This window comes from Mytilus galloprovincialis, chromosome 7, assembly GCF_965363235.1.
Source record: "Mytilus galloprovincialis chromosome 7, xbMytGall1.hap1.1, whole genome shotgun sequence".
In the NCBI taxonomy this organism is placed as follows: domain Eukaryota; kingdom Metazoa; phylum Mollusca; class Bivalvia; order Mytilida; family Mytilidae; genus Mytilus; species Mytilus galloprovincialis.
The window spans coordinates 56820801-56875621 of NC_134844.1; the positions used below are offsets into that span (position 1 = coordinate 56820801).

Consider the following 54821-nt stretch of genomic DNA (forward strand, 5'->3'; position numbering starts at 1 on the left):
AATCACTTCTTACTTTTACATGTTTTGAAATTCATGCAAACAAAAAATATACATGCGTAATCGATGTTCCTTGATAGATGTCCTTGAACATGTATAATGCCAGCTCAAATTACAAAATGTTACAGCCTGTAGTTTGAGTAGGAATGCAGAATTATCAATTGTGTTTTATGTAAATAAGAATATATTAAGAACAACCACCATTTAAATTATAAAGTAGATGAGTCTGTCTAATTTTATTAGTTTAATTTATGACTTGGTTTTACCTGTTTTAATTTATATACCTTTATTTTTATTATATGCTTTGCCTGCACTATCTGCAACCTATGACACTGAAAAACCTATGATAAATGTATGCTGAATCACTTCTAAAAATACTAGTTATGTAGAAGCTGTTTACATACAAGTCATTTCGGCTACAGGGTGGATATTTGTCACACTGGCAATCATAACACGTCTCTTTAAGTTTAAAAACTAACAGATTGAAAACAGAATGACCTAATTAACAAAAAGGAGGGACACTTTAAAGTAAAACAACAAAAGTACAGCAGTCAACATTGTGTTATAATCTCAATCAATATGAAAAATAACAAATATCTCAACATAGAAAAACAAAATTGCATATAGATAAAACACATTCGCAAAATTGAAACACAAGAAGATAAAAATTGACAACAACACAACAACACAATGTCGGAATGTACAAGTACTGAGCCACGTCTAAAGGATATTACCAAAAATGGACTAAACAGTAAACGTTAATAATTTACAAAGACAAATGACAGAACACCATTACACGTATGTAAGATTATTAACAACGTCAATACATAGAATATTTACATCAAGACCATATATATTCATAGAATAATGCAGCTCTTTATCTAAATAGGTTAAACAAATCAATTGGAAATTATCAAATTGATTTTTTTGTTTGATGTTTAGAAAAGGTTTGTTGCATAACATTTTTGTTTCTAAAAATCATATGAACCTAACAGAACAGAACACAAAAAATCCAAATCGTCAGCAAAAAAAAAAATGTTTATTGAGCAAAATCTACGGAAAATTGCAATTCTTTAAACATCCTCCAAAATGATAAATTTGAGCTTATCAATATTTGTATTCAACAATAAAACAGTTTATTTTTAATCTGATCCACGCTTAGATAGATTGAATGGTGTGTGTGTGTGTGTGTGTATGTTTGTGTGTGTTTAGCGGAAATGTAAGAATTATATTGCCCCTAAACCAATGTGTCCTTGTTCTTGTCATTTATATTTGCATCCATCAGTCTAAAAACATTTAAAATGAGCATTGCTCTACCTACATCGCTTGGTAGATGTTAGTTAATTTTAAAGTTTTAAAGTTATCATATGAAGAATGTACATGACATGATAACTAAATTCATATAACATGTTTTATAAATGTAACAATTAAATAATTTTAAATTCACCATTGTTGACCTTTTTTGCTTTAGTGATACTCATCATCAATTGTCAACTTATAAAAAAAAGATGTGGTATGATTGCCAATGAAACAACTATCCACAAAAGACCAAAATGACATAGACATTAACAACTACAGGTCACCGTACGGCCTTCAACAATGAGCGAATCCCATATCGCATAGTCAGCTATAAAAGGCCCCGATAAGACAATGTAAAACAATTCAAACGAGAAAACTAACGGCCTTATTTATGTAAAAAAAAAAAACAACAAAAAACAAATATGTAGCACATAAACAAACGACAACCACTGAATTACAGGCTCCTGACTTGGGACATGCACATACATAAATAATGTGGCGGGGTTAGTTTTTTTTTCAAAACTAAATACATTTGGTTTCAGACCGCCAACTCCAAATAATCAGTGATATACAAACAACATACTCTGTATCACATGTTAGCAATAAAGTGTAATAGAAGAAAGGGATCTATTCACAGAAAAAATCTGTTAAAACAATATGTTTATACGACAATTTAGAATAAGGCTTAAACATATCATATAGTTCATGCTATTTTTCATAAAAAGTGCAAAAACAAAAAAATGAATGTAGATTTAAGTTCATTTGAACAAAATTGTATCGTGTCGCTAGGGCGAACGTCATGTGTAAATATTTTGCCGTAGTTATGCACTTATGTTTAAGGGCTCAATAGAAATCATTAATTTGGAATAGAAGTAGCAACTAAAGAAATGGTTATTGATCAGATCAGGGCTTACTTTCTTTCAATAGACAAATAGCGATTTGTGTGTCCATTCATTTAATACTATGGATACATTTGTAAACCAACATATGTCAAGATCTTGTAATATTAAATCGGAATATCTGGATTCTTGTTTGCATTGTAAAGTAAACAGCTTCTCAGACACATTGTATATATGAAACTAAATGCCGTAATATGAACCGTTTAAAATTCTTTCCTGTAGAGTTGTACTGCATCACTGCTGCACTTTAAACTTAGACATCCTTCAACATGTAAAAATGAATATAGAACTGCAAAATCCGGACGGTAGTCGTTTGAGTGTGATGACTGATATATATATAGTGCTACCACTGTACAGTAGTCGAATTTGAACTGAAATTACAAACAAGCATACCTGCTTTGAAACGTTGCCACAAACGAACGGAACGGTTTAATTGTATTATCTGTCATTAATTGCGTTTTGACTAATCCAAACAGTATACATCCTACTGTATTCACTTTTTTTAATCTTACTTCACATTATTTTGTGCTGACATGAATTATCATTGATATGGTTATATTTATAAATTCACTGTTTACAAAATTTAGAATTTTTGAAAAACTAAGGCTTTTCTACCTCAGGCATAGATTACCTTAGCTGTATTTGGCAAAGTTTTTTGGAATTTTGGTCCTTAATGCTCTTCAACTTCGTACTTTATTTGGCTTTTTCATCTTTTTTTGGGTTCGAGCGTCACTATTGAGTCTTGTGTAGACGAAACGCACGTCTGACGTATATACAAAATTTGGTCCTGGTATCTATGATGAGTTTATTTGCACAAGTTTGAATTGTGAAATTCATTGTCTGTTCTAAAAACAATCAACACATTGAATATGTTGTATGTTAAAAAGTTGTGAAGACAATTTAAAATATTTGTGTGCTCTTTTACGGCATGAATAGTAAGTGAACGTTGTAACAAACGCTCCTTTTTTCTTGATCGGAGAGTGATACTATATTTGTTATGAGTTCTTGATGTCAAGTAATAACTTTTTCTTCCTTTTTTGTTCAAAGATATCAATTTTCGGGTTTAAGCAAGTTTGTTATTTCGAGGCTACATATTTTTTGAGGTGCCATACATTACCGACTTCAATTAACCTCACATGCATTTCGTCAAATATTTAAAATCGTTGTGACCCACTTCATCCTCGAAATGTCGTACTTCAAAACTACAAATAAATCTGAGGTATCCAGTTTTCCTGATTGTTGTATCAATACAATAGAAAGATCACTGATCTGTCTTTCTATTACTTTTGAGTTATCAAATTCTCCATCGATTTTACGCGTAGGTTTTTCTGGACGACGGGCGATAACTCAATTATTGAACAGATTCCACCATCCATTACAAACTCATTATACGTACGTTTTAATATTTTACATTATTGCAATATTTTACCCTATACGATTCCAGGACACTCATATAAGTTTTTCCTTCGTTAACAAAAAATATAGAGAATATTAGTAATAAACCGATATTCAGTTACATTTCGCAATTAAAAACGCTTAGACAAATCAATTTAGAATACAGTAAATGCATTTCTGGTCCATATTACGCCCTTTCAGAAATAACTGTACTTCCTTCCAGTAAATCTTGATCAATAAAAAATTACGAAAGCAGTTACAAAAAAAAATGTACATATTGTCATAATAAAATGAAATTATCAGATTTAATTTCAACCTGCTGTTTAATCACATTGTGGTTAATGTAGATTGTGGTCTTGATGCAAAAGGATAGAATTTTTCATACTTTCCCAAAATGTTTTAATTTTAGAAAACATAATTAAAATATGCATCACGTAACTTTTTAAAGCTTTGGTTTTATTGAAAAATGAAGAAATTAAAAAGTTCATTTATGTGAATAACAGAAAACTAAACGCTAGAGATTTAAATACAATATATACATGCATGGAAATTTTGCTCTTAATATGTGCTTTCACAAACAGTATTCGTTTTCCTACTTGATCACAAAACAAATAAATGTATTGTATATTCCATAATTTTTTAAAATAAATCTTATGAATTATTTGGCTTTTACAACAATCATGATATGCAATGTTATCAATGAAATCATTTCTTTTTAAATGAATAAGATGCAACCATAAGGTAAACTGGAAAACATTTGTTTCCCTATTTAAACGAAAAGTTATAAAATAAATTTCAATAAAAAATACAAAAAAAAAAGAATCGAGAATTTATAGATGTCTACAATAGAAAGACACCGTTCTGCCTGATAATTTGAATCATTAAAGCAGATTCATATTCTACGATTGAAACAAATGCAAGAAAAACAATGACACCACATCTTTTGTCTATTGGCGATTGTGCTTAAACATAACAAAGCATATCTTTATTTATAGCCTTTCAAACACCATATATGTTAGTTTGGGAACAAATGTAAATTGGCGATTTAAAAGTGTCGACTTTGCCATTCGTTACATTTAGATTAATTTCAACTTTCTGCGCTTTACTACTAGTTACTTTCTTAATAATTCATTCAAATTTAATAACAAAAAAAACGCATAGGGTAATAAGGCCCGATCGTAAGAATACATTCAAAGGTAACCATCCATATTCTTAAATTTGTTCTAAACTGCTATACAAGGAGTTCAAATTTCACACTAAACGCGTTACTATGGCAACAAATCATGACGACTATTGTATATTTTGTAAAATAACTCATAGTATCAAAATTGTTTAACAAATATATATTATATAAGAAAAGGGTGTACTCACCTAAGAAAAAAATATATGTTGGGACATCATATGAATAACTAATATATATTTTTTTTCTGAAACAATTTTGTTATTTCTTTGCTGCGCATGATATTTCAACTATGGAAAAAATATTGAAAAACTGCATTGATTCTGATACTGTTTTAATATAAGATAAAATATTCTCGAAATGTAATATCATTTGAACTGAAACCACCAAAAATTAAGGAGTATAATCCCACACCACCACCATCGTCATTTAACACATCAAAACGTGCACGTGGAAACTAAATAACTGAACAAATATAAAAAAGAAAGAAAAGGAAGATGTTGTAAAATGCCAATGAGCATGTATTTTAGTAGATGTCGTTGGTTCATGTTTATCAAATTTGTTTTGTGTTTGTATTTGTACTGTTTATACATTTTATATACAAGGCCGTTAGTTTTTTATTTCTGGTTTATGTCGGGGCTTTTTATAAATGAACTGACCATGCTGACTATATGGTGTGTTTTCCCCATTGTTATAGACCGTAATGTGACCTATGATTGCTTCGCTTTTTGTCATTTAAACTATCATGGAATAATTGCAGACTTGCGTCTTTTAGTCACAATGTTTATATTGTCTTGTGTAGGTTTTTTTTTCAATCTTATAGGCCGTAATGTGACCTATGATTGCTTCGCTTTTCGTCATTTGGGTCAAAATCTTTAATTGTTTTCACATAAGCAGTAATGATAACGTTTTTTCCTGTAGCTCAGTTCATGTCGTAAACTTGGATATGTATGATAGCTCGTTTCGAAGCTGTGACATTTTCACATAATTTTTTTTATGTGGTTAAATTTTCGGAGTACGAAGTGAGATTACTTTTTCCGTAAATTAGCATACCCTGAACATCCTTTCGTGATGCGGCTCCTTGTGGTAAAATATCCCCTTTTTTACACAATAAGTTCTTTGAAAATGTCCAATATCACTACGCAGAGATTTTTTATTTACACGTGACTTTTGAGTTCCTCATTTCGAGGCGCATTAGGGATGATGTCCCATTTAGACTATGATGGAATTATTGCAGACTTGCGTATTTTAATCACAATTTTAATATGGTCTTGTCCTAGATATCATGAAATACTTGCTATTGAATTTTTTAGTAGACAACAATCTATCAATAACGTAGTATATTTTTTTTCAGTTGTACTTGACACTTAATTTGTTGCATATTCAAGCCTAGAGCACACAAACATTGTGATCTATAGACTTGCAACTGATTATATTGGCATTGTTGGTTACATTAATCCTTGTTATTAACCTACAAATACACGTAGCATTAGAGTTTGATTTTTATCTTTTTTTAATTGTGAGATTTTTTTTATTTCTTTTGAATTCTAAAGTAGCCTATCAAAAATATCCATTCTGTTCGAAAGAATTTTGTTTGCTCAAAACATGTAAAAAAATATCACACTCACCTCTGTTATATATTTCGCCAGCGTGCGAGATGGGAATGTGACCTCTAAACCAAATACAATATAAAACCATTCTAAATAATTAAATGAGCGTTGTATTAGAAATATTTTTCATCTTTTGTTTTCAAAACTGCTTTACAAAATGTTTAGTCATGATCCACTTTTTTTTCATTTTCCATTAATAGCCTTCCTATTTAAAACGTACACGACATTACAACAGTAAGTTCTTACTTTATAAATATCGGTTTTGTGTGCCTTAATATGTTCAAATGACTCAAATAACGACACAAATTACTGAAATATACTTATCTTTTTCTCCTGTGCATCGCTTGTGCATACATCTTCAGGTGTATGATGGGGTAACATGAGTATGAATTAAAATATAGATATATTCAATACTTATACTTCTGTCGAATAAGACTTTAGGTTTTTGTTAAATTATTCCTTTTAAAATTGTTATACGATGATGACTGATGTACCCATATTTTGACTATTTTATTTATTGTATCTGTTTAGTTAACGCATCATTGTAATTATAACGGAATTTGATGAGACTGTCATCAAAGTGAGAGGGTTAGCGCTATAAAACCAGGTTTAATCCACCATTTTCTACATTTGAAAATGCCTGTACCAAGTCAGGAATATGACAGTTCTTGTCCATTCGTTTTTGATTTTGCCATGTGATTATGGACTTTCCGAATTGATTTTCCTCTAAGTTCAGTATTTTTGTGATTTTACTGTTTAAGTTCAATTTTGTTTTGTTTCGAAGTGTATATTTTTTAAACGACACATTGCTTTGTTTATAAAACCATGTTGTTTTTAAAGAGATCATTACATCTAGGAAAATGTTTCTGAAATATCAAGTTATCTTTTACACTATATATATATCCAATCGATTAAAAACATAAAACAGAACTCTTTACGTAAAAATCATTATACATTTGTATGACAATCAAATATAATGTGTCAAAGGACACGCAACATCACCATACAAAAAATGCAAGGCATCAGCAGTTGAATTACATTTTATCGAAATATGGTTTAAAAAATAAAGTTCATTCAAAAGCCTATGTAACAAAAGTAATAACATTTACGAAAATTCATTTTGCATTGGACGCCAGCATACACAAATCAATGTTGTTAAAGTTTATTGTGACGCAGTCATTTGTCTTTACGTGTTGTTTTAATGAATGTTTTAAAATTGAGTTTGAATATACAGTGAATATCACAAACCGTATTGTAGATGATATATGTATTTAAACTACAAATAAAATGATTACTAGTAGTTAAACATCACGAATAAAGATGATCTTAATTAAATGTTTTGTTAATGCGTAAAGTTGATCATTGGTATATATTTGATCAGATTTTTTTTATACTCTGCAAGGATGTAGATTTTTCATACTTTTTTTTCGAAAATTAACACCAAAGGTTGGTCACCGTACTGTTTTTCAATCCAAAACGCATGCTTGATTGCTCAAATTTGCATAGATTGTTATTGAAAAATCATCTTTTTTGTCAAAAAAAATAAATGTCGGAGAAATAATTTTGCGATGAAATATGAAAATATAGGTTTTAGATTATTCTTTAAAAAATAATTTAAAAAAATGGTTTAAGCATTCTTTATTTTTTGTTGCTAAAATTAAAAAATCTGTGATGAAAAACAGAAATTTTTAAGGTTTTAAGACTGAAATTAAAGGGTTGTTATGGTGCCATCGTAACCATAGCAACCAAATGTACAACACATGTGTAATTGTTTTTTTTTTAGTTTCTTATCAAAATAGAACACATGAAGCCCAAAAAAGTCATTTTGACAACTATCACTGTATCACCCTTTGCATGATTCTTAGGTGGAGTCATACTTAACATTTTCGTTCACTGATCATAAAAAATAAGCAAATTCTCAGTGCATTACATATTTATTATATTTGTTTTCTTAGTTAACTGTTATGTCTATTTGTTTTTGTTCACACCGTGTTGTTATATTGAAATTTTTATAATGCAAGTGAGATGTTTAGCTAACTATGGGAACAGGTCTTATCCGCCACATAAGGAAATTTTTGTATCAGGTCAGAAATATGACATCTGTTTTTCATTCGTTTATAAACTATTGACTTTTTAAAAATTTTCAGCGTCATCGGCAAACAGTTTCCATAAATTTTTCTCAAATAGAACGAACGTCGACTGGGACTTCTTTTTATACATTTCATGAATTACAATACAATGTATAATGAACAGCTGATCTATGTAGTATTATAATATATGGCCGTTCAATTAAAAAACAAATTCAATCTGCTTAATTCGATGTACCGGAAAACAGGCACTTGAAACAGATATATTTGCAAATTGTTATATCTTAGATGGACATGAACACTACGTTACAGTTTACAGTAGACAATATCTGGAAACTTAAAATTATGTAATACAGGTTAGAAATCAATTTGCTGTGATACAAGAAGACAATCTCATATTATTCATCTCAGTTAAATATTGAAAAACTAAATTGAACATTTTCGAAAACGTTGAGCATGGGTTATAAGTAAAATCACACAAATACTGAACTCCAAAGAAAATTTTAAAAAGGAAAGTCCCTAATCAAATGACAAAATCAAAAGCTCAAACACATCAAACGAATGGACAACATTCAATGATGTAAGAATTAAATCAGTTAATAATTCTAAGAGCATGATTCATTTTTTTATTCCTCAATGCATATATATGCTTAAGTTAGTGTATTCCTCACAGCTCTATTTGACGAGGTTTTGTGTAAGAATAAAACCTCTACTAATAGAACCTGTAAAGTGTGAAGATACATGTCCGTAATCTTTCAACGCAGACATGTAAACGCCATACGATGGGACAGGTGGTACATATAGTATGATACTGATAAGACATAGAATTTGACGACAATTGGATAGTGCAAATTATCACGTGTGAAGTCGTCGAACTGAGTCATTATCAAAGATGTTATCAATATATGTAGCAGTACCTCTATATTCTACAATATCAGTTATTGCAGGTTCATAGCGATATTTGGAATATAAGGATTTACTTTAATCTGATATATAAAAGTTAGATTAAAGAACATTGTCCAACATTTTCGGGAAGGATTGAAAATTTTACAGAACATTTAGATCATATGAACAGTGCTGCGTGCACATCTAATTGACATTGCTAGTTGAAATCATATCATCAGAATATTTCGGAAGCTATCTTTAACTGTATGAAAAAGTAAAAAAAAAAGTATCGATATTTACTCTTTTGGTAAGCCTTATATAATAAAAGTATGCATATTCTTCTAAATTTCCGAAATACTAAGTAAAAGAATAGTAGACAAAATTAACTTAAGTGATTTGAAAAATGGATAAATATTATTATGTAGTTTAAAAAAAAATAATCTTATTCTGTTATTTCACAAACGAAAGCAAAGAAATTGATTACATCTGACAAATTGCAAACAATAGGCAGGCATTCGATTCCTGTTGAATCTTGTCCTAAAATACAATATTTAATTACTTTTCCATCTTTAATGTTCCCGCGAATAATAAAAGATGTATATACAGTGGCAAAATTCATTTATGTTGTAGTCACAGTATAAAAAAATAAGTACGTGAACCATATTAACACTGTAATGTAAAACAAAACGTATACTAACTCGGCCATTCTATCACAAGATATTTCCAATGTTGATACTGTCAAGGTTTCACTGTAGGGTCCTCTGTTTTTACCGTTCTTGACTGCTTGGATTTTAAATGCATACTTAGTGTTAGGCTTCAGCCCTTCTACGGCATACGTGCAAGAATTTCCAGGAGTTTCAAAATAACAGGTCACACATATGCCTTTTTCCTCACATATTATCTTATAAAAGTTTATAAAATCAGCTCCTACACTTGGTTCATCCCATTTTAATTCAACTGCTGTTGAAGTTATATTTAAGACAGATGGACATCCTGGTTCAAACGGTGCCCTATAGAATATACACAAAACAGTTATTGATTGTTGATTCATTGACAATTATTATATAAAGATTGAAATGCATAAGAATAATATAAAACGTCAATGAACGATTAAAAGAAATAAACGGTTTTGACAAGCAATCTCTTTCGTAAACATTGAATCTTTGATGGCGAGTTATCTCATTAGAACTCATACTCAATCTTACTATTTATATCAATTTCAGAAGATTTACCACCAGTTTTCTCAAATGCTGTAATTTTGTAATCTGTATTGCTTCTTTTAGATATGATGTTACAGTTACAGATTTGTTTCAGTGCATTCCATATTATCTAATACAAACCCAAATACTAAATGTGTTTGCTAGTGAAGTAGGTCAATATATACGTGAACCATATTAACACTTCAAAGTAAAACAAAATGTATACTAACTCAGCCATTCTATCACAAGATATTTCCAATGTTGATACGGTCAAGGTTTCACTGTAGGGTCCTCTGTTTTTACCGTTCTTGAATGCTTGGATTTTAAATGCATACTCAGCGTTAGGCTTCAATCCTTCTACGGCGTACGTGCAAGCATTTCCAGGAGTTTCAAAAAAACAGGTCACACATATGCGTGTTTCCTCACACATTATCTTATAAAAGTCCATAAAATCAGCTCCTACACTTGGTTCATCCCATTTTAATTCAACTTTTGTTGAAGTTATATTTAAGGCAAATGGACATCCTGGTTCAAACAGAGCCCTGTAAAATATAAACAAAGTTGTTAATGATTGTTGATTATATGACAATAACCATATGCAATTTAAAAAACAAAATAAGTACGAAATAAGATGTCAATGATCGATTTAAAGAAACAAGCACGATTCGCTGCATTTGAAAAGACAACAACTTCGTGGTTTTGGCAAGCAAATCTATGATGTATACTTTGTGTCTTTGATGGCGAGTTATCGCAAAGGCACTCAAACCAAATCTTTTTATTTATATCATTTACAGAAGTGTTACCGCGAGTTCTGTTAAATGCTGTAATTTGGTACTCATTATTGCTTCTTTAAGTTTTGATGTTACCGTTTACAAATTTGTTCCTGTGCATGCCATATACATGATATAATTAAATACAAACCCGAACGCAGACTGTGTTTGCTAAGCAAGTAGGTCAATAACAAGAATGTGATGTATACGTCGGTATGCATACCAACAATACGACACAAACACATACAAAGTTATCTATATACATATACGACGTTAAGGAGGCTCGCGGGTACAAAAATTCGGGCAAAAACTAAACTTTTGATTTTTCATTACAAATTTTATTTATTACACTATAAGTTATCTCTTTTTGATATGGTACAAAAATTTCCAAAAATATCGATTCAGTTAAGCCCCATATGAGTTTAAAATGTTTATGTTATGTCATTGAAAAAGCTCCAAATTATCTCCCTTTGATGCAAAAATGTAATTTTTGGGCACAAAAATGGGAACATTTTTTTTTAAACTCATCGGTGACCTATATGTTTTATTATTGGTTTCAAATAAGCTATACATAAAATAAATAATTGTAAAATTTAAGCGATTTCTGTAATTTAGCTCTTTTTTATTTCGATATAACCTCAATTTCTCCTATTAGTTCAACAGAAAAAAAGGACATATATTTGCTTCTTTCGTAGGCAGATTGTGAGCTTAAATGAACGGTGATCCTATTTTTTTATTTCATTTTTCTATTACGTATATGATAAAGTTTGTTTATAGAAAAATATAGCGAAAATCCTATCTTAAAAGAAAAAAATGATTTATAACCGCGAGCCCCCTTAACAAAAGAACAAGCGTTTCAACTAGAAGCAAAACTTTAAATGATCTCTAAATTTGGAAATTAATAGGATGGGATTTTAAAGACAAAGTATACTATCACGTCATGTATAATCACTTCATTAATAAAAAACAATGCACATCAATAAATTAAAATTTGACAAATATGTACAGCTTGTTTTCTTGGGTTTAGTTTGATAAAACAAAATTAATGTGAACATATATTGTTTGAACTGTGATTTTGATTTTGAACTAGTAATATGTACATTTTCATGTTGTATTAAAAAGAAAATTATCAGGAAATATCCGGATGACTAGTTTTCATATCATTCAATTTTCTAAAAGCAGTCCATGCATGACCAGGTTAAATGATTTGTTATTGTAAAAGTTGAAAAAATTAAATTAAACAAAATAAAACAACATAAATATAATTTGAACCGTTCGAAGCGGTTTTCTGGGAAAAAAAACCATAGCAGTATGGATTTCCTTTGTTTACCCTTTTACATCGTTTAATCTATAGTTTTTCTTTGAAAGTAAATTCCCAAAAGACCAAGCTGCGAGGAAATTTCATCAAATGTCAAAATCAAAAGCTGAAATGCAGTAAACGAATGGACAACAACTATCATATTCCAGAACATCAAACCAAAAGGCAAACTCATAGAAAGGACACTTTGTCCAAGGGACTACGAACCAACTCTAGTTTTAGTTAACAAGCCAGCAAGGTTAAAAATACATCTGACTTTGCATATCTATATAACATTCGTATTATAATGTCAAAAGGTCAATAGTGGAGACAAGATCAGAAACATTTATGACGCATATTTGCCTATAACTAGTTTTTAACTTGTCCTTTTTCAGGATGTTAATGTTGTTAAGGCTCCATGTTGAAGGCCTTACATTGAACTATAATGGTTTACCTTTTTTAATTATTATTTAGATGAAGAGTTGTCACATTGGCACTCACACCACATCTTCCTATATCTAAATAATGGTGGAAATGATCTTCGGTTTCATTGAATCTAGCATGTAATGTTGACATTTTTGTTCACAAAATAAGTCTACTTTACCAAAACTATTTGCAAATATTGAAGATAAATGTATTGATTTTGTAAGGGTACTAAAAAGCACCATAAACGACTTGTTGCATCATATTAGAAATTTAGAGTAAATTAATTTCAAACGAAACTGAAAAACTATAAAATATACTAAATATATCAACAACATGTATATGTATCAAATGGACATGTAACCATCATGCACAAGATGATATGTACTACATATTAAAGGGAATTAAATAGTTACCTCTGTCCAATTTCAGTCATTGTGTTCTTATTGCTTGTTTTCAATAAAACGATATTATAATGTCTGTACATATTAATGGATGATCGCCCTTTCGTATTGTTTAACTTTTTTATATCTTGTTTAGTCTTTTCGTCTAATGTGTAGTCGAGTCCTTGTATCATTCTATAAAACTTCATGGTTTCTTTCGTGATCGATTCCGTTATAGTTTGTTGACTGTCATTTATCCATTCTGTCAATGTTCTCTTGTCTTCTTCGCTACTCACAGTACACGTTTTGTCGTTTTCTTCAACCCATTTTATTAACGTTTCTTGATCGGTCGTTAAATTTTGTACAACTATAATTTGGTACGTTAATAACGATGGTTGTCTGTTGAATGAGATCATTTGAAACTTCATGGATTCATGTAATGTGTCTGTTTCTCCTTTCGTCCATTCGGGTATTTTTTTGTCGTTTCCTTTCATCAATTTTTGTAATATTTGGTCGTCTCCTCGGATCCATTTCATCAAGTTATCTGTGTCTTGTTTTATCAAATTTATTAATATTTGTTCTGTTGACGGCTCGGGTAAACATAGCAAACCTTTATTTTGTTCTCTATCATCACAATCAGGACTATCTTCTTCTTTTCTTATTTTAGATGGTTTGGACAAAAAACTCCGATACGCCGTAACCAATGATATACCGATCCATGATAATAACTGAAACAGGAAGAACTTGTAACTTGCTTGTACACAAACATGACAAAGGTGTTGATTGTGTTAAATTATAATATGGAATTCCAAATGTATTAAATTTGACTGATTGGTTTCATTCATTGCTTGCATGCCTTATGTTTCGTTGCAACTATTTCATATATATATATATATATATATATATATATATATATATATATAGGACAATACATAAAAGCCATTATACAATACGTACATGTACGTTCTGACAGGTGGAAAAAAAGAGACACAAAGCGGGACTTTATACTGTAACTGGACAACACAGATAGCGCTGTAATTTTCTTCGCAACAGAAAAGCGTGCAAATTGCGTAGAACTAAATTAACCATGCAACTAAAGATCTAAGGCCTAAACAATTTAACGACATCAACATAAGGGTAAAACATAAAAGGTTAAAAATGTTCGAAACACGCAAATCTTACTTCAAATTACGATGATTTTATTATATATCTAAAGCATAACATTATTATCACATACTTATACATACGTTGTCATGACAAGGATTTTGTTTTGTAAATGAAACCTGCTTAAACAAAACTTATGTTATCCGGATATGGACCCTGAATCCCTGTAGCCGCTAGAAATAGATTCAGGCAAACACAACTTGTCAAGTGTTCATATTGAAAATTTGATATAGCTGAAATATAGTTTATTTTTGCTCTGTTGTGATGCTGCTGAAACCTGCTAGTATTGGACCCTTAACAATAACAACAACAATTCCTTCGTCTACATCGTTTACAAAAACAAAAGTAAGTTTGAAAACGGTTGATTTGTTTGCCAGATGTTAATTATTTGTCATGAATGTACTTTTGTTGAGTTGTTGTTAGAATTATTTATGTCTTAATGCTGCGACAGTTTGTCGTATTAAACAGAACTGTTTAAGCTGACAATTATTCATGCCAATAGATCTTTTTGTAGAATATTTACAAGTCCAAGCTACATATTTTCCTATTTGCGATATACATATACATATCAGTTAATATATTAATTTGTATGTGTTATCAGAAATATTAATTAATTCCTCACCTTTATTGAATATTCTTCCATGAATGATTCAGAAAACTTCAATTCTTTTCAACTCTATTTATAAATACTAAATTATTCAATGGTTCTAAACAAAAGCGTTTTGTTCTACACAGAAACATAATGTTAGCTATCTTCATACTTGTGTTAGGCGATCCAGAAACAAAACCAATAACTCTCAACATAAATGTAGTTCTGAGTATAGTGTTTCACCTACTATTCATTAATAGATTAACAATATGTTTTCATTCCTTTGTATTCTATAAACATGATAAATGTGCAGGAGTTTTAAAAAAGTCTTCCCGTTGTCAAATGAATAAGTTAAAATATTTCTTGCATAAGAAAAAATCCTACTTTTAAATTCCTATTAATTTGTAAAGGATTTGTATCGTAAACAATAGTAGACATTGCGAAATAAATGAATAGGTATTTTTAAATTTATCTGATAAAATCTTTTGAGATTCGTGGAAAAACGCCGTCATGCATTTCAATCGGTATCATAAGTGTTTTGATAAACAACTTTTTTTAAACATCTAAATTTATTATCATTCTGATAAATTATCCGCATATTTTTCACTGAACATTTTATTAATTTCTTTTTTCTGTTTTGAAATTATTTTTTTCCGATTTTCCGAATTTGTTGAAAATATTACATTGAATGCATATTCATATACATGACAAACTGACAAAGCCATGGCTAAAAAAGAAAAAGAAAGACAAACAAGCAAATAAAAATACACCAAAAAAACAACGCACGCAGCGATGTTAAGAGAGTTTTCAGATATTTCCAATTTTTATACACAAGAAAGATCATATTGAACTCAGAGTCATTTTTCTCTGTCTAAAAGTCAAAATACACGTCAAAGGAGTAAATGGAGGTAAAAGGGTCTATTCTGATTTACATTCCAAACTTTTATTTATAGAAAAAAATAAATACACTAGTGTCACGTGACTTAAAACTGAAAGTAACGACGTGTTTCAAAAAAGTCAAAAGTGCAGGTTGAAGATGAAATCGGATCACCCTGTTTTTGGTCTCCCTGTAATCGGCATAACTTGTTTTACTTTGAAAGTGCTGCTATTTGTTTTTTTAGATGTTTTGTAAATAAAAAACAATAAAACATGGAGAATTGTATCGATTTATTGACTTTTTGGCACTTCGGGTTGTGAAGTTTCTTTTACACGAACGCTATATAACTAGTAGCAGCACTTTTTGAAAACAATGAAATGTGGCCTTTCTACAACTACCAGAATGTAGTGGGTTGGCGTAGCTCTTGTACCTGCACTTTTCAATTAATTTAACGTGTAGTAACATAATCGCCATGAAATGCAAGAAAAAAGCGTTTGAAAGACCCTGTAGTAGTCGGATCGGCTGACGGAAAAACTATGTGTACATTTTGTTTTTACCGGTGTTTTATGTAATAATATATGATTGAGCGAATAAACAAATATGCTCGTATTGGTAGCTTTATCATTTGAAGGAAACATATTCAGAATTATTCAGGTCATTATTATATGTTTATGTGTAGCACTCCAAACGTCGACTGGTGTTGGGGCACGCATCCCTCCCCCTTTTTTGTTCAAATTCGGATTCCGCATCTGGGGTGCTTGTATAGCTCTGACTTTACAAGTTTGAGTTCATTATATAAATCAATAGATTAGCCTACTATGTCTCTTCTAGTGTTTGTGTATTGTAAACCATTAACATTTTACTGAAAAAAGTTGCATTTTCACAAAGTCTACAAAGAATTCAGAAATTCATGATTTTTTTGTTTGATCCCTTGTTATTTCCTGCGTTTTGTTGGACAGAATATTCCTTTTCAACCCATTTGGAGCAATATTTTACTTATTCTAAAAATATAACATTCTTACAGTTACTTGGTAAATTTATTCTGCCCTCCTTTTACTTAAATAATTTTGTTTGGAATATTCAAAGGCATACACCAGCATTAACATGGGGGAAATATATAATTCTGTTTTCATAGAATGAGTAAGTTTTAATATTTGCACAAACTACCTTTTTGGAGTAAGGATAAGAAGCTGTGGCATTGAGTACCTCAAACTTTAAAAAAAAAGTTAATTGAGCTCTATAATTTATGCTTATACTACATGTATATATATCATACAGCGATAACCAGTTTAACAAATTACATCAGACACATGTACATGTAGAATGTACCTATCATGTCTATGATTCAATCTGCATTCTTGTCATATGCATCACTTTAATTTCTCAACCTTAAAAGTGAAGTATACAATTTTACCAAGACGTTGGAAATAGTGACCCATTTTTTTATGCCGCTCATTTCGTATTAAAATCCTGCCTACTGTACAAAGTGGCCAGCAATACAAATGGACAGCCAAGCAATAGCTGCAAGTGCTTACGTGACATTCAGCGCAATCACCATGATCAATCGTGTTTTCATTATTGAGTGCCACAATATTTTAATTAAGGTTTATGATCATCTTAAAGATGTTAAAATCAGAAAACTTTTCCTATCACCTGCTGAGATTGGGGCCAATTGAAATGGTATTTCTTTTCTGTAAGCATAAAAGAAATTCTATGTACCAGTATATATAAAAATACATAAATAACAAACTTAATAACAATTTTTACATATACACAATCCAAAAGTTTCAGATGAATGAATAATGATATACATGATATAGGAGACAGGACAAAAAAGTCAGTAGGAAAGTAAAAATGATACATGTATGTACATGTAAACGCTTATAAAACTACTGCCTACCAAAAATCACGGGTAAATCTTTACCTGACCAAATCACAAAAAGTATCACAACTTAATTGCTAATCAAAACTTCATTGGCAATTAAACCACATCATCTTATTTTTGTATCAAATTGTAGCTATACCATGTATACTATGTTCATAAATATGATTCATGCAAATTTAAAATAAGAAGAAAGTAATTTCTGTCTGTGTGTTGGGAATGCTGTCTCATTGCCATACATGTATACATTGTAATGTGGTAACCAAATGAATGAATCATGATATATGGAGACAGGACAAATATAATATAATTCAGATTTCCAAGTATACCGGTAGAAAAGTTACCGTAGATACACATGAACATGTATGTAAATGTACATATGTACAAAATAGCAGCTACATGATATAAATGCAAACAAAGAAAAATACCCATTTGTTTTTTGTTCAAACATTCATGTGTGGCTGTTACATGTATATTTGGAATTCATTTTAACTGAGGTAATAATGACGAAAAAGAAGTTAAATTTTCCAATTAATATTCCTCGTTTTTTCAGCATCAATACACTAAATTCCAATTCATTTGGTCTTGAAACTGTCAATTCTTCTGCTTAGTACGGTACATTATGTAGAATTGCTGTCTTTTTTCTTTTTTTCACGGACATATTTGGGAGCTTTCTAAACAAATTTTAATCAGATCTTCCATAATGGCCATGATGAGTTATAAGTAACTTTTAACTGGTGTCTGACGTCAGGTCTAAGGTCTTCATCCCTGAAATATGAAAATGCAAATATAATACATGTACAATGTATATATCAAATGGAAATTTCAACATGAGAAAAGTAATCATAAGTTAGTGCAACATACTTCTTCAAAAAGTTACTTTTAAAATGCTAACAAAATAATTCCTATCCTTTTTACCAGTAGTATAAATGTCTTCATTCAACATTTGAACAAACAATAAATTTTCAACACACATTTTAAAAAGGCGCATTATGTAATAAATATTCAAATTTATGTATTATGTTTAACTTAATAGTTTTATATCTCCTTTTCCAAATGTGAACAATGACAGGAATACTTCATTAGTTTTCTTCTTCAACATGTTTATTAACATTTATGATTTGGGGCCTTTTATGTGTTTTTCTCATTGGTGAAGGCCATAATGCCTAAATGGTGACCTATAGTTCTGTTTCACTTGGACTCTCGAGGAGAGTCGTCTCATTGTACAATAGTTAGATAATTGCAGGATAAACAATTTACCTGTCTATAATGCTATAATAAAGCTTTCCAAATTCAAACCATTACTTTATATTTCATCAAAGCTTGAATGGCATACTGTAACCTCAGTCCTGTAATTGTCAGGCGACCTAAAAAAAAGAAAAGAGAATGCAATAATATACCTTTGTTTTAAAATAAGGAGCATGGAAAATTGATAACAACACTTTTAATTATTTCATGCGTCTAAAGCGCTTTTCTGGATTTACCTTCATCAGGAACGCTCAAAGCCAAACATTTCAAATCCAAAGATGTAAGTACCGAAACCGTTACAGAGCTATATCATGTATATGTCAAAAATAGTATGTGTGTATAATATGTATAATCATGATAATGAATCATATATTTTTTTTTAAATAAAAGAATTACTTGTTTTGCCACACAAGTTTGTTTGTAATGGAAATTAAATGAACCCATGATACGCATGTTGCTAATTTTCGCTCGTCTTAATGTATATTTTATGATTAATTAACTTAAATTGAAAGACGCAATTACATTAGACTAATATGACTCATAGATGGGAACATGAGGAAGGCATCCCAGTTAAAGTTTAACAAAGCCTTTCAAGAAATAATAATATTATTTGGATTTTGTGTTTAAAAAACATGGAAACACTAGGGGAAAAAAAGCAAAAACATACATTGAAGCACAGAAAATAACAAGCTGACTGCAGTCATTTTTAAGGGACATACAGATTTTGCCGTCACTTTTAAACTTCCTTGAATTGCATCTGATTTTAAAGATTGATATCTACATGTATACTATAGTAATTTGAAAGTCCTTATAACCAGTCTATGGAAGAAGAGATTCGATAAAAGCTTTTCTTATATCAACGAGCGATATTGTCTGATATCAACGAGTTGCATTGTGGGAAATTTCAGACGAATGTTAGCATTTGTACGAAGAAAGGCATATTTCTCGGTATAAAGTAATGACTCTTCTTAAAACAGGGTGACATTTAACATGACATACGTCTGGTGTATAATTTTCATGAGTTATTTTATGTAATAACAAGCAAGGTGTATTTAAACGAGAAAATTGAATTATTGAATAAATAGAGCATAAATGCACGATTTATAATTTGTAGATGTACACATTCTATAAATATCATGTAGCAAATTCAGTGGAATGCAATTGAGATGAATTCAATTGTTTGCTACGCCTAAATCACCTATAAGTCAACGATATTGCTATATTTTAAAATATCAATGCTATATTTGTCTTATATCATAGCGAGGATTGTTTAATATCAAAAAATTATGAATGCGATACTTTTCTAATATAACTGCTATAGTTTTCTAATATATAATTAATACCATGACACGTCACAATGCATGTCAAGAAAACTGCAAACATAATTCACAATCTTAGATCATGACCAGTTCAATGTTTTAGGATCAACATCACTAAAATTTCGTAACTGTAACAAAATAACGCTAACATGAACTTATCATTCCGAAAATGTTGCTTGACCCTATTGATAGTTGAAAGTGTTAACAACCTGTTCAGTCTATTGTTTTCAATCACATGGTTTAACCAACTAACTAACATGTTTAACCCCGCCACATTATTTATGTATGTGCCTTTCCCAAGTCAGGAGCCTGTAATTCAGTGGTTGTCGTTTGGTTATGTGTTACATATTTGTTTTTCTTTTATTTTTCTTTTATATAATAAGGCCGTTATTTTCTCGTTTGAATTGTTTTACATTGTCTTATTGGGGCCTTTTATAGCTGACTATGCGGTATGGGCTTTGCTCATTGTTGAAGGCCGTACGGTGACCTATAATTGTTAATGTCTGCGTTATTTTGGTCTCTTGTGGACAGTTGTCTCATTGGCAATCTTACCACATCTTCTTTTTTATAATTCTATTTGAAGTGATGATGCAATGGCGGAATTTAAAAGCGGTTGCAAAAACGTCTACCGACCTTTTAGATTCTAATTTACTGGTCACACTGCTATAGTCTACCCACCTTGGTAATATCGAAATAGACATTAAAAAATATAATTACTTAAAAGAAACATTCATTCAAACAATCCAATCCAACACAGCTCCAAATAACAATGAATATTCAAATGGAAAAATCAATAATCCAAACAAATTAAAATGTACAAATGCTGATGTCCCGCTCTTTGAAGATACCAACTGAGTAGCCTCAGACTATAAAAATTGGACAACTTCAGATACAACGAAAATCAAAAATCTTGTCAAACAGAAAATATATTTATTATTAACATACCAAACGATATTGAGAAGGAAGACAGTTCTTTTTGGATATCAAAGACTTTTCCCCGTTGGTAAATTGATATCTCTATGAACATAATCAGCTCGCCGCGTGGACGCTCTTTTACATCGCGATGACCGTGAGGGTAATCCGATGTATTGTTGCCACAGAGATTTGACTTTCGTTTTTGGCTAGTAACCGATCGTATAAATACGCGAACTTTACTTAGTGCAAAATAACAATCCGTATCGCTTGTTATAAATTCATTTCTTCAATGAGTACTAAAAAAATTGTTTAGAACACAAAGAAATAAGATGTAAATGTCTTTTGTCGTTCATTCGTTCATTGTGTTTTAAATATTTTATCGTGTATTTTTCTATGTTGTGTTGTTATGATATTGTTTCAGAAAAAAGGGAGAAGGTTTGGATCCATTAAAACGTTTAATCCCGCTGCAAATGTTTGCACCTGTCCAAAGTCAGGAATCTGAGGTACATTAGTTGTCGTTTGTTTATGTAATATATACGTATTTCTAGTTTCTCGTTTTTTTATGTAGATTAGACCGTTGGTTTTCCCGTTTGAATGGTTTTACACTAGTAATTTTGGGGCCCTTTATAGCTTGGTGTTCGGTGTGAGCTAAGGCTCCGTGTTGAAGGCCGTACATTGACCTATAATCATGGTTTACTTTTTTTTTAAATTGTTATTTGGATGGAGAGTTGTCTCATTGGCACTCACACCACATCTTCCTATATCTTTATATCTTTTCTATATTCATAAATTTAGATTGTTCAGTTGGAGGACTGGAAAGCAGTTATTTATAAGGGGAAATTTTAAAGATTTATAGATATAAGAAGATGGTGCATGAGTTCGAATGAGACAACTTTCCATCAAAGTAATAATTTGTTTAAAGTAAACCATTATAGATGAAAGTAGGTCCTTAAACACGGAGCCTTGGCTCACAGCGAACACCACGCTACATAGGAACAAGAAAATTGCTATTGTTAAACCATTCAAACAGGAAAACCAACGGTCTAATTTAAAAAAAAAAAAGGAGATTCAAAAGTACAGGTCAATCATTTTGATACTTAGCTATTTGATTATTTGATTACGGCATTGTTTATTAAACTCTCTTATTTGATTAGATTTGCTTTCAAGATGTTACCAAAAACAATTTGAATTTAAGCAATGGTCTTAAAACTGCTTATTTACATACAATACTACTAAGAAGTAAAATTTAAAAAAATACTGAACTCCGAGTAAAATTCAAATCAGAAAGTCCCTAATCAAATGGTATAATCAAATGATAAAACACACCAAACGAATGGATAACAACTGTCATATTTCTGACTCGGTACTGGCATTTTCAAATTTTGAAAATGGTGGATTGAACCTGGTTTTATAGCACTTCACCTCTCACGTGTATGACAATCTCATCAAATTCTGTCATATTTACAACGATGAGTGAACAAAACAGACATAATAGGTAAAATTGTCAAAATATGGGTACAACAGTCTAATATTAATACTAATCGGTACTAGTATTGATATAACAAAAACACCGCTATGATATTTTAAAAGTATCGCATTGATATTTTAAAAGTATCGCATTGTTTATTTATGTATATAATAAAAACACAGCACTTAAAATTTTACACTGACATAAACTTAAGCTTCTAACTAACTTCTGCATGTATATTTAGACTAAATTGTTGTTTATATTTGAACAATAAGTTTTAAAATTAGTATTTTCTTAATTTCTCGTTGCCGAAAACAACATTTTCCGCATGGAATGTCTGCATATTTACAATTGATATTAGACAATATCGCTATGTGATATAAGAAAAGTTTTTATCGATACGCTTCTTCCATAGACTGATAACCACATACGTTCTTTCTGTATCCGTAGGGGACTTTTAAATTCAAAGGACACAAATAAACACAAATAATTGACCTTTTGTTCTAATATTTTGCTCTCAATATAAAATAACAACTGCTACCCACATCGTCAAGAAAAGAGAAAGAGAGTTAATATCATGCTGGATACGGAATAACCCTTTCTGGTTCCAGAATAATACAGATACCATACTTTGAACTAGCAACACTTATTTATAACAAAAATATGTATATAACAATACATCATGTACATGGACCATAATAAATATTAAATACAAATATATAACTTTTTTTGACAAGCAGGAGAAATTAAAATTAAAGAGTATGACAGGAAACATGGAAAATAAATAAGGGGGCATATGAAGCAAACATCGTACCAAACACGAAACATAGAAAGATAAAACGTCTAAACACGAAAACAAGTTTGTGACCTTCTGCTATTGTCTGTTCTATGGTTGGGTTGCTGTCTCTATGCGCAATTCCCATTTCAATTCTCAATTTTAAGTAGAAAAAAAAAAAAAGGAAAATGTTGCCCAATATTGACCCCAAAATTTAAGTTGAACAATACCAACAGCACTAAGCAGAAGACAATATAGTGTCCAAGCCCCATTTAAAAGATGAGGAAAATCACTGATATATGTAGACTTATGAAATATAAAGAATGTCAGACAATAGAGTTTGTGATAATGAATGATATTAGACATATGATATCATGAAATCAGTGGTACATGTATTTACATGCACATGTATATTAATTATATATAAAGAAATTCAACTCCAGTGTAAAATGTTCTTCCTTCTATTCCAAATAATTACAAAATACAACACCATAATAGATACATATACGAAATATTCAAGTGGTCAATGCTTTCTCAGTCTTTATCTATATTGCACACAATAATAATAGCAAATTTGTCTATTCTTAGTCTAAAACAGTACCTAATCTTGCAAGGCTATTTTATTTTAGCTTTGAGCCTTCCTGCGAAAAATGAAATAGCTAGCCTTGTAAGACGTTACAATTATCTGAACAACATGAACTGCTATTAAAGACGTAGTCCAAATAATTATGACATTAAGCAAGGTTATTTTGATTTTTTTCTGGGACGCCTTCCTACGGGCGTCTCAGATAAAAAAAGTCTTGCCCTACGTCATTATAATTAAATGGACTATTACAGACCAACAAAAAATATATTTGGTAGGGATGATTAATTGAAATTTAACATGTTTAAAGGTGGTTTTGATGAAGAATAATTAGCCCTGGCAAATTATCACCGAGTCAATGGTAAGATTAGTCCTAGTCCAAATATACGTCGTATAAAGGTGTCCCAGAAATTTTTTTTTAAATAGCCTTGCCAGACGTCATAACTATTTGGACTAGATTTACCTCTTTTTTCTGTTTTGCCCAACCGTTTGCGGATGTCGGTTATGGACTGAGGTACCTAAGACGTACCCATGACAATTTGTAAAACAATTTAAACTAGAAAACTTAAACAATTAACGAACACCGAATGTCCGGAATTCACAACAAATGACAAAGGACACGTAAATATAGAAAGGGAAGGGTTCTTAATGCACACGTGGCATCGCATGTTACGGTACCATTTCACAGGAGATTGCTGACAATTAGACTCCCCACTTTTCAAGGATTTAACTGACTGTCAGAAGTCCGAAATAACTATATTTATATTCCAAAGTCGCTCTTTGTGATTGCAGTCGCAGTTATTCTTAAAGAATAAGTTTTAGAGTAAACTATATAGCATTGCAAATCCAACACATTCATTTTAAAGAAACAAACAAAAAATGACCTTGTTTGGGTCCAAAATAAACGTATCATCAGCATGAAGGAAGATTAGTGTGCATTACAGTTCGACCATACATATCTTGTCACTTTTAATTCATTGAGAACAAATTCATTTAGTGGGAAATATTAGTTATTTTACAACATAAGTAAAACAAACCATTGTTCGGTTTGTATCAAGATTATTTATCTTATAAAGACCAGGTAAAAATGAATATCTGTTTCCGTGTTGAAACAAGTATTTTGAAAAAAAAAGATATCATTTATAGTGAAATGTTGTCTTACACTGATGCAATGAGTGCATATGTATTTCTATCTTTAGCGTGAGTTCATCTTATTTTCGTTATCGATCTTAATGAAAAACATTTGTATAAATACATGACTTTACATGCTATACCGAACAAAAAAAAGGACCTCAAACAACGATTTCTCATTCAGTAGTTTAAATCAATATTTGGAATATTTAATGTTTCTTTGGACGATTTTCGTCCGTAAAGTACAACATAACCCGAGTCAATGAGATTTAATTTTTGTAATATACCTCCAATAGCAATGGTTATTGTAATGTCTTTGTAAAAAAAAAGTGGTGACAGATAGAGAGAGAAAAAAACATTCCAAAAGAGGTCGACAGTAAGTAATGTTTAAAGAGCCTGGAGATTGATATAATAGTAAAGGTTTCTACGTGAAGTAATTTTGTCAAAAACAGACATTGTAAAAAGTGGTCTTGAAAGCCCGGGTTAAATATGACATGCAATTCCATATTATACAGGTTTGAATTATATTATATAATATCCAACATATGTTTAAGTTAATTCTTTCGTCTGCGTTAATTTTATAAAGTGACATATTTGCGACTGTCCAAAGTCGGGAGCCTCCAGCCTCCGTCAATTTTCATTGAACCTGCGGATGCGAAATTTCCTCGCTGTGTTGAAGACTCATTTGTGGCTTGAGGCAGTTTTTGCTCTTTTGGTTGGGTTGTTGTCTCTTTGACACATCCCCATTTACATTCTCAATATTACACATATTTGTTTAACAATCCTTGAGAACTTTGATTCGATACTTTGTATTTTTTTATCATATTTTACCAAGTTGTACATGTATCTAAGTTTTCGGTTTGACGATTTCAAAAGTTTTAAATCTCAAGAGAAGTACTCATTCGGTCGCTTATGATAATTGATTTAACAATCCATTTTAAGTCATTTTGCGTCCATAATTACAAAACATGTTTTCAATGGTTAAAAAAGTGTTTTGTTCTAATTCACAAAAAATACAATGATATATTTTCTGTGTTGTGCGTTGTACCACAAATATATGTAAAACAGTTGTATAATAAGAAGTTCTCAGAACAATGGTCCTCCTACATTGAAGTTAACTTGAATTTTCATTCATTTAAAGTCTATAAACATACCGAACTTATAAAGGAAGAGATAAAAATCATAAACCGATATACCCGTTTAAGAACTTAATAATTCGATCTTGTCATTCAGCTTTTGTCAATTCCTGGACTTTTTCCAACAATTCATTTGATACAGCAATAATAGAAATTGTGAAATGTATGATCTTTTGCATTAGTCTATTAAAATGTACGGTTTACACCTTCAGGTATTTGATTTGGTCATACTAGTGTTTAAATAATTATAAATAGATAGTTTGAACGAAACGATATAAACTTAAAATTGTAGTATGCTTTTCAGTTCTTATTTCATAATATTTACCTTGGGATTGAAACAACATATTTAAGAAGTTATAACAAATTAATATTACTGCATCAACAGTTTTTTTTTTTTGTTTTTTTTTTACGATAACAAATATTTCATTCAATCATTTCCTGATATATAAATACCTAAGTAGCCAAGGTCGCATACTTAGGGGCTCCTGTATTTTAACAGCCTCACTTGACCAGGGAAAATATCAAATGAGTTTATACAATAGTTTTACATACATAATTATATTTTAAATAGCATCACTGTATAAAATCACTATCGTATATCCGGTTCACTGAGAAAACATGTGTTGATTTAAACTGGAGATACTTTAAAATTTGATTCCAAAAATAAGTTATAGATGATTTTTTTTAAAATCCATACAAAAAAAATCATTAAAATCAAGGATTTGACATTAAAATATCTTCAATTAAACATTAACATAACTGAGACCCCTAAGTGTCAAACAAAATGGGAAAATTTGTATAGAGAGTATATAAATTAGGAAAACATTTGGCTAAATCTAAGTAAAATGAATATTAATATAAAAGTTAAAGAATTTCAATGGAAATGTATACACAGGATTATATATACAGAAAACAGACTGCAAATAATGCATATGTCAAATGGAAAATGTCACTTATGTGATGAAATAAATAAAATTTATTTTATCAATGTAACAATGTTAAACCATTAATAGAAACGGTTGTTAGAAATTTACAACTTTGTAAAAGAGGGACGAAAGATATCAAAGGGACAGTCAAACTCATAAATCTAAAACAAACTGACAACGCCATGGCTAAAAATGAAAAAAGACAAACAGAAAAACAATAGTACACATGACACAACATAGAAAACTAAAGAATAAACAACACGAACCCCACCAAAAACTAGGGGTGATCTGAGGTGCTCCAGAAGGGTAAGCAGATCCTGCTCCACATGTGGCACCCGTCGTGTTGCTTATGTGATTACAAATCCACTAAATAGTCTAATTCGGTAGGTCACATTCATGAAAGGGAAGGGGATTGTAGTTACGACGTAAGGAACATATCCGATATCATTTGTGAAACGGTTATTCCATAACGGTCAACCAACTCGTGATGGCGTCCGTAAAATTTACGAAGGGATGATTTCAACTTCACCATTTGGAACTCTAGATTTAATAGATTCCTTGTGAGCAGTAACCCTCTATCAAGAAAATCATGATAGGAAATGCTAGCACGGAAATATCGTATCAATTGGGAGATATATAACCCGTATGCAGGTGCTGCTTGAATGTTGCTACTTAGAAATGGCAAGTTCACAATTGGAAAGCTGAAATCATCTCTTCTGTCGTAAAGTTTTGTTTTCAACCGACCCTCATTGTCAATTTCTAGATGTAAGTTAGATATGAAGCCGACTTAACTGTATCTGAAGTATCCTTTATCTCCAATTCGATGGGATGTAACATTATAAGCGACGAGGTTCTCGTTGAAAAAGATATTCTATTAGGAATTTGCACAGAGAATTCGAATAATACCATTGTTAATGCAATGATATTTTATTTCAAATGGGCTATTTAGAAAATACGTAATAAATGCAAATTCGATAAAATTAAACTGAATGTGCAGTCTATACAGGCTTTGCTAAAACTGCACATGAAAAACGAATTAAAACTTCTTCTGCTACGCTTGGATATAAAGTATATATGCAAAACGAAAATTAAACTCTTTATCGAAAAAATATTGGAAGATATACTTAGTTCTACTGCTCTAAACGAAAGGTGTGTTCGATTCCAAATATACTACTATTATTGTATCGTGTGTAATAAATAGTGAACAATATGTTGTTTTAATAGAAAGAAATACAATTTTTTTTTTTTGGTAATTATTATTTCAATCTATGTCTGTGCATATTAGTTACATTAGTAAATTACCACATATATTATGCTTCGTAATACATTTGTACTCACCACATGTGCTTTATCCTTTTCAATACTCCATATATATATATATATATATATATATATATATATATATATATATATATATATATATTAAAGAATACTTTCAATTTCTGTTCAATCACATCAATATTCTTCAATTCAAACTGCATCAACAGTTAATTGGTACAAATACTGTTACAGTCGAATAATAATTTCGCCGACATCACATGAGACAGATCATAATCATATATCTCATTAATACTTAAAATACTATTGGGATGGCTATTATATAATCGTTTTAAAAATACACCATGGTCAGAAATAGTATGTCAAAAAGTGAACTCACAACAAAACTGAACTCTAAGGAAATTCAAAACGGATCGTCCCTAATCAAATGACAAAAACAAAAGCTCAAACACATCAAACGAATGAATAACAACTATCATATTCCTCACTTGACACAGGCATTATCTTATGTAGAATATGGTGGATTGAACCTGGTTTTTATGCTAGCTAAAAACAAGTGAAAGATGACAGAAGTCTGCATGACACTAAATATCGCGTATCTTACTACTTTTACTTGATATTGTCTATACATAGTCTTCATTTAAATAATCCTGTGTTACAGTATCTGTTGTACTACTGTTATGACTGATTAATTATACCTTGTTTTTAAGTGTATGAAATTGTTTGCAAATATAAAGACGATAACAGTATGATTAAATCCAGAAACACAAGCCAATATTTTGGAAATAAAGCATTGCACTCCCTTTTGCATTAACATTGAGAATAACATTATGGCAAATAATTGGAAATTATGATAAGAAATGGGTATTTTATTGCACCGGACATTTGTATTACAGTAATTACTTGTTATGCCGAATGTTTTTTTTCTTACGCATTCAATATAGATCGTTTTTTCTTAATTTTATCACAAAAAAGTGTCATACAATTAAAAGTATAATAAATCAATTAGACTTGTTACCTTGCTAGTGTATTATTATCAACATATGAACCCAATGCCTTTGTACTGATAATGTAAATGCTACCGTCACTGGGAAATTACGATTTGTATATGCGTTTTGTATGCACACTTTCATTACGAGATCAGTATTTTAAGTTCTAGGAAAAAAGCAAATGGTATATCTGAAATTATGAATTGTAATCGCTAGAAATTTCTCTGAATAGACCCACGACCCAGAGGGTATTCATAGTAAACAAATAGTCATTTGTCTATGATGAGTTATCAAATACATTTTGAATTGTCTCCGTTGAGAAATTCAAGACTTATTAAGGAACTAAAGTACATTCTCCTTTCTGTAAAATTGACCTTTGAAGGTTCGTCAATTATATTTACGTCCAGTACTAAGTCGTTAATATATGTACTAAAGTATCTTATCAACGCTGGTTTTAAAATACTTGGTCTTGAGTGTACCTGTTACGTTTACGTCCAAAAAATTTCATCTGTCGTAAATGAAAATTATTATTTGTTTGGTCAGTTAATACTAACAGGAATGTGTTGATCATGTGTATGATACTCCTTCTACATTTTTGCTCATCAAAAGAATTCAAAGATTCAACAATGTTTTCGGAAAAGTAGATTATCAAATAAAGTTCTACCTCAGAGATTATGTTTATTAGCTAGATGTCGTCAAATAGTCGTCACAAGCATCAGGTCTAATGAAGTATCATCTAAAGACAAACCGATTCCGATACCAATTCTCTGCATACAACCTTTTCAATTTTGCAATTTATTTACATATCCCTTGTCATATAAAACATGTAAAACTTAATAGTCTTCATTTAAATAGAATATTTCGTTCATATAGAACTTCATCTGTCTCCAACAAAATTTATACATTTGTTAAACAAACAATTTGCTTCGATAGCATGACATACAATAAGAAATTTCTATCGAGTAACAAAACTGCCAGATTTTACTAACAAAAGTATAATCAATATAAGTTTGACATATTTGGTCAATCAAAATCAACAATTCGATAAGTATAGCGTTTGCAAAAGAATGTTTTTCATTTCGTTGAAACCACATCATAACACTATAAATATTCATATCTTTTTTCAAACGGACAAATGATAAACCATAGCTTTTCAATTATGAATACATTATGTAAATCACTTTCCCCATTTTAAAAAAAAGTGATACACCTTGCATTGTTTGCTATGATATCAACTGCCAGTAGTGGGCATGTTTGAAGGTCTGAGCTATAAATGCATAATCGGTGTTTTAATTGGAGCCATGTATGACGTATTTTATTCATATGATTCATCCCACCTTAAATAACCGTTGTTGAAGATCAATCTGAAAAAGATGTCTGACCTGGTTTAAACAATGGTTTGTTAAAAGTTATATACATAATTCTATGATGAGATCTTTAATGTCTATCTCCTTTAAGACGGGAACAACACAAAAAATCGAATATCTAAAATCGTGCATTTAATTGAGAATGGGGAATTATGTTAAGTTTTGCACAATGGATAATCATATATGGCATGATTCAGAGAGAAACAAACAACACAACGATAGCCACAGACAAAAACAACGAAAAGACAATCAACCGATTTTTATTTCTTTTCTTAATTTACAGTTTATCAAATATCATTTTAGTGAGAAAAGGTGCAGTAACGCCGCCTTCTCCATTGCTATCGTTTTTGATTGTTCAGTTAAAGTATCCTTTCCTTGTCCTATCAATGCAGTTAATGTTTTCTTTCCCGTTTCTATTAATTCAGCTAACGTGGCCCTTTCTTTTTTTTTTATCGTGCCTGCTTGTTCATTCACAAGTTTCTTCTCGTCGTTTACCAAATTTAGTCATTGTGTCCGTTTGCTTTCTTTCCAATTCAGCCATCAATTTTTGTTCCAGTTTAACCATCGTTTCCTCTTGTTTTCTTTTGTTAGAATAACTTTGATAGGTAGTCACAGACAATGTCCCAATGCATGATAGCACCTGTAATTGTTATTAAAATGGAAGTAATAACATATGCATGTAGCAACGATTTAGACTCAATGCCATTAAGATACTTTTGCACGAAACTTGGTTTTAAATAAATAGTTTTTGTAATGATATATGCATGATATCAATCGATATCTATTTCATGAACATTTCAAAATTATAACAAGACAAGAAGAATCTGATGCATTTTGTTCAATTCTTAGTTAAGAACCATTTTAGCATGTATTGCAAGTGATCATATTTTATAAATATGCCATTTGGAAAAAAAAAAAACGTTGCCCTGGTCCATAGATATTTAATGCGATCAGATACAACTGGATAAACATCATCTCTATTTTAAAGATCTTCTGAACGTCATTTCTGGTTTTTCCATTCATATCATTGTAAAAGACCTATTCATCTTGTAAGACATTCCAGTACGTTAAGACAACACGATGAATTTTATATAAACTTTGGATTGTCATTGTACTGAAATACAAATGCCATTTTTTTCCGGTCGATCAACAATAAAAGATAGTTGTATAGCATTTTAATCCAATTAGGTTACACACATTTCTCTTTTAAAGTCAGTTGATATTCAAGTTATACATATGCTTTTAAAACAACATATCACATTGATGCCTCCTAGGAATATGATTTAACCATACAAGTGAGGGGGTTGGCTAGCTATAAAACAGGTTTAATCGACCATTTTCTACATAGAAAAATGCCGGTAACAGGAATATGACAGTTGTTATCCATTCGTTTGATGAGTTTGAGCTTTTGATTTTGCCATTTGATAAGGGACTTTCCATTTTTGCATTTCTTCGGAGTGCAGCATATTTGTGATTGTACTTATTTCTTTTACATGTTCTAAGTAATGCAATCATACCACCTCTTCTTAGTTGTATTTGCAGTTAAATTCTTTTAATCTTGTAGAAATTAATGAGATTGTCAAAAGTAAATTCCTAGTGCGATAAATGTAGCCAAGCGAACAACGTATAGCGTTTTAGAAATAATGTGGATATGTTGCGGAAGACTTACAGCATTGGCTTCAATAAAAGTTGCAAGAAAACTTTAAAGACCCATCAATAACAGTTGGAAGGATGTTTTGTGACTTTTCACATAACACAACCTGTTGTGTATTTGGTATGAAAAAAATATATGGTAAAGCTTTTTTAATACGACCAACATACACGATTTCATTCATAAAAGACCAATGATTTAAGTTAAAAAAATGTTTAAACTAAAACACATTGTTCGTCTTTGGATGAATGTAAGGACATTACAATAAGCCAGGTATTTATATTTAAATGCATATTGATTAAGCATGTTTAATCGTATATGTACTTACCGATCTTTACAATTTGTACCCATTTACATAAGATTGTAATGATAAAAATTCTTGAAATCATTCCGTTTAGTTTTAAAACGACCGGGTCGTTTCTTTGAATTATATAAAAGTGGTGTTAAAGATACCAGAGGGACATTCAAACTCATAGATCGAAAATAAACTGACAACTCTTTGGCTAAAATAGGTTAAGACAGACAAAAAATAATAGTTAACAAGACACAACATAAAAAACTTCAAAATTATGAACACAGAATTCTTTCATGCGTATCTTGGAAGGACTAAATTCTTTCTAGGAATTAAACGAATCGTGTATTTGTACCAGATAATATACAGTTGCTTTGTATATCAATACCAGGTATTGTGAAATAAAATAACGGTAGTTTGAACTCGCGTGTGGGTGTTTATCATGTTTATGATCTGATCACTTACATGTATTAAATAAACAATAAGGACGTCTTTTTGTAATAAATAATAATTGATAGCAACACACTTTAAATGTCGGAAATCTGAAATTAGGTAAACACATGTTGTTTTTATTTCGTATATATTATCATACATATTCCCATTTTTAAATTTATCGCTTGATTCAATATATAAGCGGGCTGTGGTGATTTTAAACTTATGGACATTGATAAAAATATAACCTAATCTCTTAATTTATACAAAACGAGTTATTTATAATAGAGCAATCCTGTTTAGTGGTATGCTTGACTGATTGTATTAAAAAATATAACCGGTGATTAATAGTATGGAATTTTGACAACTTCTTTTTTTCTTAATTTTAGCGATATTTTGTAACATTGCAATATAGTCGGGAGGTTTAGCTAGCCATAAAACCACGTTCAACCAAACATTTTTTAAATGTCTTGACCTAAGTCAGGAATTTGGCAGTTGTTATCAAAAACTTCGTTTCTATGTATGTTGGTTTTTTTTTTGGTTGCACTTAAGTGTTTCTGTTGTTCCCTTGTATTTCAGTGATAGTTGATGTGTTTCTCTCGGTTTTAATTTGTAGCCCAGATTTGTTTTCTCTCAATCGATTTATGTCTTTTGAATAGCGGTATACTACTGCTGCCTTTATCTATTTAGGTAAAGGAACCCATTCCGCCGGCATGACCTTCTCAATTTTTAAATCTTTATATGATTATTCCTGGTGTCACGGTATCTAAGTAGCATGGGTTCAAATCCCGTCGAGGGAAGAACAAAAAATGTGCGAAAGCAAATTAACAGATCTAACATTGTTGAGTTGATGTTTAGACGAGTTGTATATACATAATGTACACAGCCATGTATCACCATCTTTGCTGGTGATCCGATGGATTAATCTGTTGTAGAGTTGTCACTGACTCAGACGTACTTATAACTATAACCATTTTCTGTGACTGTATCTTGCATTAATTTGTAGAATCCTTTACTATAGATAATTGAACTGATCTGTAACAATAACATCTCCATGTCTTATATATCATGTACTGTAGTGCGATGCTAGATTAAAATTGACTAGAAAAGGTAACACACGTCCACCGAAAGCTTTATTTTTGTGAAGCCAAGGTGGTCGTGTGGTCTAGCGGGACGACTACAGTGCAGGCGATTTCGTGTCACGATATCTCAGAGGCATGGGTTCGAATCCCGGCGAGGGAAGAACAAAAAATTTGCGAAAGCAAATTAACAGATCTAACATTGTTGGGTTGATGTTTAGACGAGTTGTATATATAGAGATCCTTGTTTAATTCCTAACACCTCCCGAAACGAAAGCTTATTTTCTTATAAGCTAGAGTTAGAGGAGGGGATAAGGTCTCTGCACAATGCTAGGCGGTGTTGTCGTAGAAGTTAGAAAAAAGTACAGGTTCCAGCCCCGGCGCCGGGGAGGAAGTTACGAATCAAATCTACTCTAACATCGTTAGGTTGATTTTCTAGGCACTTTATACATATTCTAAGGCCTGATATTTCTTAATCATAAGAAATCCGATGGACAAGGTATAATTTGCAGTTGTCACTACACACAGGCAGACATATACATATATTTATTTACAGTGATTGTATGCTTCTAAAAATAGATTAGCATCCTGCAATTATACTGAAGAGATGAGTGGATGATCATTTCTGTACACTAAAAATAAATACTTCGTGTATTGTATCAGAGATCCTTGATTAATTCCTACACGAAGGTAGCACCTCCCGAAACGAAAGCTTATTTTTTTATAAGCTAGAGTTAGAGGAGGGAATAAGGTCTCTCTCTGCACAATGCTAGGCGGTGTTGTCGTAGAAGTTAGAAAAAAGTACAGGTTCCAGCCCCGGCGCCGGGGAGGAAGTTACGAATCAAATCTACTCTAACATCGTTAGGTTGATTTTCTAGGCACTTTATATATATATATATATATATTTATATTCATATGACATCTAAACAAGGAATTATTTGAATCAATCTAGAATAATTTAGAATTTTGGAAAATTGATAAGAAATGTATGTAAAAACATATGGTCTTTTTTGTTTACGGACGGTTCGAAATGGCACATCAAAATACACCGTAAAAACTTACCGTAGATCGCTGAAATGACAGTGAGATGACCCCCTTCATTTTATAAATATACATCTACTGCCCTGCGCATTGAGCCAATAATAAATGTAAACCAGTTATATAATATGAAGTTCGTAGAATTATTTTTATCTAATAAAGTTTAATTTGCATTCGTTTAAGGTCAATACATATCCAGAATTGTTTGAGGAAAATATGAAGATTACAAACCGATCGCGATCTACCCGTTGAACTGTAAACAACTTGGATCCTTTCTTTCTGCTTTTGTCAATTCTGAAAACTTTCAAATGATGCATTCAGTTAAGCGATAGAAGAAATTGCGAAATGAGTGTCCTTTTGTATGAGACTATTGAAATGTACGAAAAATCGGTTTAACTATTCACACATTCAGGTATTTGATTTGGTAAAATAAGTGTTTATAAAAAAAAAGATGTAGTGTGATTGTCAATGAAGTCTCCATAAGACACTAAATGACACAGAAACCAATAAGTGAATCTCACCGTACGGCATTCAACATTGAAATGAATTTAAATAGCTAGTTGGAACCAAATTTTATAAGTTAACATTTGAATTGTATGTATTCTATGGAGATCTTATTTCATAATATTTACCTTTGAAATTTAATTTACCTATTTTAGAAGTTTAGAACATATAATTGAATCGACAGTTATTTGGTGCAAATATTGTATTGTACGTATTTTAATATACAGTCGAAAAAAGTTACGCAAACATCACATGAGACATATCATAATTATATCTCTCGAAAAACATATAAAATATAATTCGTTGGATCGGTTTGAGCTATTGATTTTGCCATTTGATAAGGAGCTTTCCTTAATGAATGTTTCTGGGGAGTTCAGTATTTTTGTGATTTTACTCTATACTAAAAATCTGGCTATTATAGAATCTTTTTCAATATACACATCATGATTAAAAAAGACTTTAACAAAACAAGTGAAACATAAAAGAAGTCTTTTGAACACAGAATAGAGCATAGTTGACTACTTTTACTTTTTTTTACAAATTCGTCAGTTACATAATCGTGTGTTACAGTATATAAACATGTTATAATTGGTTAATTATACTTTTCTGATTATACATGTTTTATGCATGTATGTAATTTGTGTTTTGACAATATCATGACGACAACAGTGAGGTAAACTCAAGGAATACTAATCAACATATTGGAAATAACGTGTTACACTCACGGGGATTAACGTTGATAGAACCATTATGGCGAATAATTCCGAATATTTATAAGTTAAGGGTATCATTTGGAAAAAGTGATAATTAAGGTCAAGAAACAGTAAATGGGCTATGTCACAGATTTCAGTAAAATTTTCCTTAACTCTGGATGGAGGAACTTCAACTGAAAAAAAAACCAAATACAACATTCCTCATATTTGTCATTTGAAATATATCTGATTGAATTCTTACAAAATGGGTGAACATTTGTATAGAAATCACAAAAAATCGGCGAAAAACCTTCTAAAATTTGTCTTAAAATAGTCAAATCTCTAAATCTACTCCAAAGATTTTTCTTAAAAAAACTATATGTTGTTGATACATAAATTTCCGTGTTAACGATACAAGATAAAGATAGGTTCATCGACTTTATTTTGAAGGTAAACATCATTCCAAGTGGTGTATTGTGTGAAAAAAATCCGATAAAACGTCGAAATAATCGTAACGTCATCTCGTTGCAGGCCGTAAAACGTTGATTTATGACGTTTTGCACTACAAAGAGGTAACAAATTGAGCATTATGCAAAAAACGAAGTCGATGACCATATGCTTTTATGTACTTTCCATACAAATATTCACCCATATCAAAAGAAATAAATCTGTAATATTTGAAATAATAAAAGGAATTAATGCTTTATTTTTTCGATTTGCAATTGTAATTCGACGAGCCAAGATTGCATGCAAAATTTCAGCAAAATCTGCGATATAGCCCGTTTACTGTTACCTGACCTTAACCTTCCATTCAGTTAACCAAGTGTATTTTGCATCGGTCATCTGCACACAAAAAATACGTTTGATGAATAATGTTTTAGGGGCCTATGTTGAAGAGTGGTGTGCGTTGTCAAACCCTGGTTTCACTAGCCTGTCAAGAAGGATGTGGTGAGTTTTGCGTGTGGTAGGTGCGTTCGACCCCAAATCGTAAATGACTAGAATTGTCAGTTTTCCTATCAGAGTGCGGAGGTTCTCTTCTTGCCCACCGATTTTCTGTATCAATAAACACAGACCTCAACGAAATAGCATGATAGTGTTATAGTTGATGTTAAACACCAATCAATCAATCAAACAAAGTATAGCGTTTTATGTACGCATTTGGTATAGAACGAATGTACCAACAGGCTTGCCTAAAGTTGTCAAAAGATTTCTTTTAGTGTAATAAAACTAGAAATGTGTTCCTTCTAATATATAATTACTGTGCATCATTGCCATTGACTCAATGCTTCAGAACTGACAATTTAAACGCTGCAATCTGTTTTTTTTAAAAAGATTTGGATTCATCTGTTGGAATTAGTTCATGTCCGTGGGCTATTTATAGTTTATAATATGACGTTGGTTTCAGTCATTGAATTATGCCATAGCGCATTGTAGAAACATGTACATTTAGCAATTTTTGTCCATCTCTACACACCTAAACTCAATATGGTTAGCTTTGACAATATAATATACATTGACCTTTTAAATCTATGATATCTATCAACTACCATGTTAACTAGATGTATATAAATAGAGGAAATACTAACTGTTTTCCAATTAATCTGTTCCACTTTTTTAGAAAAAAATCTTAAGTTACGTGTTATAAACTTTAGTTCATCATGTGCTATTGTATAGGAAAAATTGGGATGTTATTATGGCGTCATATTAGTGCACTCTAATAAAGAATATCATTAATTTGGCTTATTTCTGGTGCCTCCATTTAAATATTTTTTGCGTCAAATTTATAGGCCATATATGAGGACAACCATCGTATTTTACTAGAATGAGTACCTGACCTTCATACATTTCTTTTAACAATTTAATTAGGGTCGAAGGGTACGACTAATGGTTTTCAGAAAGAAACAAGATTGACAAATGCATAAAAACGGGCCATTGGGCTAACAACTAGTTATGTTGAGTACATGTACCTGTTTACGGTAGATCCAGATGAGTGCATAGATCAAGGATACAGGTATAAAAGATATTATTATTATTTTTGTGTATGCTAACAGCCATGTTAAATGCTAAATGCTACAGTCAAAATACTCCCCCCCCCCTCTTTCGACAATCTTGCTATATATTAGGTTCTATCTTGTTTAAATGCGCTTCTGTGTTGAAAGTATGGTATAATGATCTCAAAATGATATATATACAAAATGTAGTTACTATAGTGTTAGTAAACAAAGGTTAAACCGAAATTGTCATTTTGATCTGAAAAGCCTTTGAAAGACTGAACAATATATTGATAAGTCATTTTAAGTCTTTCAGAGAATTTTTCAGACTTCTTCCACATTTCAGTCCTGTTTAGATATTTTCGTCGCGTTCAATCAATATCTGTATATAAACTGTTCTATGCAAGGTCGGGACTCGTTCTGACAAAGTTGATCTTAAACAAAATAAAGAGATCTGATAAGATTACGAATGCAACTACTATCCACTAGAGTTCAGAAGACGTGGATGTAGGCAACTATTATATACCTTTAACAATAAGCAAACCTTTAACTACAACGATTTACATGCTCGTTGAGTGGGGCGAGCACACACAGTATTTGGCACAGTGTAGTAACAACATAAAACAAGAAAAAAAAGTCAAACTCCGTTATATGGTTTAGACTTCCCTGCCTAGCTTCTAATATTTTGATTTTGAGATTCACGTTCGTTGGTTTGAATAATGCAATCTGATTAAATGCATTCTATTCCTGACACTTCTGTCGTTGCTGAGAGACTATCAGTTGTAGATACTTGTAGAAAAGCAGACAGTCATTTGATGATAGGTTGAAAAACAAGATACATTCTAACTAAACATTTTGAGTTCGTAAAAATGTAGATGAACTAAAACTAAGGTTGTAATTAACGTAGAAGGAATATATCAGTCCTTTTTTTATATATAATCTTTACACTAGTAGTTGACAAACACAATTGCGTAAACACTTTAGGACATCATCTCGAAACAATAGTCATTTTGACGAATTAAAAGAACGTTTGTTTCGCCAATGATATACATTGTCTGTATGTACTTTTGTGTTAAAGTAATGCAGATATTAAACAATTATTTAACCAAAAAGTGAAACAACCAATAAGCTTCAAAGGAATAACATGCACGTCAAGAGAGTCGTGTAATTATATAATTTCACCATTATACATGTACAGCGAGATGTTACTTACAGAAGTAAAAGCACTATGTTTTAGACTTATTAAGTCAATATAATTTGTGTAAAAGAATATTTCGCATTTTTACAGAATGATTTCTCGTAAAAACAAAATAAATTATAACAAGTGTAATATTGATATGCTACCCACTCCGTAATTATGTTTATCATACAACTTTAAAAATATATGCATCATGCATAATATCATGAAACATCGCTTCACCCAAATTTCTGAAGAATAAAACTAAACCGGAAATATCCTATCCCTTCCATGCTATTATGTGAACTTGTAGTGGTTGAAATCTTAATAGCTTTGCTACAAGGTCCTTTAGTTCCCTTAACTTTAATGGCCTGAACTGTAAATTCATACTCCGTGTTTTCCTTCAAGCCATGTACGATGTATTTATTAGAATTGCCAGAAGATCTGAAGCAGTCACTCTCGCTCATCTGTCTTTCTTTACAATGTATTTCATAATGGTGCACAAATTGAGTTCCTGCATGCGGTGCATCCCATGTTAAAACAACTGTCTTTGGAGTCATATTTACAGCTGATGGTTGTCCTGGTTCAAACAATGGTCTAAAAAGAAAAGTTACATTACTATCTGTGGATGCTAACTGTTCTACAATGGATTTGTATTTCTACTTCAAGACGACAACAGAACAAATGGTTTTACAGGAGAGGTTATTTTCATTTTTTAAATATACAGTTTATACAATTAAGAAATGCTCAAACAACTAGGGATTTTCTAACGTAGATGAACCGAGCCATATTCATAGTGGACCAAAATGTATAAATTGTCAATAAGTCATCATTGTTTTTTTTTAAATACAATAAACAATATGTATCTTAATTAACAGTTTGTAAACATTAAATTATTCGTAGCAGTAAGGATTATCTACCCCTAGACAGAGACCTTAACCACATTTGACACAGATTTTCCGATTTGTTTTGTTTTTTTTAATATTTATTTAATCTTCAACTTTATATCTGATTTTGTCTATTAACTTTTTAAATCCAGGTGTAATACCACCAAATCACCAGGTTGCAAATGGAAAAGGGTCGAACAAAAATATTCCTTTGAATTTGACAGTTGCGGGAAATTAATCCAACATTTCATTGAAGTTAACAAATTCTGAGTAATAAACCTTTATCTTGTTTGATAAAAGCACCATTCTTTTTTATTTGGTTTTTCTTTAAACTATTTTTGTAAACTTGAGGCTACATGAGTACATAACCTTGTAAACAGGAAAAAAGTAGTGAACGTTTGATAGGTTAACTTCCCGTGATGGTTATTATCTTATATGCAATGAAATGTTATGTTAAAAGGAGTAGGTTCAGTAAGACCCCTTTTTGCCCCAAAATATAGCAGTTTTACAAAATTGTGAAAATGTAATCTTTAAGCTATTTATTGGAAAGTGGAATGCTTCTGCTACATATATATGTGCTGTTTTTGACCATACAATGCACATATATCGGATACGAGCATCATTAAGTCATGCTAAATTACTGAAATCTTCACAATTTTAGCGTTTTAGTTAAATTTTAGACGGTTTCCGTCTCAAATGAAAGTGGCCGCATTCGTGTTCATTCATAATATTGAAATGTAAGTTGTATTTGATGATGATACATAATATATATAAAGGTTGAGGATGAACACAGATGCGACCACTTTCATTTTTGGCAAAAAACATCTGAAAAGTAACGTTTGTTGGCATACTTGAAAGATTATTCATATTTAAGCTTGAATCGGAGCGTTTTTAAGGACTAACTCAGTTAAAATCTTTCAAATAAACTAATCGAATCATTTGAAATAGACACTGAACTGTTTAAAATGGTCTAACATCTTTCGTTAGATGAACTTGGAATTTGAGGCCAAAATCGGCCCTTACTGGACCTACTCTTTTGTCTGTAGTACTGAACAATATAACATTTTATTCATGCCAAGTATTTCTTTATTTGAAACCCAGATAAATTCTGCATATTTTTTTCGAAAGTGCAAATTTAACAAAGACTTATAGGGAAACAAATGGAAGTTTCACCTGCAAGCGCTACTAACGAGTTTGATGTGCATATAGACTACTGCGAGCCTGGCGAACGAATAATAACTTTATGTCATTGGTATGTTTTATTTAAAAACCAATATGATAAAATTGTGTTTGATTTTACCGCGCACTGTACATTGCGACAACATAACGTATGCAACAAACATCATTTCAAAAACCGAACTCACAAATGCTGATACATAAAACATAGTAGATCAATGTCGAAACTAAATAACAAGCTTTAAACATGATTAGTAGAACAAGACAAGGTAAACAATACATAACTGTTCTTCAACATCACATATGATATATAACACAATACCACATGACACTAGAAAAAAAGGCGGCATCGATATAAAACAATTTTTTATGCATGATTACATTCGGAAAAAGGCATTGGAATTTGAACTGAGCAATCAATACCATTTATATAACAGTGAATGGTCGCGTACACAAGTTTAACATGATAATACAAGTAGCATATTACAGCATTCAAAACAGTCAATATCTGGAGCATAACTATACATGCTATATATGCTTTATGATTTTTATAATACATTCGTTTGTTGTACTCTGTTATTCATAGCTTCGAAAATATTAAACATGTTAAACGCAATACTATTTTATAAAATGAAAATTTAGATTTATGCGAACACAATTTCGTGCCAGTATTTTTCCATTTAGATGTTTCAAACTGGAAAAAAAAAACGCAGATAGGTTAGGGTCTGTCTTTTTCGTGTATGTGCCATTAAAGCATTATGTCATACTTTAAATTACCAAAAAATAGAATCGCAGCACTAAATTGTAAATACGATCAATACTTAGAAGTTATAAAATTCAATATTAAAAACTATATTTGCATTTTTCTTACCTCATAAATGTTGAAACACAACAATAATTTCCTTTCCATTCGGTTAATGTTGCTTCATTTTTGCATGCCAATTCAGTTGTCGTTCCTTTGTCCTCTCGTATAAATTCAGTCAATGTTCCTTTATCTTTTGTTACCCGTTCAGTTAATGTGTCCTTGTCTTCTCCTTTGAATTCAGTAAACGTTCCCTTGTCGTCTGAGATCTTCATAAAATAGTGTCGGTAAATAACCACCGACGAAAATCCAATCCACGATAACACCTTAAATTGAAGATGTTAATATTTTTATTTATCTTAAATGTTCATAGATGTTGGTCAACTTTTTAAAATGAATTCAAAGCAATGCATTCGGAATGGTATCCTGTCCAGAGTAAACCGGCTACATAATGTGCACTTTATCAATATGATTATATTTTGTAGCTTTTTCAAAAACTAAGTACTAATAACAATTAACAAAAACTATATAAATAATGCATTTTCAAATTAGCAAACGGACACAACATTATGAATACATTCGATTTCTTAGGATCTGTGAAAAATAAAACTTTTCAACCAAAGGTATGGGTTTTAGTTGACACACCAGCTAATAATTTACAATACAAAAATATGTCATAATTATAGATTATCGTTGGTAATCTCAACGAGATTGGTTTTCTCGCTTCAGCCTGTACGACGAAAGTGAGAAAAGCAATCAAGTTGAGATAACCAATGATAATCTGTTTATCGCTATTTTACATATGAGGACGTTGTTAATTTCATTGACAACGCACGTGCTCCTTTAGTTTCTAGCGATATGTTATTCATATCATTAGACTACGCTGAGGAAGATTATTGTTTTTTGTAGTGTGTAGATCAATCTATGCTCCTAGATAGTATATACATTTATTCTTTCGACATTCATATTAATCATGTTATTTAACTGTTATAACACCATGCTAATTGCATCTTACAAATACTGTGTTTATCTTCTAAGATCCTCTTTATTTGTCCCTATTCCAATTTAACATAAATAAAGGCAACAGTAGTATACCGCTGTTCAAACTCATAAATCCATGGACAAAAAACAAAATCGGGGTAACAAACTAAAACTGAGGGAAACGCATAAATATAAGAGAACAACGACACAACACTACAATGTAACACACACAGAAACGGACCAAGCATCAGACAAAATCCCACGAGAATAACAAATATAACATAATTGTTTTGCCTAGATATACATGATAAATAAGCTATACACAAACCTTTTTACACATGCATAGTTTATTTCAGGTTGAACAAAATGAATATAAAGAAAGAAAAAAGTATCATCTATGATGTTTTAAGTGCTCACATACAAATAATAGAAATGCCTCACCTTTACTGTAGCTTTGTCCATAAGTGTATGATCCACTGTAGAATAAAACTTTGATACTCAATACATATTACTTAATTTAATGAATCTAGCTAAGTTGCGCATAAACATATTCAATATAGGGAAATATTAATGTGGCGTAAACTTTTAATATTATTTGCAAACATATAAGATGGTTCTGCGAAACGTGTTTCGTTTATTTCTGTGTAACACTTATATGGGTTATTAGATCGTTACTATATTTTATGTTTATGGTTTCTATAAATGCACACCCGGACTTTAACACTGCATTTATATATTTGTTTTGTATGCATTCAACCATTAAATCGGGTGAAGTTCAATACGGTGTTTCCTTGTAATAGGATCCTCCATTTAAACACCTACAATGGACTTATATAACATCCATAGACATGAGTGTCTTATCAAAAATACATAATAGTTTAAAGCAGTACTGTAATATAATTTGAAATAAACTAAACGAATATTACATCGATTTCATACTGTTCCTATTTTTTCTAATACTTTTTTAAACAAATATATAATATCACTTATTGAAAAAATTATAACATCTTAAAAGTCAAGAGAAAAATTGTCTTCTTTGCCATGACGTTATTTACATTACATAGATATAATTTACATACAGGAGTGTTTGCATTTGAATACATGTAAACCTAACAAGTTATTAATACTTAGTTTTGTTTGTAATTATCTCATGTATTTTTTTGTTATATGAAATCGTATGAGAGTTCCTTTTCAATGTATCAGGGTATGCTAATTTACTTTTTAAAGGTAATATTATCATACACGTGAGAGGTTTAGCTAGCTATAACACCAGGTTCAATCCACCATTTTCTACATTTGAAAATGCCTGTACCAAGTCAGGAATATGACAGTTCTTGTCCATTCGTTTTTGATGCGTTTTGTTTTTTGATTTTGCCATGTGATTATGGACTTTCCGAATTGATTTTCCTCTGAGTTCAGTATTTTTGTGATTTTACTTTTTACAAATAGTCATAATATTTTGGAACGATTGCATGTTGACCCCAGGTCCATCAATCAAAACCATACACTTTCCTTTATTGATCATGTTGATGCACATCACACTTTTTTTTAAGGTGATCTATTCTATACGTGTTTAGTATCATCATCAATATTGCTTTCAGTAAAACGGCATAAGCTTTAATAAACTAATAAAATAAACAAACATTTCATTTGTATGCAAGTATTAACATTGAGAGTTTACCATGGTATAATGAACATTCATTTGCTATAAGCGATCAGTTTACTTCAATTTTTGTCAAAACAACGGTGGTTTATTATCGTTTGAAACAATTATTCGACCTCATTTGGATCCATGAGCTTGAGACCTATGATCTTACATAATTTAGGGATCAGAAGCCGGTTTCATTTACTTCAAAGAAAAAATGAGACAGCTTTAAAAATCAACAAAAGAATAAAAAAAATATGGTAAAGGTACATTGTACTAATATAAAACAACACGTTTAATAATGTATTGCGTCCGAAGCACTCTTCTTGATTTACCTTCATCAGGAACGCTCAAAGCCAAACTTTTGAAATCCGAAGATGTATAAGTACCGAAAATCGTTGAAGAGCTATATGTTAAAAATACCTAAAATAAATAGCCAAATTCAACTAAAGCCAACTTTGCCTGAGGGAGTTGAAACCTTAGTTTCATAATAATTTCAAAATTTATAAACAGACAATTTTAGTAAAGTTTGTTTAACCATGTCAGTACCGAAGCACTGACTACTGAGATGATGATATACTAAGGTGGTGTCTCTAGAATGACTATTGCAAGGCTTAAGACTCGTCTTAGAGATACTGGCACAACAAATGATCACCCCCGTAGTGGCAGACCACGTGAAACGACGTTACGTCAAGACAGGCACATTCGCATCATTCATCTCCGGAATCGATTTGTAAACGCGTCACAAATTGCATGACAAACCCACGGAAGACATAACAACAGAATATCTGCTCAAACAGTTCGTAACTGATTGCACCAAGTTGGTCTAAGAGCTCGTCGTCCATTGAAGGGACCTATCATTACGCAGCGTCACAGGATGGCGCGACTTAAATGGACCCAAGTACTGATTTGACGGAATAGGTAAACATGAAGACAAGTTCTTTTTACCGATGAATTTAAATTCAACTTGAAATTTAGCGACGGCAGGGTCTACCGGAGGCGCAATGAACGATTTTTTTTATGTATGCCTGCAGGAAACAGATCGGTTTGGTGGTGGCGGAATCATGGTATGGGGTGGAATAAACTACCAGGTACACACTGAGCTCAAAATCATCGTTGGTAACCTAAATGCATCAAGGTATAGGGACGAAAATCTGGATCCAGTTGTTCTCACGTTTCTCCGAAGAAATCGTTTAAACCACGTTTTTCAGCAGAACAATGCCCGTTGTCATGTGGCACACATTTCGATGACCTTTTTGGAAAATAATCATATTCGTGTGTTGCCTTGGCCAGCAATGTCTCTGGATGTATCGCCAATTGAACATCTTTGGGACGAACTTGGACGACTTATCAGAAATAGCCAAAATCCGCCGGAAACGCTTCCTTGCTCCGAACAGCACTTTTCAGGGAACGGAACAACATCCCTCAAGACTTTGTTCGACGTCTTATTGATGCCATGCGACGGAGGTGTCAGGCGGTCATAAATGCAAAAATTGGTCATACAAGGTATTGACATGTTCATCTGAATTCTGTACTCGTCCTGTTCAAATTGTCCGAAAATGTGCAATATTGTTTTCAATAGAGAAAACTTGTTATTGTTCCCTTCAAAATTATGTTAGCTAACTATTCCATTAACTTTTTGTTATCATTTTTTTGTTATAAAAAACTAAAGATCGTACAAGCATGTAACGTTTCTTTTTTTTTTGGCCAAGTATATGTTGTCATGCAGATGTTTGTTTGTTTATGAGTTGTTGAATTGCTGTCTCATAATTGTTCACCCCTTATCTAAAAAAAACATTATTCCCTCTAATATTCGAAATGCTGGTGCTCTAGAAAAGGAATTTCACCAAACAGGCAAGTAACATGTCCAAACTAGTGCATTCACCTGGGATAAAACATCGTTATATAGATATATTAAAGCTCAATATTGAAACGGTTAGATATATTAAAATATGAAATATTTTAACATGTTTAAATGGCTTTCAATTTGAAGGTTAAAGTAAAATAATAGTGATATAATTCAAACATTTAGTGGCTGAGAGTCCTTTAAAAGATTAGCCTCGTACAGAAACAATTTTAGGCTGAGTTTTACCTCACCAAGCATGCTGTCCGTCGTCTGTCGTTGTTAATTAACTTTCACAAAAAACATCTCCTCTCAAACTCTGGTCCATATTTAACCAAATTTGGCCGTAATTATTATTAGGGTATCTAGTTTAAAAATGTGTCTAACGACCTGCCCGTCAACTAACATGGCTACTAGGGCTTAAAATAGAACTTAGGGGTAAAAAACTAAAAGCATTTAAAGAAAAGCTGACAAGGTAAACATGTTCATGAGGTTTAGATCTATCTGCCCTGAAATTCTCAAACGAATCAGACAACAGGCTTATATCTCAGAAACTAATGCATTTAAAGCCAATTTGACAATCTAAAAAGATGTTCATCAGGTTAATTTCTACCCGGTATCTGTCCTGAAATTTTGAGATGAATCAGGCAAGCCGTTGTTGGGGTTCTTTTGCAGCTTTTAGTTATTATCTTAAATATTGTTATAGATAGAGATAAACTGTTAACAGCAGTAAGTTCAGCAAAGTAAGATCTACAAATATGTCAACACCGCCAAAATAGTCAATTGACCCCATAAGGAGTTATTGACCTTTGAAGTCAAAGTTAAGAATTATTTGTACATTTTTGTAATCATTTAAAAAAGTCTTCTTCTGAAACAACTGAGACAAATATAACCAATCTGAGGTCATCCTTTAAGTTAATCTAGTTTGAAAAACGTGTCCATCCCTGCCTCAAACCAAAATGGCAGACATGGCTTAAAATAGAACTTCGGGGGAAAATGCAGTGTTTGACTTATACCTCTAAAACTAAAGCAAAAGTTTAACACTTGCATTATTCCATGCATCAATTGTAAATAAACATATCAGGTTAGCGATACATGCTTCTTGGAGCCTCTATTTATGTAAAATGGCGTCAAAAAGTTCGTGTGAAAAAAGTGTTTGTAAACATTCGACCATACGTTGACATATACATTTTGTAGTTGTTAATTTCTTATCATTTGGTGTCCTGTGGAGAGTTGTCTCATTGGCAATTATACCAAATCTTCTTATTTTATACAAATTCTGGACATACGAAAAAAAAAGGACATTCAAACAACAAATAGCCCTTTCAAACAGCTAAAACATATTCTTTATGTTCTTAAAAACTAACTTTGAAGGCTAAATTAGTGAGTTTATTTGTTCCTTCGGTATCTTTTTTTTTTAATTGTACACCTCCTTGCAAAAGTACAGACACGTATTGTACATTGAAGAATTTGTGTACAGTTAAAAATAAATACTAGTATTAACAACATATTTTTGCGAAACAAAACATATAGGACTTTATCAGATCTGCACATACTCGTGTACTCCTGTATGGCCGAATAGAGATCAAAGAGTGATCGAATGTGGTCGCGTAGAGATCGGTTATTGGTCGAGTTGGTCTTGGATAAGAAAAATATAGAATTCGCAGTGATAATGAAGCGATCGGGCATTGGTCGAGTTAATCTGGACCACATGGAAAACAGCTGCAGGTTGGCGTTGATCGGAAAATTATCGAATATTAGTCGAGCAAAGGTCGAGATGGTCGAGTACTGATCGGTAAAATATTTGTATTCCGACCAAACTCGATCTCTACACGATCATTTCCCGATCAATGACCGCTACTCGCCTAATTTTAGATCTCTTCTCGAGTGACTTGCTTCTCGATACTTACTAGAATATTTTTGACATGTCAAAAACTCTCGGGTAGAAAGTCACATCGATGACGATCAAGGTTGTCCATCCCGAACATTCTTGTCGATTGAGTCAGACCAGTCTCCCGATCGCTTAATCTGTCTTGATCGAGATTGATTGAGTTGATCTGATCGGCAGTGTGAACCTAGCCTAAAAGATGGTGTCTTCACGAAAGATCATTGATATGAGATGATAGTGAACTTGTACTGTTTATAAAATATTGAATAATTGGATCAAAGCAAAATTTCAAAACCCCCTCCCATTTTCACCCACTACTCGATCTGGATCATTCAAATGCATAAAATAATTTTATGTGTTAAACAATGTTTGGTTTTTAATACTCTTCAACTTCATAGTGTATTGCCATTATCAGTATTTGATTAAAACGTTATCCGACTAGGCCACGATTGCACTATGATAACTGAAAAATATGCAAATTTTGACGATCGTAGATCGCAATAAGGTCGTGACACGGTCGTGGTCAAGTCTTCATGATTGTTGAATAGCGTGGCCAATTTGAGATAAGCGTGGCCAACTTTGAACATGTTCAAAACAATCGTAGTGCGGTTGTTGCGAAGTCAGATCGTAGTAGAAGCGTAGCGAGAGCGCAGTAAGGTCGTGTTAGGATCGCAAAGGTCGCTGTACCATCGTAGCGAGAGCGTAGCGAAAGCGCAATTCTAATTTATATTGCGCTTCGATCTCACAGTACTATATATACAACGACAGATGGGTTCTACTCATATACTGCGGCAATTTGTATCATGTCAGTGAATTCGTCTGTTTCTACAAATATTATACAATTGTTTGATACAATTTAACATCGTATATATTAACAAATGCTTTAGCAATAGTTCTACAAATTCTTCAAAGAGTGTGGTTAATAATACATCTGCAAAAACAGTAAAATACGCATACAAACTGACATCATTTATATTTTCATTTCGTTCTGTAATATATATATTGTATAAATAAAACGTTAAAACTTCTATAACATTGTGCACATGTATGCTCATGGTAAATATAGAACCAGTACATCATACACTACATGCAACAAAATGATGGTGGGATTGAGGGGGAGGGGTGATAGTTATAACAGGAAACTAGATTTAACTAAGACTTTGATCAATGTTTACTTCAATAAACATCGAAATTACATTAGGAACGGGAAGACATCAAATACAACATCTTCTGATTTGATTTTTTTTAATAACAACCACACCGAGATAATAAAACGATTATATAAGGATCAATATGAAGTGAGTCCTTAACTTATGTATACTTTAATTTTCATGGAAAACTGTGAATATAACGCTTAATATGTAAATTCCTCAATAAATTATTTTATTTTACATTCTTCTATTATTACATGAATGCTTTATTCTGTACATTTTTCATGTCTATAACTACTTTAATTATATTTTTCCACCATATTGTTGTTCTTTATGCTTTTGTATACCATTTTTCTCTATCCTTCATTTTGTGTTTTGCTTTCTTCCTCTATTCAATTTCTCCGTTCGTCATTATACTTTATTCTGTAAACCCCTTTACATCTGATATATGTGACAATAAATTAATGTGATTCCATGCAGATAGCAACTGTAGTTGACACCTCTAAATACACAATCAATGTGATGTGGTCTGATTGATTGAGGTGGATATAAGTAATTACAGACTATCGTACGGACTTAAACAAGACAAATAGTCCATGTCTTGTAGTAGGCTATAACAAGCCCCGATTAGAAAATGTGAATACATTAAAACATGGAAATCATAATTATATCCATGTTATTAGACATGTCTTAGTAGTATGATATCGACTTGATTGATAGAATTTCGTTCCTTACTTTCATGTTTTATATCTGAAATAAAATTGAGAACAGTTCTATTCTGTATATGAGATGCAACTTTCAGGCTACAATTTTTTATTTATTTTCAGAAAAATTTATTTTCAATTATAAAACAATTCTTTTATTAGTAAAATATACCATGTTTAACTCTTCAAACTATCTGATATTTATACATGTATCTACTTAAGGAATTCTGTTCCATTTGTAGCTTCAAATCTTTCCACAAAATAGTGCACTTGAAAGAAAACACCATTACAAAAATCGTTAGAAAACAAATGTATAGATAGGTCTCTACGATTGTTTAACATCATTTCCGTTTATTATCTATTGTTAAAGTCTCAAAAAGTATGATGCATAACTATTAAGTGATTAGTGCAATAGTGAATACGGTAAAAATTGTAAATATGATTATAAATTCTTTTCGTATCATGTATTTTAAGACTGAGTGACCCAGCTGATAATTTTATGTGGTTCATTCCCTATTCCTGAATTTGCACATATGTTTACTTGTTCTGAATGGTGTTGTAATTTTCAAAATAGGGGATATTTTATCAAGACTAAATGCGTTTTATTAATGTCGAAAACTTGCACCCCCTTCTTCTTATTTTCTGTGGGGCGATGTCTATTCGCTGTGAATAAAGGGTTTGTGTATGGACGTGATTGACATAACACATATAAAATACTTTCGAGACCACACTGTTTTCCTCATTACAATTATATAGAAAGAGTGTTGAGCTACAGTATTTATACTGTGTTAACTGCCCTGCGAGATAGCCATGCTCTTCTGTAAATATCCTATGTCTGTGATGCAAGTCAAGTTCCCTATTTTCCTTTTAAAGATAGCCTCATGACGTTTCCTAATTCATCCTGTAGTATTTTCTCATCTTAATTGTTAGTAAACAAGTTCATTTTCAAAAAAAGTTTCATACTTGTCATCAAATTTACGTTGTCCCATCGGAAAGTCACTGGTCGCAACAATGCACAATATAGCCAAAGGAACATAAACGTAAAAAAACATTGGAACATTTATCGGATATCGGATAGACGGTGTCCCTTTACTTTAACCTTAGATAGCGTTAGCTAAATCATTTGATAAGAAAACTGCAACATAAAATAATAAATGTTAACAATCAAATGTGTGCATCAGGCAATACATCAGTTTTTATTGTATTACTGTTATTATCCTAGACTGCACCAATCTGTGTCAGTTATTGTCTACTAGTTTTGAATATATATATCATTAGACTGAAACACTAAACTGCCTTGGTAGGTGTTTTTATTCATAGGATAATACTGTGAGGTAGTTAGTACAGATCATGTAGTCGTCCATACAGTCAAATGCCCTAAAAAGCATTATATTGCGATAATACACTCATCAAGAGGAAATTCTGAAAAATTATAGATCGTTTCTATGTTAATAGAATTGAGAATGGAAAAAAGACAACCACCTGATCAAAGAGGTGATATAACAAATAAATAGCACTGTATTTGCCCTTACTGTATTAGATTCTTAGTATCACAAATAGGTTTCAAAGAAAGTTTTTATTTGACTTTCAACATATTGTATTTCAAATATTTCAAAACATGTACATGATATATACATAGTTATATTAAATCAACGTTTTAATTTTGGGTCGTTCATGTTGTCCATGTGCTTTTCGAAACCTCATTTTTTATGTTTAAGCTACCATTTGTATTAGCAACAATCGAAGTCTTAGCAAAATGTAAATCTCACATGGATACTTAGTATTTCAAAGACTTGTTTATTTTCTGTTGCAATTTACTTGAACATTCAATCCTAATAGATGTATTTGATATTAAAAAAAAATTAAAAGACACACAGAGAAATGCGCCTTTCTTTGTTTCATAAAAAATAATTCGTCTTTTCAAAACACCACTCAATAACAGCATTCTATGTTTTGTTTGAAATTGATACTATTGAGATGCCTGATTAATTGGGTGATAACTGATTTGTTACGGCTGTTATATTTAAAAATTAATTCCTTATTTCCTAAAAGAACAAATCGAGATCCACTTCGTGTCCATGTATCCCACTGCATAAATGAGGCATAATTTTATACAGCTGATTCTTTGGAAGAATGAGAAAAAATGCTTTCATTGTATAAAGTTCTTATCCCGATTGTTGGATTATGTCATCCAAGTGGTCTATTCAAAGTTTGGTAACAACGTTAATTGCGGCTGTCTCGTCGATCACGAAACCAAATATATAGCGTATACAGCTGGGGCTTTTTAACATCACGGTAATGAGCAATTTACAGAATAATTTACGAGAAAAGCGATGATTTCAGTTTTCAAATTGTAACCTTTTAATTTCTTTGTAACAGCATTTAAACCTTTGATATAGATTTTACCTCTTCAAGTTAATACCATATTCTAGAATGTGTATTTGGTATCATAATGTATTTTATATAGGATTGGTGCTGTCAAGAACGATTTTAAACCCAAAGTTGTAAAGTGTAAAATTGAAATCGTCCCTTTGAAACATGTTTTGACGCCATCACAATGTTCCAACTGTCATACAAGCTCGTGGTCCTTTCTTTAGATGTTATTAACCGAATGATACTTATAATTATAGCCAAATCATTCCGGATATATAAAATGAGGTATGTTTAACATTCCGGAGCACATTAAACCATCCATGGTTTCTTTGTTCTGTTTTGTATACTTTTGATTATCTTTGGTTGTTTTCGTTTTTCCGTAGACGCAAATTCTCCACCCACTTTAATTACATCTTATAAGCATATATTTACTATCAGGAATCCTCTATCATGTAATATATACTTCAGATGAAGCCACTTTTGAAATAGTGCGAAAAATTCCTTTTAAAATCTTAATTGTACAATTGAAAGCATCTCTTTAGTCGTGACGCCAATTGATAAATGAACCCGATTTTGAGGAAAAAAATTTAGTTATGGATTTAGGTATTCGTATTTTTTGCGATCAATATTTGCTCAGAAAGTTTAGTTGTGTAGCATGTGTAGTGCTTGGTGATCATCTGTACAGCAGAGTAAGAATTTCGACAGTGTTGTGTTACACAAATCAAACAATCTGATTAGGTAAGAATATTATAAATAAATTTTGTTTGAAATCCTTTAATTAGTGGTTGCTGGAATGAAACAATGCCTGGACTCTGTACTTGATTTTCTGTCATAAACTGTTGAAATGTGAATGAACATGAATTGCCCTAATCTTGACACGATTTGTCAATATCCTGACATGTTGATTATTTATATTTAATCAACGTGTGGTTAAGACACCGAATGTCCTTGCTTTTCTTCTGAATTACCTATAGTGACAAAATGACAAAAAAGCGACGCTACCTTAAAAAACATCTTTTTGCTTAACATTTAATAAAAGGAATATGTTTGGCCTCATATTCTTTCAAAAATCATTAGAGAAACAGATTCCACCACTAAATATCGTTTAATACGATATGTATCCACACAGGACAGTTATAATGCTGATACTGTCATCGGTGGTGCGATGAAGTGGTACAATCTATATACAACTCACACATGGATTGGATAGTCGTTTAATTATGTTCTCAATAACATAACTATCAAACGACAATACAGATATTAGAACATTTTGCATTATATCCTTACTTTTCAGATTTTTGATCAATGCATTGTAAACGTTTACAAAAGTATGAAGTATTCGATTTTTTTCAGATTTTCTTATCCCAAGCATATTAATCTAAGCGGTATTTTGCACTACTTTTTGGGAAATTTGGGTTCTCAATGTTCTTCAACTTTATAATTC

At 31.4% G+C, this 54821-nt stretch overlaps 1 protein-coding gene and 1 long non-coding RNA gene across 2 annotated transcripts; both read right to left on the reverse strand.

The window, feature by feature from the left end:
• Window positions 1-8259: 8259 nt before the first annotated feature.
• Window positions 8260-15498, reverse strand: LOC143083348 (uncharacterized). The gene is made up of 4 exons (XR_012980657.1): window positions 15211-15498; window positions 13458-14152; window positions 10782-11093; window positions 8260-10362 (listed from the first exon to the last, which is right to left on the reverse strand). It is a non-coding gene; the product is annotated as an uncharacterized LOC143083348 (long non-coding RNA).
• Window positions 15499-39906: 24408 nt separating this feature from the next.
• Window positions 39907-44450, reverse strand: LOC143081795 (uncharacterized). Its single transcript, XM_076257490.1, has 3 exons — window positions 44215-44450; window positions 42862-43118; window positions 39907-40524 (listed from the first exon to the last, which is right to left on the reverse strand). Exons 1-3 carry the CDS (start codon window positions 44233-44235, stop codon window positions 40167-40169), a joined length of 636 nt encoding a protein of 211 aa, XP_076113605.1. The 5' UTR covers window positions 44236-44450; the 3' UTR covers window positions 39907-40166.
• Window positions 44451-54821: the final 10371 nt, after the last annotated feature.

Bases quoted from the DNA above. Each gene is read 5' to 3' on its own strand.
- LOC143081795 (XM_076257490.1), bottom strand. From the start codon at position 44,235: ATGGACAAAGCTACAGTAAAG. The intron at 43,119-44,214 runs GTGAGGCATTTC...CTTCAATTTAAG, and splicing joins TGGACAAAGCTACAGTAAAG to GTGTTATCGTGGATTGGATT. The intron at 40,525-42,861 runs GTAAGAAAAATG...TTTTCTTTTTAG, and splicing joins TGTGTTTCAACATTTATGAG to ACCATTGTTTGAACCAGGAC.